Genomic DNA, 69325 nt, shown 5'->3' with positions numbered 1-69325 from the left:
TATTTCTTAATCAATCGAGCTGTGAAATCACAGTTACATTCGCAATGAATATATATTTTTTAGAAGAAAAGTTGAATATATTCTCGTGTCTAAAAATTTGAATTTAGGCAAATAATTAAGTTAGGATATTGGAGGATATAGATGAAAATTATGATAACAAATGATAATTAAATTTTATGCATGTCTAGATTTGAGGTCGACATGTAGAATAAAGACATGAATATTTATAAATAAATAAATAATAAATTAATTAGCATAAAGGAGAAACAATTATAGATGAGAAAGTTTTCTAGATGATATCTTAAAAATTCTATCATAGTCGTGCCTTCATACCAATTTCAATTTGTACAAGCAATATATGGACTTTTCTTTTCTACAAACCACATCAACTCTTTTAGTTATGTGTGAAAAACAATCTCTATATGAATTCAATTCATACATTGACTCCTTTTTTTTTTCCACAAACCATATCAGTCGTCGTAAATAATATGTATGAAAACAATAATAATTGCAATAGTAAAACTTTTTGCATATGAATTGAAGTTGCAGATGGACTCTCTTTTTCCACGATATGTATCACTTACAGTAAATGATGTGTAGAAATAATAATTGTAAGAGCATTAGCTAATTTGAATTTGACCTAGGATAAAATGGACTGCGAGGTGTTGATTTCATGCGACATGATACGAAATTAGAGTAAAAAATTGGAAATGCTTGTGATCAATAACTAATAATTGAAAAATCACATCTGCTGCTCATCAAGATCTACACCATACATGGATCTCTATGTAGTCCTGATGGCTATCTGCTTTCCACCAAAAGCAGGGAACTAAAAACTAGAGGAAAAAAAAAACACCACCACAATAACTTGTGAGGTGATCGTCACTTCCAACACCAGTCCTACTTCTCAACTGCAACGTCCTCTTCATGCACTTACTGCTTTTCAACTAGACCGGGATGGCGGAAGTAAAAAAAATAGTTTCAATCTTTACCCCATCTTTTGGTGTGCAAGTCTTTTAAACTCTTGATTGAAATGTACATAAACTCCATCTACTGCATTTCTCCACACAACCGCAGGAAACCTCCCAGATTCTCAGAGTCCTACAGCATTCCTCGTTTGGCCATTGGCATCACTAGCTAGTATTCATTCTCTACCCTCATGGCAAGCACTGGAGAGAACAAATCACGAAACCCCACACAAGGAAAAGCTAAAATCCTGGCGCTTGGCAAAGCCTTCCCTCACCAACTAGTCATGCAGGATTTCCTCGTAGATGGCTATTTCAAGAACACAAAATGCGATGACCCTGAGCTCAAGCAGAGGCTGACTCGACTTTGTAATCCAAGATTCATGGCTAGCTCCTCAGCTTCTTCTTCTCTATTTTATTACTGGCTTACTGCTAATAATATATATGTTGTTTCTCCTAACTCAAGTTGATGCGAGTTATTTCTTTAGCAAAGTACGTAGGAACTAAGAGTTGCATGCCTTCTTTGGATCGTAGGCAAGACAACCACAGTCAAAACAAGATACGTGGTCATGTCCGAGGAGATCTTGAGGAACTACCCGGAACTGGCAGCGGAAGGCCTCCCCACGGTGAAGCAACGCTTGGAGATATCCAACAAGGCGGTCACGCAAATGGCCGTGGAAGCCTCACTGTCGTGCATCAAGGCACTGGGGAGGCCCCTCTCCGCCGTCACCCACCTGGTCTACGTCTCGTCCAGCGAGGCCCGCTTCCCCGGAGGTGACCTCCACCTCGCCCTCGGCCTCGGGCTCAGCCCCGACGTCCGTCGCATCATGCTCTCCTTCACCGGTTGCTCGGGAGGTGTCGCCGGCCTCCGCGTCGCCAAGGACTTAGCCGAGAACAACCCCGGCAGCCGCGTGCTGCTAGCCACATCCGAGACCACCATCGTGGGGTTTCGACCCCCGAGCGCCAGCCGGCCCTACGACCTGGTCGGCGCCGCGCTTTTTGGCGACGGAGCAGGGGCTGCGATCCTCGGCGTCGATCCGATACCGGGCGTCGAGACTGCCTTGTTCGAATTGCATTCTGCGGCCCAGCAGTACCTCCCGGGCACCGAGAAGACCATCGACGGGCGGCTCACCGAGGAGGGGATAAATTTTCGGCTAGGAAGGGAGCTCCCACAGGTCATTGAGGACCACGTTGAGGCGTTCTGCAAGAAGTTGATGAGAGAAGGTAGGGAAGGAGGTGAGGATGCCGAGAACAATGAGATGTTTTGGGCGGTTCATCCCGGTGGGCCGGCGATTTTGAGCAAGGTGGAGAGTAGGCTGGAGTTGTGGCCTGATAAGTTGAATGCCAGCAGGAAGGCATTGAGGGATTATGGAAATGCCAGCAGCAACACTATCGTGTATGTCTTGGACTACATGGTGGAGGAGAGCAGGAAGAGAAGGGAGAAGGGAGAGAAGGATTGCGAGTGGGGTCTTATACTTGCCTTTGGGCCTGGTGTTACCTTCGAGGGGATTCTGGCAAGGAACTTGGTGGCTTGAAACTTGACAGAGAGGAATAATTTTTATTCAACTCTTTTAAAAAATATATCTGCATGCATATCGGTCTGTTTACCTAAAGAATAATTTAGCATGATGACATAACAATGTCATATGCAAAGTCCTGTTCTTTATATACATCTATTTGAATGCGAAAAAAAACTTAATACATTCGCTCTTTGCCTTTGTTTGCTGTTCTTCCTTTAACTCTAATCTTTTTATTTTTTTTCCCTCAAAAAAACAAACAGGTGCGATAAAATTTTCATGATAATACAGGTAGCAATAAAAGACTCGACTCGCCTTTAAAACATTTGCATGAAATCAAACAATCTATTTCCATCTTTGGTGTATTTAAAGGATTTAACCTGCACCTAACTTACCATCTAGTTAGAAAAATGAAAATCAAACTATCTGAAAGTTAAGTTTCACTCTTCAGGAGCTCACCTCTCGAATTAAGTTTTTCAGACGAAAACCTGTCAAGAATAAGTTAGATGTCACATATTGCTCATTTCAAGGCAATTTAAACCTTCCATTGCAATGGTGTTCGGATCTTGCATATATTTTGGTACGTGGATTTATTTCTGTAGATCTGATGCATGCGTACAAATTGATATATGGCACATGTAAGCTATGTAGATCTCAAGTGCCAAACGTCAGCATCTGCATATATTTTCTACTGCCAGATTCAAGTTACACCGGGTGTAACTCTTATAAAGTTACACCGTTTTTGAATTCAACCATAGAAGAACTACATCAATGATCCAAATTGTTGCATGTGATCCATTATCTTCAAACTACTTATGCACAAAAAATATGAAAAAATATTTATAAAGATGTTGAAAAATCATTTACAATTGAAACCTAATTGCAAAATGTATACTGTTGCTGGAAATTGGACCCGGGGGCAATCTTCGGTCGAGGAGAGGGAGCGGCGAGTCACCACGGCGGGGCGGCAACCAGTCGGCGGGCGGCGTCTTCCGTCTGGTGTGCCTGCAAACAAGCCGGTGGCCGGGTCTTCCGGCGCCGGCCCTCCGACGCTCAAGTCAGGGAGGGGGCAAATAGTGTTGAAGAGGAGATAAAGTGTTTGTAGAGCGTGTAATTTTTCCAACCCCTCCACCTGAGAAGCCAAGGTTCCCTTTTATAGGTGGGGGTCGGTTTACCTGTGATGTAACAGGGCGAGGCCATAGTACGGCTCGGCATGTGGCTCAGGTCGGCGCACGGTCAGGCGAATCATTGTGCTGATGTCGGCGGTGAGGGCGTCGTACGACCCGAACCAGTACGCTACCAGGCGAATCATTGTGCTGATGTCGGCGGTGAGGGCGTCGTACGACCCGAACCAGTACGCTACCAGGCGAATCATTGCATTGGTGTCGGAGGTATGGCCGAGATCAGAGACTTATCATGGTTGACCAGACTCTGCTGGGCTAACTTGCCGTGGAGAGCTGAGAGTCCGTAGATGACAGGAGCCATACGCATTAAATGTAGAGTAAGCCGGAGATCCGCATTAATTGTAGAGTAGGCCGGAGATCCGCATTAATTGTGGAGTAAGCCGGAGATCTGCATTGATTGTTGAGTGAACTGGAGGTTTACAGTGGCCATGCGCAATAAATGCTGAAGCAGTGGCAGGGTATGGTTCTCAGTTGGACCTCGGAGGAGTACGGCCGTAGTAGGTGGCTGACAAGGGTAGACCTTGAGCACCAAGATTTTCCTAGGTCAGAAGTCTCGAGGTCGGATGTCTTGAGATCGGGCGTTCCGAGGTCGGACGCCGACTTCGGCTGTTCAGGGTCGGCGATTGCGCGGCTTCTTGGGGGCATTCGTGTCACTTGGGGGGGAAAAATCTTATTCCCCCAACACTACCCCCCGACTTCCGAGTTCGAGCGGCTTGCGGGCTCGGACGTGGGAAGTAAAGTCTATCATTAGAGTTGGGGGGCGAATCTCGTTCGCGCCCTCGTGTTTCTCGGAGTGTTTATGGCGAGATCCGCGCCCTTGGGCGTTTCGAGGTTGCTTTATTCAGCGAACTTATGGTGGAGCCCGTATCCTTACGTTTCTCGGAGCGGATGTAACGGGGGTGGCGTCTCTTGGATCGCCAAGACCGCTTCGTGCGGCGGACCCATGATGAGGGTCCTCGGGCTCAACGAGGCGGCGCCTCGATCCCGTAATCGGGATTCCCCGCTCATCAATGAGTGTGCCGTTACGGGGTTCAAAACGGACACGCGGCATGACCTAGGATCGGACGCTTCCGATCTCGTATTACTGGATCATGGATCCGGCGAGGTAAAGGCTACGTCGGGGCTCCACGTGCCCCAGGGCCTTATTAAATGAGGGGAGCGGAGGTGCCGTCCGTTCGTTCTTCAAGGCGATTCGATTCTGCGGACCCATAATGAGGCCCCGAGATCCGATGGAACAGGGCTTCGATTTCGTACCCGATTTATTGATCCGGAGTGAATACGGTGCCTCGGTCTCCGAGGTCGACACGTGGCGCAATCCGATCGGGGGATGGAAACCGACCCTGCCGATCTGGACCGCCGAGGGGGTCTATATAAACCCCTCGAGTTTGCCCTAAAGGTTTTACTTGGCTGCTTCTTATTTTTGTTGTCTTTCTCCCTCGCTTCTTTCCTCAACCGAACCTCGCCGTCGGTGCCCGGAGCGATTTCCGGCGATGTCTAGTAGGTTCCTACCCTGCAACTGCTAGGGTTCCCCTTCCTTTTCTTTCCCCAGTTTTCATTCTCTGTTTTCGATTTCACTTCGCTCCTGTAAAATGGGTCTTGGTCCGGAGGAGGTAGGGTCCAGCCTGTCAGGGGAGGAGTTGGAGTTAATCCGCTCCCGGTTTTTCTTCCAGCCCGGGTTTCGTCTCGAAACTGCGGGGCCGGAAGACAGGGTGACGCAGCCGCCCCCAGGTCGGATCGCGATTCACCGCGAGACCCTCTGGGCCGGCCTGCGGTTCCCTGTCCACAGGTTTGTGAACGACTTGCTGGTCGAGTACCAACTTGTCCCAGCACAGCTCGCTCCGAACTCGTGGAGAACCATCATCGGGTTCCTGTCTCTGTGCCTTGGGCATGGGATCCCGATTTCAATGAGTATTTTCCGCCGGTGTTTTCTGTTGAAGAAGAACCCGGCGGACGCGGAGTGGCTATACTTTGCCTTCCGAGGCGGTATATCGCTCTTCCGCGGGGCCCCTTCCTCTATACACGAGTGGAAGGGGAAATTTTTCTTTCTGGCGTCTGAGGCGCCGTGGGGGTTTAATCCGAGGTGGGGACACCCTCGGTTGAAGGCCCTCAACAAGCTCTCCGAGCCCTCGGGGAGGGAGCAGAGGACCCTGGACTCTCTCCGAGCCCTCGGGAAGGGCTACGACCTGACCGAGCTCCTACGGGAGGACGCCCTGGCGAGCGTGGGTCTGAGCTCGGCGCGCCCCGAGGGTAAGGGTAGTTACATTATTTTCTTCCCTTGTCCTTTGTTTTTACTGCTACTGGTCTGACACTTGGTGATATTTTTGATTTCAGATATTCCCCATATGCCGACCAGCAACACATCGCTTTTTTCCTGCCTGAGGAGGCGAGAGGCCGAGGCCGGGGGAGCTATGCCCCAGCCTCGGAAGAAGGCGAGGTTGGCCGGCGCTTCCACGTCGGCCGAGACGAGCGGCCCCGAGGCGGGGGCCTCCACAGCCGACCCGAGGCGGGCGCGGGTCGTCGACGACGCGGGCCCATCGGCCCCTCCTTGCCCTGCCCCCATTGCCCAGCGGGAGGGCCCGGCTTCGGGTTCCTCACAGCGCCCGGGGCCCGAGCTGACCAGGGGCCCCGAAGCAAGCGGCCCCGAGATCCTGAGGCCGGACGTGCCGAGCTCCTCAAGGTACTTTCGAGAGGAGTCGGATGAGCCGGACTCCCCTATCCCCCGGGGGAGTTCGGCTATTCATGATCCTGAGGTCGCACGCGCCGTGTTCCGGCGTGCGATGCTTCCGGCGGATCGGGCCGAATTCCGGAACATTCCGCTGGAAGAGGTCGTTGACAGTATCTACTGCAACACCGCCCGGGTAAGTCCTTTTCTCGGTTTCCTTAAAGTTATTAGCGAACCCATATGTTTTTAACTCACGATCATTTTGTCTCTTTCTTTGCAGCATGTTCACGAGCTCGACACCCTGGTGTTCATCGCCCAGGGGTGTCAGGAAGAGACCCGGCGGGTCAGCCGGGAGTTGGAGCCGGCCAAGAAAAGGGTCGCCGAGCTGGAGGCGGCACTGGCCGAGGCCGAGGCTCGGAGGGCGGCCACCGAGGCCGAGCGCCTCGCTATGGCGGAGGGGCTCAAGGAGGAGAAGGCTGCTCACGCCCTAACCAGGTCGGCCTTGCGCGCCTCGGAGGCGCGCTTGGGGGAGGTCCAATCCGAGGTCGCGGGCCTCAAATATGAGGATGGGGTTTCCCGCCTCCGAATCGAGCAGCTTGAGGCCCGAGAGAGGAGGACACTCGAGCGAGCTGATCATGCCGTGGAGCTCTTCAAGGGGTCGCAGGAGTTCCGCGACATGTTAGAGGAGGAGACGGTGGACGGGTTTCTCCGGGGTTTCGAGAACTTCCGGCAGCAGATGACCCGGTACTGCCCCCAGTACGACCTTTCGACGGTCCGTCCGAGGATGGACTTGGGCTACGGGTCCGACATGGAAGGCCTTCCTGCCATTTTGACATCCGAAGCAGGATTGTACGAAGAAGACCCCGCCGAGCCTTCGACGAGGGCGGCCGAGGCGGACGGCGTCCCGGAGGCGGCACCGGCGGCCGAGACGGACGGCGTCCTGGAGGCGGCACCCGAGGCCCCTACCCCCGACCCCGAGCCCGTGCCGGCTGAAGATCCCGAGGTCATCACAGTGCCAGACGATCCCCCGGATGTTGCTGCCGCCGCTTAAGGCTTGGCGCATTTTTTCATGTCAGCGGACGAGATCGTGGAGGCACAGGTGGAGAAGATGGATCCTTCCCTGATAGAGATGCTAAAGAAGCGTGGGCAAGACAAGTCAGGGAGAAAGAAAGGTGCTAACTTGAAACGGGAAGGGGGATGGCATGATCTGGGAAGTGCTAAGCCAGTTGGAGAAGACTCCGAGCCTGTGCCGGCTGAAGGTCCCGAGGCCATCGCCACGGACGACCCCGCGGATGTTACTGCCGCCGCTTAAGACTTGGCGTATTTTTTCTTTGTCATTGTATCCGAGGTCGGCTCTTGAATGGCCGACCTCCAATTTTGTAATTGGCCTTCCGGCCCTTTGTCAATGAAAAATACTTTTTGTCATTTTGTGCTCGTCTTTCCCTTTCTTGTCGTGAATGAGGCTAGAGTCTTAGCTAACCGCCTCGACGACCTCTAACTCTGTATTTTAGTTCTCGGGCTACTTAACGAAGTTGCCCTTTTCCTGAGTTATATCTTAGCCTTCTCGGATCTTAGTCATTCCGAGCAAAGGGAGCTCCGAGCTTAGGTTTCCAAAAAATTTTTCTAAGTCCTATAACTCGGATCTTAGAATCGCGAAAGTCGTCACGTTCGGCCTTTAGGGAAATCCCAAGGCATTGAGGTCGGGCCTTAGCCCTTCGAGTAGGACCGGGCTAGGTCTGTTCGCGCCGCTATTCGGAGGAGTCTAGTCGGGTTTCCGAACTTGACTTCCGGGTGCTTTGTAGGGAGCGCGGGCTAATAGTCGAATTATCGCCGAAGGTTTTCATAGTTATTGTTCTCGGACTCTGCCGAGATTTCGGTGAGTAAGGCTGGAATCTCTGAAGATCGCCTTAGTATCTGTGTTCGGCTGGTGCACTCGCGGCCGGGACCGCTTTCTCAGCTAGACATCGGAGTCTATGTATGGGGGCCGAGTTGGGCCCTAACTTACGAAGACTTTGTTCAAGTTGAGACTTGACGAGTGGAGACTTGTCGAACGGAGCATGCATAATGTAGTTAGGAGATCGGTCTTAAGCCGACCCATTGGAGTAGCCCGACTTTGGGGCGAGATAGGACTCCAACGTTAGATGATTAGCGGTATGTAGATAAAATTTGACAAGGAGGGCATCGAATTAGATGTACCTCTTTCATTCTCGGAGTTGTGTTTCACATGGCGGGGTAGGTTGCTTCCCTTCCTCGTCGTCCTCCGGAGTCATTTTTGACTTGTAAGGGGGCTCGGGCTTCTCACGGACCCGACGACACCCGCCGAAGTTGAGAGGATCTGGGGAGGCTTTATTGATTTACAGTTCTTTTCGAGGTCGAGGGAGCTTGAGACCCTCTGGTCGGACCCCGGGGCGCCCCAACCTTAGTCGAGGAGTCTTGTGTCAGGTCGGCGGGCTTGAAGACGCCTTGCTGACCTGTGGTGCATCCCGAGATCGAGGGAGTTTGGGACTCTACGGTCGATTCTCGGGGCATCCCGACCTTGGTCGTGGGATCTTGCGTCAGGTCGGCGGGTCTGTGGGCGCTCTACTGAAGTAGGGTGCGCGCTAGTTCAACGGCAGAGCTCTGCTTCAGAAAGTATTGTCCGCTTCGGGGATCGGGGATCGTCGACCGCTCCCGGGGGTCCACTTTGTGGCGCCCCGGGTGGAACCACCCTTTCCACCCCTCGCGGCTTCGTCCCGAGGTCGAGGGAGTTTGGGACTCTACGGTCGACCCTCGGGGCATCCCGACCTTAGTCGAGGAATCGTTCGTCAGGTCGGTGGGTCTGGGCACGCTCTACCGACCTGCGATGCTTCCCGAGGTCGAGGGAGTCTGGTTTTCTACGGTCGACACTCGGGGCATCCCGACCTTGGTCGAGGAATCGTTCGTCAGGGGATCGGGGATCGTCGACCGCTCCCGGGGTCCACTTTGTGGCGCCCCGGGTGGAACCACCCTTTCCACCCCTCACGGCTTCATCCCGAGGCCGAGGGAGTTTGAGACTCTACGGTCGACCCTCGGGGCATCCCGACCTTAGTCGAGGAATCGTTCGTCAGGGGATCGGGGATCGTCGACCGCTCCCGGGGGTCCACTTTGTGGCGCCCCGGGTGGAACCACCCTTTCCACCCCTCGCGGCTTCGTCCCGAGGTCGAGGGAGTTTGGGACTCTACGGTCGACCCTCGGGGCATCCCGACCTTAGTCGAGGAATCGTTCGTCAGGTCGGTGGGTCTGGGCACGCTCTACCGACCTGCGACGCTTCCCGAGGTCGAGGGAGTCTGGTTCTCTACGGTCGACACTCGGGGCATCCCGACCTTGGTCGAGGAATCGTTCGTCAGGGGATCGGGGATCGTCGACCGCTCCCGGGGGTCCACTTTGTGGCGCCCCGGGTGGAACCACCCTTTCCACCCCTCACGGCTTCATCCCGAGGCCGAGGGAGTTTGAGACTCTACGGTCGACCCTCGGAGCATCCCGACCTTAGTCGAGGAATCGTTCGTCAGGGGATCGGGGATCGTCGACCGCTCCCGGGGGTCCACTTTGTGGCGCCCCGGGTGGAACCACCCTTTCCACCCCTCACGGCTTCGTCCCGAGGTCGAGGGAGTTTGGGACTCTACGGTCGAGCCTCGGGGCATCCCGATCTTGGCCGGGGAATCTGAGGATCACAGACGACCCAACATTAGAAGAGAATTACAGTCATCAAAATGAGAGAATTATTTGCAAAAAGAAAGTTGAATCCATTGTCCTAATTGTCTTGAACCCCTAGGGGTTTCATTGGTGGTACATTCGTAGATTCTCGGAGTTCCAGCTTCGCGGGATCAGAGTCCCCTCCAGGGACTTCAATTTGTACGCCCCTGGTCGTTGTACCGGGGCGATTCGATACGGCCCTTCCCAATTCGGGGCGAGCTTTCCTTGCTCGGTCGGTTGAGAAGCCTCGGCTCTCCTGAGGACGAGGTCCCCTACTTTGAAGAGCTTGGGCTTGACTCTGGAGTTGTAGTATTGGGCCGTTCGCTGTTGGTATCTTGCCATGCGGACCCGGGCGACCTTTCGTGTCTCTTCGACGAGGTCCAAGTTGCTCCTGAGCTGGGAGGAATTGGTGTCGGGGTCATAATGCTCCACCCTTGGAGAAGGCAGGCCGATCTCCAACGGGATGACGGCCTCAGTGCCGTATGCTAGGTTGAAGGGGGTCTCTCCCGTGGGCAGTCGAAACGTGGTCCGGTACGCCCAAAGGACATTGTACAAGTCCTCGACCCACTGTCCTTTGGACCGATCAAGCCTAGCCTTGAGTCCCTGCAAAATAGTGCGGTTAGTTACCTCAGTTTCCCCGTTTGTCTGGGGGTGAGCAACCGAGGTGAAGCGGTGATCAATGCCGAGCTCGGAGCAAAATTTCCTGAAATGAACATTGTCAAATTGTCGACCATTGTCGGATATAAGGATACGGGGTAGTCCGAATCTGCAGATTATGGACTTCCACACGAAGTCCCGCATCTTTTGCTCGGTGATCCGGGCGACGGGTTCGGCCTCGACCCATTTGGTGAAGTAGTCGATGGAGACGACCAGGAACTTTCTTTGTCCGGAGGCTAGGGGAAAGGGCCCCAGGATGTCGATCCCCCATTGGGCCAACGGCCAGGGGGCGATGATAGAAGTCAGCAGGGCCGAAGGTCGGCGCTGGATATTGGCGTTTCGCTGGCACCGATCGCACTTCCGGACGAAATCCGTCGCATCCTTCTGGAGTGTGGGCCAGTAATATCCTTGCCGCAGGATCTTGTGGGCCAATGCCCGACTCCCCAGGTGATTTCCGCAGATCCCTTCATGGACCTCTCGGAGGGCATAGTCCGCCTCGGAGGGACGGAGGCATCTGAGAAGGAGAGAAGTGAATGATCGACGGTAAAGTCTATTCTCGTACAAGACATACCGGGGGGCTTGGCGCTTGATTCGGCGAGCCTCTGTCTCGTCATGAGGTAGGGTCCCGTCTTGGAGGTAGCAGACGAGCCCATCGATCCAGCTTGGCTCGGAGTCGATGCACATGGTGGGCTCGGGTTCCTCCGTGCTGGGGATCTGAAGATACTCGAGCGTTGTTCCCTTGGGAAGCTCGCTCATGCGGGAGGTTGCCAATTTGGATAGCTGGTCTGCCCTGAGGTTTTCCGCTCTGGGAATGTACTGAATATTGAAAGAATTCAGGGCGGACGTGAGTTCCCGCACCTTTTGGAGATACTTTTGCATGGATGGTTCTTTAGCTTCAAAGTCTCCTTAGATCTGGTTCACCACCAGCTGGGAATCGCTGAAGGCCGTCAGGTCTTCCACTTTTAGTTCTTTCGCCAGCTTGAGCCCGGCGATGAGAGCCTCATACTCGGACTTGTTGTTCGAGGCCGGGAATTCGAGGCGCAAGGCTTGCTCGGCCACCACTCCGTCTGGACTGGTGAGAATGAGTCCGGCTCCGCTACCCCCCGAGGTTGAAGACCCGTCCGAGTGCAGGACCCATGGCTGCCTCGGGGCTTCCTCCGCGGATACGGGTGGCAACTCGGGGTCGTCCGGGAGGGTACACTCCACGATGAAGTCGGCGAGTATCTGGGCCTTGATAGCCGGCCTGGGCCGATATTCGAGGTCGAATTCCCCGAGCTCGACCGCCCATTTGGCGATCCTCCCCGCACGATCCGACCTTTGCAATATTTGCTTCATGGGCTGGTCGGTCAATATGGCTATTGTGTGGGCTTGGAAGTAAGGCCTGAGTCTCCGAGCCGAGATGATGAGAGCGAAGATGGTCTTCTCAAGTTTAGAATATCGGGTCTCAGCATCCCTGAGAACCCGGCTGGTGTAATAGACCGGCTTTTGGAGCTTGTCCTCTTCCCGGACGAGGACTGAGCTCACTGCAGCTGGGGAGACGGCCAAGTATAAATAAAGGACCTCGCCCTTCTGGGGCTTGGTGAGCAGCGGGGGAGAGGCCAGAAGGCTCCGGAGCTCTTCAAAGGCTCGCTGGCATTCTTCTGACCACCGGAAGTCTTTTGGCCGTTTGAGGCTCTTGAAGAAAGGGAGGCAGCGCTCGGCTGACCGAGAGACGAACCTTCCCAAGGCGGCAACTCGCCCTGCGAGCCGCTGCACCTCCTTAACTGTCTTCGGAGGCGACATCTCTTGCAGTGCCCGGATTTTCTCCGGGTTGGCTTCAATTCCGCGCTGGGTCACTATGAAACCCAGGAACTTGCCCGAGGTGACCCCGAACGCACACTTCGCCGGGTTGAGCTTCATTTGGTATTTTCTGAGCTTGGCGAATGTCTCGTCGAGATCGGCTATGTGGTGTTCCGCCGCTCGGCTTTTCACCAGCATGTCGTCCACGTAGACTTCCATATTTCGGCCGATCTGGTCTTTGAAAATTTGGCTGACCAGTCTCTGATAGGTGGCCCCAGCATTTTTCAGGCCAAAGGGCATCACCTTGTAGCAGTAGGTGCCCTTGTCGGTGATGAAGGTCGTCTTCTCTTCGTCTTCTGGCGCCATTCGGATTTGATTATACCCTGAAAAGGCATCCATAAAAGTTAGCAGTTGGTGCCCTGAAGTAGAGTCGACGAGCTGGTCGATGCTTGGGAGGGGAAAGCTGTCTTTTGGGCAGGCCTTGTTCAGGTCGGTGTAGTCCACGCACATACGCCATTTTCCGTTGGCCTTCTTTACGAGGACTACGTTGGCGAGCCAGTCCGGGTAGGAGACCTCCCGGATGAAGCCGGCTCCGAGGAGTTTGTCCACCTCCTCGGCCGCAGCACGTTGCCATTCCGGGGCGGAGCCCCTTTTCTTCTGCTTTACAGGCCTGCTGGTTGGCCTCACCTGGAGTCGGTGGACCATGACCTCAGGGTCAATTCCCGGCACGTCCGCAGGCGACCAGGCGAAGACGTCAGCATTGTCCCGCAGGAAGCTGACGAGGCGATCCCTCTCGCGGGCGCCGAGGCCGGAGCCGACCTGCACGGTTAGCTCGGGAAAATTTTCTTTTAGTGGAACTTGAACAAGAAGCTCACCGGGCTCTACTTGCTTCTTCCAAAGGGTGTCCCTCGCATCGAGGGTTTCTATGGGCAATGAGTGGCCCGTTGGCTGAATTGTCACCTCGGTCGGTTGCTTTACTCCGTGGGCCGCCGTGTAGCATTGCTTGGCGACCAGCTGGTCTCCGCGGACCTCGCCTACTCCTTGGCCGGTGGAGAACCGCATGAGCAGATGGTGGGTTGAAACTACGGCTCGAAGGGCATTCAGCCCTGGCCGCCCAAGGATGGCGTTGTAGACCGAGGGCAGACAGACCACCAGGAAGTCCGTCCTCACAGTGCTCTCCCGGAGGGCGAGGCCAACTGTGACAAGGAAGCTGGTCTCACCTTCGACCGGGACCGAATCTCCGGTGAACCCGACCAGTGGGGCGTTGATCCTCCGGAGATGTCCTTCTGTCAATCCCATTTTTTGGTAGGCATGATAATACAAAATGTTGGCTGAGCTTCCATTGTCAACTAGGACACGCTTTACATCAAACTTATTTACAATCATTGAGATGACCACAGCGTCATCGTGAGGGGTCTCGACCCCTTCTAAGTCCTCGTCCGAGAACGAGATGACTTCATCAATGCGTGGGCGTTTCGGGGGTGCTCCCGGGGCGGCTGCTCCTGCTGAGGCCCTTCCAATCATATTGATGGTGCCGGCAATGGGCCTGTTGTCGTCCGGATTTTCGGTTGGTACGACATCCTCCGCCGGCCTCCTTTCCTCGCGCCGGTTTCTCACGAACCGGTTGAGTACTCCTCGACGGATGAGTGCTTCTATCTCGTCCCGGAGCTGGAAGCAGTCCTCCGTGTCGTGCCCACGGTCTCGGTGGAAGCGACAGTACTTCCTGGGATTACGGGGAAATCCCGTGTCTCGCATGGGCGGCGGGGGTCGGAAGAAGTCCCGACCCTCGATTTCCATCAGGATCTCGGCCCGGGGGGCGTTGACGGGTGTATAGTTCTCGTACCTCCCCGGGTGCGTCCGAGGCCGTGGTGGGGACCTCGGTCGAGGAGGGGTCCTCTGCTGAGGTCGCCCCTGCTGACGGGGCGGGCTCCTCAGTCTGGGGAGATTCTTCTCTCGACGGGGGGGATCGGCTCCTTTGTCGGCCGCGCTCCTCACGGCGCTTCTTCTGCTTCTTAGAGGCGGGCTCAATTGCTCCCCGCCTAGAGGCAACTGCCTCCTCGGCCTTGGCATACTTCCGGGCCCGGGCCAACATTTCGGTGAAGTCGGCCGGGAAGCTTTTCTCGATGGAGAAGAGGAATCGGTAGGAGCGAACCCCAGTCTTCAGAGCCGACATGGCTATCGACTGGTCTAGCTCGCGAACCTCCCATGTGGCGGCGGTGAAGCGGTCCAGGTATTCCTTGAGGGACTCCCCCTCTTTCTGTTTGATGTCGAGGAGGGAGTCTGACGTCCGTCGCTGGCGCCGGCTGGCAGCAAAGTTGGTGGCGAACTGCCTGCCGAGTTGCTCAAAAGAGGACACCGTGTTCGGCTTCAGTCCAAAAAACCAAAGCCGAGCGGTCCCTCGGAGGGTTGCTGGGAAGGCCTTGCAAAGTATGGCCTCCGAGGACCCTTGTAGGGCCATGAGGGCCCGATAGCTCTCCAAGTGGTCGAGAGGATCGGTGATTCCGCTGTAGGGCTCCACCTGAGGCATTTTGAACCTCGCGGGAACCGGCTCATCCTCGATCTGACAGGAGAAGGGGGACTTGGTAGTGAATTCGAAGTCTCCCTCTTGCCTCGCCTTCTTGCTGTGGAGTGCCGCAATCTGGCGCTCCAGATGTTCAACTTTTCGGTCGAGCTCCCCCGTCCGCGGAATTGTTGCTGTGGTTTGCACCGGCTCACGGCGGTCCGGGGCTGACTCAGCCTCAGAAGGCTGGAGTCTTCTGTTGAGATCTTCCCCCGGTAGCTCTCTCTGGGGGGAAATCCGTTCTTCGTTATTGGCTCTGAAGGAGCCATGTAGATTCTGGCCGGGGAGGACCGGGCCGTTGGGAAGAAATTCCGGCGGGACCTGGGCCCGCGGGGGAAGCGTTGGTAAAGCTTCCTCGCGTCGCAGGCCCTGAACGGCGGTGGCCAGGGCCTGGACTTGCTGTACTAAGGCATTGAACTGTTCTGGCTGGACCTGAGGAACTGGGTCAGCCGGAGTTGGAGAATTCTGGACGGAGCGTCCAGGACTTTGCGGGGGACGCCGGGAGACGTTGGAGGCTCCCTTACTTCTCAACTTCATGATTGCTACTCGGTCCCTCCTTCTAGCGCCAACTGTTGCTGGAAATTGGACCCGGGGGCAATCTTCGGTCGAGGAGAGGGAGCGGCGAGTCACCACGGCGGGGCGGCGACCAGTCGGCGGGCGGCGTCCTCCGTCTGGTGTGCCTGCAAACAAGCCGGTGGCCGGGTCTTCCGGCGCCGGCCCTCCGACGCTCAAGTCAGGGAGGGGGCAAATAGTGTTGAAGAGGAGATAAAGTGTTTGTAGAGCGTGTAATTTTTCCAACCCCCCCACCTGAGAAGCCAAGGTTCCCTTTTATAGGTGGGGGTCGGTTTACCTGTGATGTAACAGGGCGAGGCCATAGTACGGCTCGGCATGTGGCTCAGGTCGGCGCACGGTCAGGCGAATCATTGTGCTGATGTCGGCGGTGAGGGCGTCGTACGACCCGAACCAGTACGCTACCAGGCGAATCATTGTGCTGATGTCGGCGGTGAGGGCGTCGTACGACCCGAACCAGTACGCTACCAGGCGAATCATTGCATTGGTGTTGGAGGTATGGCCGAGATCAGAGACTTATCATGGTTGACCAGACTCTGCTGGGCTAACTTGCCGTGGAGAGCTGAGAGTCCGTAGATGACAGGAGCCATACGCATTAAATGTGGAGTAAGCCGGAGATCCGCATTAATTGTAGAGTAGGCCGGAGATCCGCATTAATTGTGGAGTAAGCCGGAGATCCGCATTGATTGTTGAGTGAACTGGAGGTTTACAGTGGCCATGCGCAATAAATGCTGAAGCAGTGGTAGGGTATGGTCCTCAGTTGGACCTCGGAGGAGTACGGCCGTAGTAGGTGGCTGACAAGGGTAGACCTTGAGCACCAAGATTTTCCTAGATCAGAAGTCTCGAGGTCGGATGTCTTGAGATCGGGCGTTCCGAGGTCGGACGCCGACTTCGGCTGTTCAGGGTCGGCGATTGCGCGGCTTCTTGGGGGCATTCGTGTCACTTGGGGGGGAAAAATCTTATTCCCCCAACATATACATAGTCAACGGAGAAGTTGACAGAGACGGGGAGAAAAATGCCCATCTAGGGGACACTGCTTCATGTATTCTATATTCTTGTGAGAGTTCATAAATTCTGATAGTCAAGGAACTGTCAGCTGAGAAATTACAAGAGGCCTAGCCAGCTTTGGAATGCGTCCGATCAACTTTAACCAGAGCCAGGCTTTTATCAAAAAACTTTAATTGGAGCCCACATCAATCCCCTTATTCTTCAAGAATTCCTTGGCCTCTGCAATATCCTGCTTGACAAAGATACGTTCGTATCAGATACAAGATGCCATAATAATACAAAGAATTACCCTAGCATTCCTAAGGTGCAATACATGCATATGCATGGGTGCTTGTCAGAGAAAAAATCATTAAATTTTGAGAAAATATTATGGAAGACTGAAAGATGCATGTTTTTCTAATATGCAGAAGCATCTCTGTCTAGATTCCATCACACACTTGTTTTTTCTTTTCCTTTTTTTGGGCCCATTGCAAGCTAAAGTAGAGGACTCCTCTAGAATCTGCAACAGCAAGACGCAACAGGTCTCGGCAAAAGTCAGATGTTGATTGAGAAGAACCAGCACCCCAAATGGCTAACAGGTCAACAGGCCGGTTAGCTGATCCATCAGGCACTTGACAATCCTCCATTACATGTGAAGATGGAAAAGAAAGTGCAAGGAAGATCAGATTTGTGGTGGTCTTATATCCTTCCCAGAAGAGTGGCTTAAAACTAAACAAAGCAATGGACTAGACCGACCATCCTTACATCTAAACTGCCCATCTAGTTTAACGACTCCAGCAATGGTTCAGGATAAAATTGAAAAGCTACAATGGCATTTTATTTCCCTGGTCCGGGATATACAGATATTGCATTTATTAAAATTGTACCAGATGAGTATCAGGTTCTGTGCCCCCAGGTCTGCATGCTTGATTCAGACTCTATGAGTGGAAGATTTTAATTATATAAATGTTAAAACTTTAGTACAAGGAGTTTGAAAGAAAGATGATGGAAAAATCTATAAGGAAATTGAGAAAAATGGCAGGATATCAACACAGTATTACAGACCTCTTGAAATAAAAAACATGTTCACTCATTAGAAAAATTAGAATTGGAGAGTATAAGACGTCATTTTAAAAGCACAAGTAATTCTCATTTTCTAGCATAACATAGGCTATCATCAAATTAAAAGTCCATTGTCGATTTAAGTCCACATTTAGGAAAATAGGTGCTAATCTTTTGCAGAGGTCAATTTTAGAGCTTTCTGATGGTACTTGGCATAATCATAACTGCCTATGCTCGTTGCTTCTGCTAATGGACTATGCTACCAATGCCTTAATTACCACATGGAGATTCTACATAAACAGATAAAAGCTCTCATCAAAGAGTTGCTAAAATAGTTCATCTTCTTGCATTTTTTTATATCCTTACATTTTTTTATATCCTTGAAATTTTTATATGAATAAGCCTGATCACTTTCCCTACAAATGGGACATAAATAATGAAAGTCCAACACGTATAATTCCAACTATATTGCAAATGAAAATTTCAATTCTTAAAACAACTAACATCAGAATTAAAGATCACTGAAGTACTAAAGCACATATGATGATACAAGGATGATAAAAATGGAAATATTCCTCTGAACCTTGGGGAAGGATTTTTTTTTTTGCTCTCTTTTTTGGAAGAGAAGCAAAACCAATTAGACCAAAGTTCGCAGTCTCAGTTCCGGACCCCTTACCGGTACCATCATATTACAATATCGGTATACGGTATGGTATGGTACCGACCAATACGGTAAACCTTGAGTTAGACCTTTTTTTTTGGCTTAAGAAACTAAGCTGCAAGAATATTATGTACAGAATTATAAACTAAGACATAACATGCGCTGAAACAAGTTATGATGAACCAAAGAACCTTTTGCAGTAGTACAGCTTCTTGAGGGCATGTTGGAAAGAGCATTAAACCACTTCCAACCATGAGAAGACCATAGCATCCTAGCGAAACAATTAAGTAGATTGGAAGCTGGGAGAAAATGGTAACCATAAGGCATATTTACTTGAAGAAAGGTAAGAGAACATAAAAGGCTATCTTATACCAGATAATTCAAGAATTTTTTATATGAAACTAACCAGCCAAGTATAGCTTCGTGGGACCACTGATGTTTCCAACAGGCCTATCCAAAATGCAGAGATAGCCACCAGCAATGCCATTATCTTTAGAACATGCTTCATTCTCACACGAGTCAGCTGGTTCAAAACTACTACCTGAATGTGACAAAAAGTAGATATTTACATGAAGAACTCAACAAATATACAACAAAAGAAGTGTCTAGTTAGAGAGATCAAGGAAAATGAACTTCATGACTACTCCCCACTGATCAGTAATGCGAAATGGATGCCCGATTACAATGATAAACTGATCATAGTATTCCTTTTCTAATGACAATTTGTTCAAATAGTTCCTTTTAGTTATTACTAGACATCCACTTCTGCCTGAATCCTATACCACTCTGGTTAAGGTTTTAGATTAAATTTAACTAATTGAATTACTTAATTAGTGCTCAAAGAGTTTGATATATGAAAATAATTTAAAGTTTAACCATCATTTTCTTTTTCCTTCTTTCTTTCTTTAGGTACTTAAACCTTAAAACTATAATCTTCATACATTATCCCCTTTGAAGACTACTTAGGTCAAGGGCTTGGCTAAATGCCAGAGAATCATAGTGTGATATTCTTCGCAAGGGATGGGAAGGTTAGAAGAGACGAGACAAACCAAAAAAACATTCGTAGTACGCATAGATCTTACCATCAGAATCAGATAAAAAATCACTAAGAAAATATTTCATGGGGCATGCAATCCTTGAAAAAATGAAACTTAGATGCTCAGAAATCCACCACATTCTACGCAGGCTGCCCAAATAATAATGAAAGGAGTCACAAAGGCTCTTCTCCTACCCATTCTCTATCCCCTGCCTGAGTTTGGCTCTTGCCAGCCAACTAGTATAAGTAGTAACATTGCTTCTGAAATTAACCAGCTCTCATTAGTACTATTTTTTTATCCTGAGATGGTCACAATGCAAGACTTTGGGGCAGGGCGGTCTGGAGTCCGAACAATCTCTGGCCAACTCAGCTGTGAATGCGTCACAGGGACCTAACCTACTCTCATGACAGTACCAAGTATTATAGATAGCTGCTCAAATAAGCATAGCAAATATTTCTGTGATCGCTAAAGACTTGTACTATAATATTGTTGACCGACTCGAGTCTTTCGTAACAATCTATTAATTGTCACCTTCATTCCGGAGAAATCAATGTCAAGATTCATCTTGATGACAGTGTTATTAGCGTTGTACAAAAGAAATCACTAGCCAAACAATAACATCCACAAAAAATCCAGTCACTTGCACCAATTATTACCGTAAAAACAGCGAAGGATTTGAAAGATCATATATCCCATGTATTAAAATAAACTAAACTACAAAGAAAGATAATATGGAAGCCCTATTGCTGAAGTTTGTTCACAAATCCAAACCTTTGATCTCAGAAACATAAAACTAGGGGGAAATGGAACTTTGTCAGATATAAAAATGGAAACAAAGAAGACATGAGAGGGAAGGATCAACGAGAAGCGCTTACGGTCGCGGAACTTGGTGGATGGCTCGAGATCAAAAGAGGGAAAGAGGTTGATGGAGACCTCGGAGGCTTCAAGCCACACAAAGACCCTGACGTCGATGAAACAATGGCTACGGCAGAAGGCCGATGACGGTCCGGCGGCGATCGGCGGCGGCGGCGGCTAGAAGAGAGGAGAACAGAAGAGATCGAGACCTAGGGTTAAGGCTCCAGGAGAACAGGGGGTGGAAGTAATCGTGGCCATGGGCCACCGAGCGCGCCATGACCCTGGTTAGGTCGGGTTTCTAGCCTGGATATTTAGCCCAACCCCAGCTCGATCTAAATAATAAAACGGGCCGAATCATAAACATAAAACCAAATCGGTTCGGATCCAACAAATCACGCCCGTTCATAGTACTTATTAAAGCAAAGGTAGGACTTTCGATTGTCCTTACATAAATTATTTCAAAAATATTGTCCTTATATAAATGACTAAAATGTTTAATAACTAAAATATATTGCATTAACTCAAGTAAAAGTCTGACCTTTTATTTTTTTTATCAATTTAGCATTGCTACTAAAATAAAACTGATGCTATTAAAATAGATTTAAAAGCTATCCAAAATTGGAAAAAAAAATGAAACCGCTCTAGAGTAGCATAACCCTTCTTCTCTCTATTTAAATTACCATTTATATTAATATTTTGGAATATCAATGTGTAAATTAAATGTCATTTAGTTATTCAAGCACATTAAAAAGTAGAAGAATTTTCGTGTTTGAACGTCGTCGTACCATGGAAGATGTTCAGAAGGCAATTACCGAAAACTATCTTTGAAGGTCCACCTAGATAAAAATAAGGCACCCGCATCTAGAGGTGGCAATGCTTAACCCATTTAAGTTGTTTAACTTGATTAAACCTATTGTAGGTTGGCTTGGATTTATTTAATAGAATGATCGTGTTTATGTCTGAATTTTTGACCTGTTTGATAACATAATCTATATCCGACCTTATTTGTATCTTGTCCGATTAAATCCGATTGCCAGCCTTACCTGCATTGAGAAAGCCTATAAGGCGGTCCCTAAAGTTTAAGAGTAGGAAAAGGTATGACTTTGTTGGGTCCAAGGGGGCTGTTACAATAGGGTTCGATCAATTTTATTTGCCTTACCATGGTCCTTGTAGATCAACTGGCTGCAGATACAGCCCTGGGTATATGGCAAAGCCTGCTAAAGTCTGAGCCGACTCTATGGGATTAATATGCATCTTGGCCAACCAATCCCAAAAGCATACCTCATGATGGCATTGTTTATGCAACGTATCCTATGTACACTCAAAAGAAAATAATTGATTCAAATGGCACGATGACAAAATCTGCCATTGTGACTTGAGTTGTTATCCTCCAGTCCAAATTGTGATGTCTCATTGAGTCATTAATAAAGGAGTTGATGGTGCCACTTTTTGTTGGCAACTTCGTTGGTTCATAAGCCCTATAGTCCTCTAATAATGTGCTAGACTCCAATTACATCACGTGAGTGCATGGTCCACGGTTATCCTTCTTCTTTTCTCTGCATGCATGCATGTATGAAGGTGAAGGGATGGATCTTGATGGCTGCAAGTCGATTAGTGTCTCCTGGCTCCGCAAGACACTTCAGTCAGGTGAGAGACACTTTCAGAACATTAAAAGGTTGATCTACTGCTATGCAAAAGTAGCAAATTTCATGCAAACAAAAGCTCAATGGACGTACATGAGATATCCAACTTGGATTCCTACTTGAATGGCCCACTATCAACATCTCAAAGTATAGTATTGATTTGACTTAAGAGGACACGAAGTGTGACACTTGACAATGTATTGAAGCATGCATGCATGCATGGCATGGCACATATTACATATATAAGCTTTAGCCCCTGTGATGCACAATTTGCCGAGAAGAGATAATAATACATCTTATTAAAAATCTGTGGTTTTATAATCTATGAAGCGATTCCAAGATACTCAGGGCTTTTCCCATCCAAAAATATGTGTGTTAGCCCTTCCCCGTTATCGATCACATATTGGCCGGAAGGGGGGAAAGGAAATATGATTATTTTTAGGTCCGGTTTGGTTCAAACTTTACATGCATTATTTCTATCCAGTTCATTTCTGTTTTTGTATTTGAGGTCAAAGATGATGCCCGAGCTATATAAGTTTATGATTGAACTTACTTAAAAGAAAAGGAAATGATTTGAACGCCATTACCACCGACGCTCCCTTTCTAAAAGCTTTGTATACTGCATTCCAAAAATAATCCCATCCAATTAATGACAGACCTTGTACCTTAGTAAGTGTTCTAACTATTACCTCATAATTGCATGCCTCTTTACGTTTGATTTCACTCCAACTAATTTAAAGATAAAGTACCATCAATCATAACATATGGTACAAAAAATCCAGCTTGAATCGTTGGTACAAAACTTGCAACCTTAACCTCTTCTATCTTTTTCATCTCCATGAGTACCTTATAGGCTTCAGAGAAAAGAAAGATGCTTTACGTGCACCAAGGTAGATCTACTCTCTACTCTCCAAAAGACCATCACCATGTGCAATAATACGCCCATGCAAAGACTTCTCTTTAACGTAAATCCAAGCAATGTCAGCAAAATTTTGGGTTGGCGATTGTTGCATGGAATGATGGAAACCTCATGATCTCTTGGCTTGATTGTCACTTTACGTGCACCCATAATTCGCATGGTTCCAGAGTGGAGTGCAACTTCATTGAAGCTGCAGTACTCCGTTTTCTCTCAATGATAGCCATCAAATAATTCGCTCCTCCATTAATTAAGTTCCTTAAATGAAAGGACTTGGTACATGAACTAGATCCAACTCTTTATCCTTTTCCACTACACTGGGTCAGGGAATGGCAGTGGACCTGGTGGTGATGCTGAAGCTAAAGCTTCTGGCTGCCAGTGGTGGTGGTGGTCACTACCATCTCCATGTAGCCCTCCTGTGGTTCTTCTTGCTTAAGCTTCCACTCGCAGTGCGGATGAGGGGATCCTATACCGACATGGTCTTCGCATTGAGGCTCTTCTTCTTTCGACTAAACCGTGTGCTCTTCTCTGAAGCTCCAGCACGAAATGGCCATAGATGGCAGAGAGCACTGCGGCTGTTCCAAGAGAGGGTTGCCGAGGAAGGGCGGTTAAACACGCAATCCAATGAGGATAGCCTGCATACCTTCTCCATGCTTGCACTCTAATCCACACTTCAGCTTGCAAGAACTGCAAGGATTAGTTGCTAAGATGATTAGTGTTTCCTACTGCATCAGTGAAGCAGGTTCATGGTTTGCTTAGTTATATAGAATGGTGAGGTTCTGTCAATTGGAGAAGTGAGAACAACGACTGTAACATTTTCTTGTTCTTTCTTTCTTTCTTTCTTCTCCTGGTTCTCTGTTTCTTTTCTTTACTCCCCTCCACCCTACATCCCCCCTCGCATATATATTTGTGGGACTGAGGTCGCTAAGTTCTGTTTCTGGGATGGTGTTCATTTTAAAGAAAAAAATTGTCTTTAACCTCTTGAGAAAGTGCCCTGCTGTATCCAAAAAAAAACTTCATTAGGAGCCACGTCTTTTACTAGAATTTGGAGACTGTTCTTTCCAGCATCCCATAATTTATTTACATCAGCACTACGATTGTTATCGATCTTTCGTGGAAGTTCATCCACTCTCTTTACCTCTTTGTTCTAATTTTTGGCTAACAGCATCATGGTATTAGATGTATGTGATGCTTGTCTCTAGGATCTAAGAATGGAGTTAGGAAACATAAATTTCTTTTGTTCATGTGAAGAATGGGCATTTATATTCGCATAAGGTCTTCTGGTTAGTCCCAGCACTTCTCCATGTCGTGATCAATATATATATATATATATATATATATATATATATATATATATATATAAAAAGAAAGAAAGTAAACTTTACTCATCTCCAACATTTAAGGACACAAGAAACGAAACAAAATAAGGGCAGCGTTATGAAACTTTATATTGGGCAGAGTGTATCTTTTGATGGGAGGGCAAAGTGCATTTACTAACGGAAAATTATATAGAGAGGATAGCATTAAAAAAATTCTTGTTTTAGAAGATGCTTCGCTATGTGTTTACTAACTTCATGACCGACCTTCCATACCACGGTAATGTAGGTATAAGATGATAATTTCTATCAGTGCAGCTCATTACTTGCTTAGCCATAAGAATATTTATAATATGCTAATAATTTTGTCGAAATGATGCTTAATTTTATTCAAAAAACAGGAATTCGTTATACTATCATGTATGCGATGTACATGCTCTATCATATTTTTTTTTTATTCTCACTATTTGTTTAGCTCTGCTCGAAGCTACCAAATTAACCTGTAATGGGCCTCTTGAATTGATAGCATAAGCCAGGATCAAGGGCAAAAGCTATCCATCCAATTAAGCACTACGAATCAATGTGTTAAAATATAAAAAGCTTACGTAAATTACATATGTGTAAGAAATTCTCTATCTATCTTTATGATTGATGTTTATGTAAGTAGGACTCATCTAGGACAATGAAATAAAAGAGTTATTTATGAGAAACTTATGTTCAGCTTGAATTTTGGCTTGACATGAGATTAAAAGACTGGCAAAAAAAAATTTAGGCTCGCAAAATAAATGAGACTTATAAGATGGCGGAATAAATTCATGCAACTCCACAAGTAAAAAATGAAAAGAATTAATCATCCATTCTTCAATCCTTCTTTTGCACAAGATTCACCATTGGATCATCCACTAGTCGCTTTGAAAACAATAAATATGACCCCCTTTTATTTTATTTATTTATTCATTTGGAAAACAATAAATATGGTCGATCGGTATAAAGAACGTCAAGTGAAGTGAAACTAAACACACACACACACAGAGTGACTAACCGGAGATGCCGACGCTGCAATAGATGAGGATGAAGATCATGCCGCCGAAGGACCAGGCGATGCCGAGGATGCTGATGTCGCCGCACTAGTCGTCCTGGGACTGGACCTTGTAGCCGATGATGGTGGCGATGGTGACGTAGAGGAAGAGGGTGGCCACGAACTCGGCAATCAAAGCATATATATATATATATATATATATATATAATATTTGCTTGACTGATTTTATGTAGAAAAAGAAAAGATTATTTTTGCATGATATATACGTACCTATGTATATACTATAGGACTTAGTGACACCCAAAGATCATAAAGGTATAATTAGCTCAGTTGGGTCAGATTACCAAACAGCTTCACCCCCACTAGTTCTCCCCAAGTAATGTGATATGCAACCTTGTTCGCCTCTCTCAATACATGTATGTTTCAGACCTCATGGAGAAAGGTGGACATTTAGGATCATTTTGTCACAATATTGACGGACATAATTTCTCCAAGAAGTTTCCAAAAGAGAGACTTCGTAGGTGATAGGGTGAGCAAATTCGAGCAGGATTCAAACACGTGGCAAATCAGGAGGAGCTGGGCTAGCAAATATCCCATGAGGCGGGTGTGTTGCATGAGGGACGAGATTGAGTGCTCTTACAACTTGTGGTTGGCTTGAAAATAGAAGAGAAGATGAAGAATGTGAGGATCTGTGCGGGCGTGTGTTTAGTCCCACATCGGTTATTCGCTGGGTAGATCCTGGGTACTTATACAGGATCAAGGAACCCAAATAATACCTTCCGGCTAGCTATTTTGGGTGAGGTCTTGGGTTGTTACAAATGGTATCAGAGCGGACCCGGCCCATAACCTATGTGGACTAGGGAACACTGCAGCACAGATCCATTGGGACTGACCACGGGCCAATCGTGGTGTTAGTGATTAGATTTGAATAGATATGAACCCTTAGCCTGACGAGGACGTCATGGCTTGAACGAGGAGAGTATGTGAGGATCCGTACGGGCGTATGTTTAGTCCCACATCGGTTATTCGCTGGGTAGATCCTGGATACTTATACAGGATCAAGGAACTCAAATAATACCTTCCGGCTAGCTATTTTGGGTGAGGTCTTGGGTTGTTACAAAGAATATTGGGAAAAAAGTGACTTTCTATTGTCACATGAGGACTTGACATCCTTGCAAGGCCCTAAATGGCTTGATCTTGACAGACTAAGGGCCTGTTTGTAAAATCCAACAGAATTGGGCTTGGAAATAAAAACCGAGCACAGGTACACCAATCGGAATGCGAGCAAACCCTTCGGCTAAGCCACCAAGTGCCGTGCGGAGGCAAACGTAGATCAAAGCCACCAACCGCAGCCGCCCGATCCTCCTCTAAATCATCCCTACCCTCCATTTCAAAATCCCGCCACCCATTTCAAATTTCAAATCAGTCGACCGTTTCAACCCTCAACCCCTCCCCCCTTATTGAACCTCTCCGAGAAGGGCAACCTTCGCCTTGTCTCTCTCGCTTTGTTCCCTCGGACACAACCTCGGTGTCTCTTTCTCCGCCATGGCCGTCGAGAAGAAGCAACCGCTCCAGACCAGCACCGCCCACAACTCCGCCGCAGGCGGCGCCACGGCCGCCCCTGGGGCCCCCAATAAGACCATCGAAGAGATGTACCAGAAGAAGACCCAGCTGGAGCACATCCTCCTCCGCCCCGACACCTACATCGGCTCCGTCGAGAAGCACACCCAGACCCTCTGGGTCTACGAGAATGGTGAGATGGTCTGCCGCCCCGTCAACTACGTCCCGGGCCTCTACAAGATCTTTGACGAGATCCTCGTCAACGCCGCCGACAACAAACAGCGGGATCCGTCGATGGACTCCGTCAAGGTGGACATCGACGTTGCCGGGAACTGCATCAGTGTCTACAACAACGGGGATGGAGTTCCCGTCGAGATCCACCAGGAGGAAGGGGTCTACGTGCCCGAGATGATTTTTGGGCACCTGCTGACCAGTAGCAACTACGACGATAACGTCAAGAAGACGACTGGTGGGAGGAACGGATACGGGGCCAAGCTCACTAACATCTTCTCGACGGAGTTCGTCATCCAGACTGCGGATGGGAGGAGGAAGAAGAAATACAAGCAGGTTTGGTTGCGTTCTTGAAAAATTTGTTTTCATGAACCCTTGTTTTCATTTCTTGATCTAGATAAGATTTTTCTGTCTCCTTTTTGGATCGAGAATATTGGAATATTTCGGTGAAATTTTTGTGAATTTGGATTAAGGTTTATGTTCGCGAACATTGGTCGGTCTTGGCTAGGGTTTCTTTGGTTTTCATTGTAGGGTTTGTTTTCTCCATCTTTGTAAGACTGTGGAATTTGAAGTTGGGTGTTCTAGGGCCAACAGGTTTTGGCGTTCTTTGGAATTTAAGGTTTCTATCTGTGATCTTTCTTAGGTATTTCTTGTGGAATTTGGTTGTTGTGTAGATGGATTAGGGTTTCTGCGTATAAAATTTCGATATCTCTGTTGGGATTTGGGGGCAATTCTCTGTCTCTCTGTTGATATTTTGAAAATTGGTGCTTTGTATCTACTGGGTGCCGGGGATTTTTTTTGATTCCATATTAAGGTTTCCATCTACAGTTTCTGTGTTTTTTTTGTAAAATTTCGGGATTTTGAAAATATGAACTGGCGTTTGTTTTCAAGATTTTGTTAGATTTTGCTCTAAAAGTTGGAGCTTGGTTTGTGATTTCAGTTTTGTTAGGCCTTTTCGTCAAAGTTTTGAAATTTGGTATTTTAGAAGCATGGGAAAAATTAGCGTTTCTGCATTTCAAGATAATGGATTCTTTTTACAACTTGTAGGCCTTCCAGTTGAATTTTGGAGCTTGAATTTGTCATTATTGTTTTAAGTCTGGATGTCTATTATTTTGATGTACGATTTTCTTATGCAATCTTTTTAGGTCTTCTTCTGTTGAATTCTGGGGTTTGGATCCATCAAATTTTGGTGCTTTGGATCAGTTGTAATATATGATTCTTGTCACTTTCAAATTAACGTTTGTGCATGGAGTCTTATTTGGATCGCAAGCTGAAAAGACTGGGGGTTATCATTTACAACTTGGGATTTCGGTGGTATTGTGGTCTTTACAGTCTGATTAAGCATGTATTTCAAAATTTGGGAGTTGTGAATTTAGTTCAGTTGAACTCCTGGTTCTGATTATTTGGAACAGGGGTTTGAAACTCCTCATCCTTATCTGGCTCTTTAGGATCCACTGTGTGCTATAGGAACTTGAGTTGACGGTCTTAGCGTCCATATTATCATGTATAATTATGTCTCTTTTTTGCTTTCTAGAAACTATATATCCTAGATTTCACGTTATTCGGGTTTTTGGTTGGAGTTAACTGCTAAAATCTTTCTAGCTTGTGAATTTCAAAACCTCAGCCTAGTGATTATAAGATCTGCAAACCTGGTTTCTATGATTCTTCATATGTAGGTTTTCTCAGAGAACATGGGACAGAAGTCTGAGCCCTCCATTACCAAGTGCAAGGAATCAGAAAACTGGACTAAGATCACTTTCAAGCCGGATTTGGCCAAATTTAACATGACCCATCTAGAAGATGATGTGGCTGCGCTAATGAAGAAGAGAGTTGTTGACCTAGCCGGGACCCTTGGCAAATCTGTCAAGGTTGAGTTAAATGGACAGCGGATTCCTGTGAAATCATTCAGTGACTATGTCAACCTATACCTTCAATCTGTTTCTAAGTCCAGACCTGAGCCTCTTCCAAGGTTTGAAGATAATTTGCGTTCTGCATTGCATGTATAAGCTTTTCTTATATTGTAAGTGTTCTTATTTGGTGATTGATGCTGAACAGGATTTCAGAGAAAGTTAATGATAGGTGGGAGATTTGTGTTAGCTTAAGCGAAGGGCAATTCCAGCAGGTATGTGTGAAAGTTACCCTTGATGACTGTCTTCCAATTAATTCTTATTGTCTTCAAATTTTAGATATCCAGATAAATAATTTTATCTGCCTTGTTTTATCAGGTCAGCTTTGTAAATGGGATCGCCACGACCAAAGGAGGAACCCATGTGGAATATGTCACTAACCAAATCACGAGCCATGTGATGAACATTGTAAATAAGAAGAACAAGAATGCTAACCTCAAAGCCCATAATGTGAGAAGCCATTTATGGGTGTTTGTCAATGCACTTATCGACAATCCAGCCTTCGATTCACAGACAAAAGAAACCTTAACTACTCGTCAAGGAAGCTTTGGATCAAAGTGTGAGCTCTCACAGGAGTTTCTTAAAAAGGGTCAGTGTTGTCCTATTTGATGAATTTACTAAGGATTGAAGTGACAAAAAAAACTATTTTTTGACAATCTGTTTGTTTGCAGTGGCTAAATCAGGAGTTGTAAATAGTCTCCTCTCATGGGCTGATTTCAAGCAGAGTAAGGAATTGAAGAAGACAGATGGAACCAAGAGGCAGAGAATTACAGGCATTCCTAAACTCGAGGATGCTAATGATGCTGGTGGAAGGAACTCTGAGAAGTGTACCTTGATTTTGACAGAGGGAGATTCAGCAAAGGCCCTTGCTGTGAGTACCGTGAGCTTAGTTAAGTCTGTTAATATCTGAGCTTCTTAGTTTGAAAGAATAATTTCTGCTTTGTTGTTTAACATACAGATGGCTGGTATCTCCGTAGTTGGAAGGAACTACTATGGTGTGTTCCCTCTGAGGGGTAAGCTACTGAATGTGAGGGAAGCAAGCCACAAGCAGATAATGGAAAATGCAGAAATCCAGAACATAAAGCAAATTCTTGGTTTGCAGCATGGGAAGGAGTATGACAGCACAAAAGGTTTAAGATATGGACATCTCATGATAATGACCGATCAGGCATGTTTTGGATATCGTTTATCACCTTTTCATTCTTGGAGGAAAGAAAATGCCAGCATGCTTACAGGTTCTTTGTCTGCTGGTTCAGGATCATGATGGTTCCCACATAAAGGGCCTCCTGATTAACTTCATCCATTCATTTTGGCCATCACTGCTTAAAATCCCATCATTCATGGTTGAGTTCATCACACCTATAGTGAAGGTCGGCCTTGTGTAAATATTCTGCTAGAAAATTATTATAATTAAGATTGTCAAGCAAGTGATGTTTTTTTCTGTTCTACAGGCAACTCATAGCAAAAACAAGACTGTTCTGCCGTTCTACTCCATGCCTGAGTATGAAGCATGGAAAGAAAGATTGGGAGGGAATGCAAGTGGTTGGTCTATTAAGTATTATAAGGTCTGTTGTTTTAGAGTGTAATGAATCAGAATATAATTTACTCGATATTCTTTTACTTCACATGCAATATTGTTTATTTTTCATGTAATTGCTGGTCATAGGGGTTGGGAACAAGCACGTCAAAAGAAGGAAAGGAATATTTCCATGATATTGACAAGCATAAAAAAGATTTCATATGGGTGGATGATCAAGATGGAGATGCTATTGAATTGGCATTCAGCAAGAAAAAAATTGAGGCAAGGAAAAACTGGCTTCGTCATTTTGAGGTAAATGAATGGCCGTTTTTTTATTTTTGCCAACTCAGATTAATATCTGTTTGAATTATGATAGAATATTTTACCAATCTTTACAGACTGGGACATATCTTGATCAAAGGCAGAAGCACATCAAATACAGTGATTTCGTGAACAAGGAGCTGATATTGTTCTCTATGGCGGATTTGCAGCGGTCGATACCATCAACGGTTGATGGTCTGAAACCAGGCCAGAGAAAAATTTTGTTTTGCTCATTTAAGAGGAATTTTGTCAAGGAAGCTAAGGTATAGTGGGCTAGATTTTGCCAATTACTTAATTTTTGTCTATTAGTTTTACTGTGAGAGAACATATACAATATGCTTCCTTTTCGCTCATGTTTCTCTTTGATACAGGTTGCTCAATTCTCTGGTTATGTTTCAGAGCATTCGGCCTACCATCATGGTGAACAGAGTCTTGCTAGCACTATTATTGGAATGGCTCAAGACTTTGTTGGTAGCAACAACATAAACCTTCTGCAACCTAATGGACAATTTGGCACCAGGCACCAAGTGAGAGAGCAGAATCAAAAACTGGCACTTCTTACATTAGGTTTACTTTGATTTATATTTGGAATCTAAATCCATTTTATCTCAGGGAGGCAAAGATCATGCCAGTGCAAGATACATCTACACTCGCTTGTCACCCCTGACCCGATTCTTGTTTCCCAAGGATGACGATATGCTTCTTGACTATTTAAATGAAGATGGGCAATCAATTGAACCAACTTGGTAATAATGATGTGCACAATATTTGTTTCCAAATTATTATTTGATTGGCCCAGACTTCCTGAAGTCTGTTATTACTTTCCCTAAATCCTCAGGTACATGCCCATTATACCTTTGGTTTTAGTCAATGGGAGTGAAGGGATTGGTACTGGATGGAGTTCCTTCGTTCCTAATTACAACCCAAGAGACATTGTTGCTAATGTCAGACGGCTGTTAAATGACGAGCCAATGCAGCCCATGGACCCATGGTACAGGGGTTTCAAGGTCAGTCATGTTTCCTTATGCACGAGGTTACCTTGATAGGGACACCATATTAAACAAGCTTTCTTTTTTCACCAGGGTCTGATTGAGAAATCAGCAACAAAGGAAGCTGGTGTTACGTACACCATCACTGGTCTCATTGAGGAAGTCGACAGCACAACATTGAGAATCACAGAACTGCCAATACGCAGATGGACTCAGGATTATAAGGAATTTCTCGAGTCAATGATGACTGGGAATGATAAGATTAAGGAACCATTTATCAAGGTAAGTTTTTGAAAAGCACAAGAATAGTTTTATCTAAGTATGGAGTCCTACACTAAAATTTTCACTTTTTAATCCACAGGACTACCGAGAGCACAATGATGACATTAATGTACATTTTGAGATTATTTTGACTGAGGAGAAGTTGAAAATGGCCAAAGAAGAAGGGCTTGAGAGAAAATTTAAGCTCATTACAACTATCAGCACTACTAATATGCACCTGTTTGATTCAGAGGGTGTCATCAAGAAATATGACACACCAGAACAGAGTGAGTTTTTGATATACCCTCACTGAGACTGATTCTATTCATTATCTACCTTTATTGATGCTTGGTCTTCGTTGCAGTTCTCGAGGACTTCTTTCATTTGAGGCTTGAATTTTATGCAAAAAGAAAGGTAAGTTATTACTGGTCTTGGTTTTGAATTATTTTCTGGCTTACGGAACTCTTTGTACAAGTTGATGATCTTTTGCCATTCTCATGCAGAAAGTGCTCTTGGACAATCTTGAGATGGATTTGCTGAAGCTGGATAACAAAGTCAGATTCATTCTTGGTGTAGTTAGAGGTGAGATAATAGTCAGTAATCGGAAGAGAGCAGATTTGTTCCTCGAGCTGCAGCAAAAAGGGTTCACTCCTTTCCCAAAGAAATCAAAGGGCATTGATGCTGCCATTGCTGGCGCCACGGAAGAAGATGACAATGAAGAGAGCCCAGAAGTAGCAGCAAGAGCTACTGATTATGAGTATCTGCTCTCCATGGCCATAGGAACCTTGACATGGGAAAAGGTTCAGGAGCTCTGTGCAGATAGGAAGAAACTAGAAGGTGAGGTTGAGGAACTCAAGAAGTCCTCACCAAGGGATTTATGGATGAAAGATCTTGATGATTTTGAAAGGGAGCTTGATGTAAGTTGTTGCTTCAACAGTCCTAGCTTCTTTCTCATTTTTCTTGAGCTCAATGAGTCCATCTTTTGAATCAGGAGCTAGAACGAAAAGATGCTGAGGAAGGAATGAAACGAGAGACTAGAACGAAGAACATCACTGGCGCTGCTGTCTCTAGACAAGGACCAAAGAAGCCAAGGAAGAACAATGCGAATAACTCCTCTAGTATATCAAATGTTACCTCAACTGATGCAGGTATCTTTTATATTCTATTAAAGATATGACTATGATCTTTCCATGTTATTAGTTTTTGTGGTTTATTTACTGAATCATTGCTGGTTTTTGCAGGCAATGCTCCTGAGCCATCAAAACTAAAAGCTAGAGGAGGCGCAAAGAAAGCTCCTGCTAAGAAGGTGAGCCTCAGTTGGTTATTCCAATATTTTGCAGGTGACGGAAAATTAGATTCCATTATTTGATTTGATGCTCTCTTCTTCAGGTTATGGTGGTTGAGAGTGATGAAGATGAAGAAGTACTTGCATTAAAAGACCGGCTGGCTGCTTATAACCTTGATTCTTCCCCAGATCAATCTGGTACGCTGTCTTCTACTATAAATTTGTTTTGCAATTTATGGCTTTCCTGCTGCGAAATCCTGGCATGTTGGGTGATGTTTCGGTTATTTTGCAGCCATGGAAGCTGAAGCAGCACTAAGCCAGGGAGAACATAGAAAGAAGGAACCTAGCAAAAGGGCAGCTTCAAGGAAGGCTCCATCGACCTTTACGGAGATTTCTGATGGTGATGATGTTGAAGATAACATGCCGACTGTTGGAGAAGATGACGATGAGGATTTTGAGTTGGCGGAAGCCCCTAAAGGAGGGCAAGCTAGAGGAAGAAAGCCTGCAAATGAGAAAGCAAAGCGAGGGAAAGCGACCACAACCACGAGAAAGAGGGGAGCTGCACAGAGCAAGCCAGTTCTGAGCCAGAAGCTGATTACTGAAGTGCTGAAGCCGGTGGAGAATGCTGGGATTTCACCCGACAAGAAGGTGAGGAAGATGAGGGCCTCTCCTTTCAACAAGAAAAGTGGGCCTGTGTTGGGTAGGACTGGAAGTTCTCCTACTGATAGTGAAGAGTCTGGCAGTCACTCATCCGGTAGCCCAGCAGAGATGAATGAGGTTCCAGTAGCAGCGCCTCGACCAAAGAGGGGGAACAGGATAAGAGCCGTGTATATGGAGAGTGATTCTGAGATGGAAGATGGTGAACCTACGACTGATGAACCTACGACTGATGATTCAGATTTTGAGGAGGAAGAAGATTAGGTTGTTGGTTAGTTTCATGACCCAACAGTATTAGTGAAATTTATAAATTCCTTATTGCTCGTTGTTTTCATGGCATTTTTCATGTATCCGTGGCTTTCGAGCTTAGATACTGTAAAATCTCTGTTGTATTAGATGCTGTTTCTTTAATTTCTTGCAGTTGCATTGTGTTCTCTCTCGGCCTTTCTTGTGCTTCTGTGTGCCTACAAATCTTATTATATTCCTTGCTTCCCCCCCCACCCACGCCCCTCCCCCCCCCCCCCCCCCCCCCAAAAAAAAAAAAAAAAAAAATCATGTTCCTCTGCTGCAACTTGAATTTATCTCCAAAAAAATATTATGTTCCTTTTTCAAGCTCCATGTCATTATTTTTTATTTACAATTTCAGAGAATGTATCAATAATCTTTATACATCCAAGTACAGTAGACTGATGCCACCAAATTGTATCTAATTATCCTTCAGATTTTTTTTTTGAAGAAATATTTATCAATCAGAAAATGATTGCAAGCTTTTGGACAGTTGATGCATTTTCTATTACAGATGTTGAGATAGTGAAGATTGAGAAGATAGCAATGGTGACTGGAGGTTTTCGCAGTTTTATTTATGATTCTTATTTTTATGAACCCTCTTTCTTTTCCGAGAGTTTCATTATGCTCTTGACTGCTACCTATTATTACATCTTTTGTGCATTTTATTATGTCTGAGTTATGTTCTGTCTGTGTTCTGACATCTTACGCTCACCTTGTTGCCAACTTAATTGTAGCTATGTGGAAATTAGATTTAAGCTGGAAATTTTCTGGGTGGCTGCTTTTAATCTGATAGGATCAATAATCTCCACATTGTCCTCATTTGCTAGAAGCAATGGCTGAAAGATCTCATTTTTTTTTTGGAAACAGATCGGGAAAGAGCCTAATTACTTACATTAAGCTGAAAAGGAGAAAGTACAAAGGAATTTAGATAGCAAACACACCCACCAACACACACGGGGAGAGCGAGACAGAAACAAAATAGAAGCACCAGAGCATCTAAGAATACTATGATCCAACCACAAAAAACCTCTATCACCTATCAAATGTCCTGCAGAAAGGATTACTTCGATGTTAAAAGCAGGTCCTATCTTGCTAGTCCAATCTCTTGGCGAAAATGAATAGACTCAAATCTTGAGCAAATTCTCCGCATAATAAACTCCTTCCTTTTGTTCCAACCACAAAGACCAGCATCCAATAGCAACAAGGGTCAAACCAACCAAAATTGAATCCTTTTTATTTCAGGTACGTCTCCAATTTAACCATAACTCTGACAGATCTTCAGTTAGTGTGTCAATTTTTAGTTTGGCAAGAAAGCTTCTCCAAATGGATTGAGAGAGAGCACGTTGATAACAGATGATCAATGAACTCTTCCTCCAGTTTACACAGCACATCTAGATGGAAAAGTCCACTTCTTTTCTTCATATTTTCTCAAGTGAGAATTTTCTTTCCGAAGAGTAGCACAATTAAAATTTTAACCTTTTATAGAATTGAGAATCTCAAAAAGTATTAGCACTCTGTTAACTGGTTCTTCCACAGCAGAGAATAGAATCACAGTTTTTAATAAAGAACAAACCTTTTTCATTCTATTGCCTACATAGTTTATCCTGATTACGGTCAAGGTTCATACTCTGCAACTTATCAAATAGCAGCAAGGACACTGGATCTGAAATAGTGCAAATTTCTGAGTTCAATGTTCCACCTCTAATCACGCTCCTCATTATACAAGTATTCTACTTGCTTTTTTTTGTGACAAGATCAAATGATGAGGAAAAGAGAATTTATGAGGTTTATCATCTAATTGACTGAGCTGATTAAATCAGCTATCACGTACAATAAACTTAGAGTCTAGTTGAAAAATGTTAGGAAGCTTCGAGGTTGCCTCCTGCAAGAAGAGGAAGCTTCAGCTCTCAATATAAGGACCCATGCATGTATGTGTTTAGTCCCACATAGATGATGCGTTAGTGAGATCTTGAAACTTATATAAGGCATGGATCAAATATTACCTTTCGGCTATTTTTTTTGGGTGAGTTCTTAAATTATTACAAATGGTATTAGAGCAGATCCATCCATAATTTATGTTTGACTAGAGGACTTTTAAGTAAGGTGGTTGAATTAAAGGTCTTTGATGCCCCTCAAAGTTGGACATATTTAAAACAAAAGGATGTTGTTATGGTCTTAGTACATTATCTTTGCAGTCTGGATGTGCCATGCAATGACAGAATATCGTGTGTATCATGGTGGCTGAATTAGGCCAAGCTGCAATTTGTGTTTGGTGATCTAAAGAGGTCCAAACTCAATAGTAGTTGTAACTCATCCTTGTATCTTATCCCAAATTGTAGGAACTATGGGTTCTCCACTTGAAGCCTTATCTATCGCTTCTCCATTATTTCTTGTCCATATTATACCTCTAACATATTCAATCGAGTTAATATTAAACTTTTATATAGTTAGAATTATTTATTCTCATAGAAACCTGCAAACTCACCCACTTATGATCAACCATACCATTTAAACCGATCATTTATTTATTTATTTATTTTAATTTCAAAGTTTGATGTTGAAAACTATCTAATTCCATATTGCTTTGGCCTATCTTGATCTGAATTAATTATTAAAATTAAACAAATAAAGAAGAATATAATTTTTTCTGAACTAAAGATGTAGGATATAAATTTGCTTTTTTCATGTCCGAATGATCGAATCCGATGGAAGAAAATAAGGCCAGCCAGGTGGTAGTGGGCGACCAAGAGTAGCCTGGCTCCGAGCGATGGAATCAAGAGGGGAGGTAGGGTTCTCAAAGGCAGCATCAATCAGCAGCAGGAAAAAATGGGGTGGATTTGGGGACGGAGATCACGGTGGGAAAAGAGGTATGCAGGCTTTGATCCGACATTGGATCGAGCTAAGATCCTGATCGAGCCCCTAGCTTGAATGCTCACCGGCTAGATCCGGCAGTTAAAAAGAGAGCGGCGGAGTCATGCCCGCCGACAAGACCAAGGTGGACCGGCACCAGTTCAACGGTCACTGGCCGGACCACGAACTAAGCAGAGGCTGGCGAGGAAACCAACTGAAGAGAAGGGGGGGTTGGCTCCCGGCGGCCGGGGGATGGAAAGTAAATACAGGAGATGCGGTGATGGAGCAGGGGTGTTGGTGCCCGGCAGCCGGTGGAGAGAAGGTGTGAGACGGCCTTGGAACGTGGGCATGGAGATGGGGAAATTCGGGTCCAGCCGCCGGCAAAGCGGCGGATGCCGGTGGCTCGGGAGATGACTGGGGGAGAGAGAGCCGGTGGGGAAACATGGTGAAAAGGGGACCTGAGAGGAATCAGTCTGAGCGGTGTCACGGGCACGACGACGGGGTGGCCGGGGGAACCCCAGAGAGAGAGACCCCGAGAGAGAATCTACGATCTCAAACGGGGGACGAGATGGTTCCCCTAGATCTCCGAGGCAGGAGAGGCTCCGGACGGTCAGTTCGGTAGGCAATGATGGCCGCCGGTGGCTCCAACGGCGATGCAGAGGCCTCTTCGTGGAAGAACAGGCCGGTCCAGTTGGACCGGTCATTGCAGGCGAACCCAACTTCGCCCACCGGTTTGGTTCGGCCTAGAAACAATGGCGAACTGGTGGATCGATTGGAGGTTAATTTATACTTTTATGCAGGCATTTGCCGGCTGTCATTTCTTTGGACGAGTTCGGAAGTTCCTCGAGAAGATCGCGAGAGCCGCCGACTTGAAGGTGATAAATTTCGATTTCTGCAGTTTTTTTTTTCTCGATTGTTTATCTTATATACTGTGTTTTGTGGACTCAAAATTCTTTGCTCGATCTTCTCTCTCTCTTTTTTAGTAAATCAACCTAGGGTTTGTCACGTTCCGATCTGTTGCCTTGCTCTCTTAAACGGAGGAATCAGTTCTCCCTATATCTTTCTTTAATGGATGTAGTGTTTGTCCCGTTCCGATCTGTAGTGTTCCTCTCTTAAACAGAGGAATCAGGTTCCTTGCTCGATCCTCTCTCTCTCTCTTTAATGGATCTAGGGTTTGTCCCGTTCCTATCTGTGGTTTTGCTCTCTTAAACGGAGGAATTAAGTTCCGATCTTCTCTCTCTATCTCGCTCTAGTGATTCCGGGGTTTGTTCCGATCTGTGGTCTTGTTCTCTTAAACGGAAGAATCAAGATCTTTGCTTGATCTTCCGTATCTATCTCTCTCTACCCGTTCCAATCGGTGGTCTTCGGAGGAATCAAGTTCTTTGCTCGATCTTCTCTCTATCTCTCTTTTAATCAATCTAGGTTTGTCCCGTTGCGATCTGTTTTGAACGGAGAAATTGCGGACTTTGCTCGATATTCTCTCTCTATCTCTCTGTAATCAATCATGCCGTTTCGATCTGTGGTCTTGCTCTCTTAATCGGATTTAGGGTTATTGTTTAATGCGTTGGTTAGTTTTTGATTAGAATTTGATGCAATATGGCTTCTTGAGCATCAGTTTTATCCTTCAACCTTCGATTTTTGAGATTCTTTAGATCATCTGAGCATTTTGAAACGTTTGAAAAAAAATCTTTAAAATACAGCGGTATTGTTTACAAGTTAAGTATGTTGGAGGGACGGGGAGCAATGGGTCCTTCCCAGCTCTTCAGTTTAGACAAACAATGGACCTTTTTTTTCATTAGGTTGAGAACATGTATGCTTTAAGATGCTTAAACTTTCTTTTGGAGAATGCTACTGCACATTGGTATGTTGAACTTACTAGAACAAGGTCGTGGCGAGACAATTTTTAGAGAGGAATGGCGAAACTATATTGGTAGCTCATGAAAAATTAATGCTGTTCAAGCTTTCTCTGATTATTTTCATTAGAGAATTTAAAAATTCATGGTGGCAACTATGCCTTGATATAGTATTTAGGATGGAGTCTTTTCAGGTTACCATTTAAATTGATCGCTTGAAATTTCTTAGTTGTTGATCAAATCATCCTGGATCCAAACACATCTTGTTTTTGTGTTTGGTGTTTTGTTCGAGAAATTTATATATCAATATCTCAGGTTATGATTAGTAAGGTTTGACTTTGCGTGTGTCCAAGAGGGTTCGCCATAGGACTATATATTCTGTTATATAAGTAGGTTATATTTTGTCGTGTTTAATTATTATTTTTTTAATGAAGCTTAAACTTGTTATGGATTTTTTTTTGCTTCTGTCATTAATTACTTCATTGCAAATAAGAAGAAGAAGCTTAAGGTGGGGGCTAAGGAAGAGTTCCATAGTATCAAAAGAATCAATATATATGTATATGTATATTATGAGGTTTTAAGATATATGGTTTGTTTGATTTTTTAGATAAAATCTTCAAGACATTGATTTCTAAGAAAAATAAGTGCTCTTGGATGCCATTTTTAGTTGAATTCTTGTTTTCTTTTTTGTTTCTGAAAATAATTTGTATATTTTTTTTGTATCTGGGTTTGTGATATCTCCTCGGATCTTGTTTGTCTTCAATTTGTGCAAGAACTTCTACCAAGAAGATGGAAACTAAGGGGGGAAACATGAATCAAATGGCATATGATGCCTGTGAGCTTTGGATACAGAACTTTAATGGATCAATGCTCCTCTCTACCCTTTTGCCGGTCTTAAAAGTCATACTTTCTTTGTGAATACACCATGATTTCGGAAAATGGCATTCATTTCCTCTATCTTATTAAATTTTGGTCACCCTAGTTTATTTCAGTAGAAAGGTAGATGTAGCTATTTTCGTCTATTGGAAGTCTCTGTGATGTCCTACCCACAACTAAGCAATCATTTAATAGTGAAGTAGAAGATCGAGGAATGATTTCATCCTTCTTATCATAGGGCATACCTGCATGCTTCATTTAGGTTTTTGTGGAGTGTAGCGTGACTAGCGAATCCTAACAGTGTCCCAATTAGATCCATGCTACCCGTTGTCTGATATGAACCAGTCGTATTGTAGAAGAAAATGGATTTTTGAATGACCCCTTCAAGGGGGTCCTCCAACAATCACATCAAGGGTGATTAGCCTCCAAAGACAGGAGTCTGAAATTTTATTCAACAATGAAAAGCTATATGACTTATATAGAGATCAATCCGTGACCAAAGTAGGAATACTTAACTCTAGAAAGAAAATATAATTAATAATTATTGACCTAATTCTAATAGGAAAAGAAAGAATAGTAAACCTAGTTCAAATAGGAAATAGCTGAAAAAGGATTGCAATAATTTACGGCGGCATTCAAGGGACAGCATCATTCCTCTCCCTCTAAGAGATTAGCTTGGTCCTCAAGGTTGGAAATTTGAAAGCTTCTCTTGCAATTTGTATAAATATTCCCAAGTAGCTTCCTCAAGGGCAAGGTTTGACCACTAGACCAACACCATAGTCCCTGCGTCATTATTTTTCTTTACTATCTTGTGATCCAAAATTGCAACAGGTTAAATTTGGAGCTCACCATTTTCTGAAAAGTCTGGTACTTGTGTAAACACTATTGTTTTAGGATCCACTCTCCTCTTCAAGTTGGACACATAAAAACAGGATGAATTTTGGATCCTGTAGGCAAACCAAAACCAATTTTCACCAAAATTTTAAAGGGATCATAAAATCGAGGAGAAAGCTTCATATTGCCATATAGTTATCGGTGTGGCTGCAACTGCAGGTAAATCATGTCGCCAACTTCAAAGGACCTTTTAGTTATGTGCTTATTAGCTTGATACTTCATTCGGCTTCGAGCTGCTTCTAGGTTCTTTAATAAACGAAGAATCCGATCTGTCTCTTGACTCAATATCCACCTGGTGGACAATAGTAGATCCTGGAATATAGGATACCTCGGTGGGTGGCGGCTGACCATATACAACCTTATAGGAAGTCATTTTGGTAGAGATATGGAAGGAGGTATTATACCACCAGTCTGCCCATTGAAGGCACTTAGACCCCCATTTTGGTTGCTATCCTATAAAACACATGAGATAAGTTTTTGGTTGACCACTTCAGATTGACCGTTTCATTGTTAGCCCATAAGTTTCGCCGTCCATTTTTTTTTTGTACTTCAGTAGAGGGTCTTTGATCCTTGATATACTTTAAGCTATGGTCGTCTGTACAAATAATGAAATGTTGGCCTATCAAATAGTATTGCCATGTATTAATTGCATGCAAGATTGCCAACATCTCCTTTGTATAGGTTGAGTGTCCTAGATGCTTTTCTGATAGTGCCTTACTAGTAAAAGCTAGTGGTCTCCCTTGCATAAGATTTGCTCCAATTCTGACTCCAGAGGTGCCACACTCAACCTCAAATAGCTTGGAAAATCCGGTAGAGCCAAAATAAGGGTAGACATCATGGTTTTCTTCAAAAGATTAAATATTGCCTCCGCTGGAACGAGTCCTTCTTCCATAAGGTAGTCAATGGTGCAGAGATCTTTCCATAATCCTTGACAAACTTTGTGTATTAGCTAATCCGCCCCAAGGTACCCTTGAGGGCATGCAAGTGTCTTTGGTGTAGGGTATTCCAACATTCTAGACATCTCCTGGGGAGCCATGGCAACACCATCTTGTGATATAATATTAGCCAAATATTCCACCTGTACCGGACCAAAAACACACTTTGGTTGTTTGACAAATAGTTTATGCTTACGAAGAGTTTTGATCTTCAAATGAGAAAGATGATCCTTCTAAGTCGGGCTGTATATTAAGATGTCATCAAAGAAAACTGAGACAAACTTCTGCAAATATGAACGAAAGATAGTATTCAAGAGGCTTTGGATAGTAGAAGGAGCATTAGTTGAGCTAAAAGGCATAAACACGAATTCATAGTGGCCCTCATGAGTGTGGAATGCAGTCTTTGGAATATCTTTTTCATGGACACGAGCTTGATGGGAGCCCGATTTGAGATCCAACTTGAAAAAATAAGCAGCACCATAGAGTTCATCCTATAATTCATTAATTGTAGGAATTGCAAACTTATCCTTCACGATGATATTATTTAGTGCTTTGTCATCAATGGACATCCACCACATGCTATCACATTTCCGCACTAGCAACATTGGTGATGAGCATGGGTTGTTGTAGTTGGATAATCCCACTCTCTAACATTTCTTTAGATTGGATTCTATTCTGGATTTTAAGAGGGTGACTGTCAGGCAAGTCTTCTTTCGGCTTACCACCTTCCACAAAATACAGGGTCATGTACGTAGTGGCTCCTCCCCTTGGCTACCATCTTTTCAATGGAAGGGTACAAACAATCTGCGTGGGAGGATTTCTAGAGCCTTTCAATGTGTGTTTTTATCCTTGGATGTTAAATTGCATCAAAACTATAGAGAAATCCCATAAAATAGGCCTAGGGTGCGAAGCAAATATGCCCCTAACACTGCATCACACCCATGGAGAGGAACCATATAGAAATCGGATGTCAAATTAATCCTTGCATAGACATTGGAAGATTATCACATATACCTTGCATTCTTATATGCTACCTGTTTGCTACCATGACCTCAAGAGCTTTGTTGTCAAGACCATTGGAAGTTGAGGTGCTTGAGTAGATCAAGATGAATAAAATCGTGTGAACTCCCATAGTCAATAAGAATGGTAATCGGTTGCTTCTTGAGCTCTGCTTTGACTTGCATTGTTTGAGGAGACAAAGCTCCAATCATGGCATGCATAGAGATTTCCAATGACAAATCCCCAAGTGTTTCCTCCTTTCCTTCAAGCTCCTCTTGCTTATCATCCGACCAATCACCGTCAATAAAGAATAATTGTTGGGTCTTACATTTATGACCAGGACCAAATTTCTCATCGCAATTATAGCACAACCCTTTCTCTCTCCTAGACTTCCCCTCAAATGGCATTAATTGCTTAATTGGTGTAGGTGGAGGATGAGGATTAGGTATAGGATTGGAAGAAGGTGCAGTATTTACCTTATTCAATTTTCATAGAGTAACTATTCCTCCTTAAGTCTGGCCAATCCAATAGCCCTTGTCATAGTAGTTAGAACCAACGAACTTCATATTTTAGTTCCTCCTTGAGCCCACTCACAAAACAGGTCATAAAGAATTTATCGATTATTCTCGTTGTACAATTAGCAGGTCGCTCAAATCGGGGTTGATGCTCACGTACGGTGGGGGTCTATTGGAGCTTGGTAAGTTCTCCTGTATAATCCTCTTACATAGTTGGGCTGAAATGACTCCATAGCCCTTCCATGAACCCTTTTCATGATGCTATACCTCAAACCTCTGTTCAATCCACGGGTACCACTAGAGTGCTTCCTTTTTGAGGTGGAAGGAGGCTAAAGGAACATTTTTGTGATTTTGGCGCGAGGTTAAAATTGCTCAGCCTAGGAAACCCAACCATTAGGATCCTCTCCATCAAAATGAGGTAATTCGAGTCATGAAATCTACAGTTGGATCAATCCCTTTGACTCAAATTAGGGGTCAAATCCCTCCCTACGATTAATATATGGCCAAATCTTTCACCACTCGCTGATTTTCACCCATTGCAGATTGATTGTGAGATCGGCCATATTTGAGATCATGGCCGTGATCAGGTTCTTCAAATCGTCCATGTCACGGGCCTTTCAGTCGGTGGCTTCCCAAATCTCTTGGATCTCTACCATGTACCGTTCTGTCTTGTCTTTCAGAGACTCAATTTTGATCTCTGTTCGTGCCCAAACTTGAGCATGCATTCCTAAGGCCATGGCTTTGATACCAGATGATACAAACCCGGTTATAACATAGAAGAAAACAGATTTTGGAATGACCAATTCGAGGGGGTCAGGCTTCTAAGAATCACTTTGAGGGTGATTAGCCTCCAAAAACAAGAGCTTGAAATTTTATTCAACGATGGAAAGCCGTACGGCATCTACGCTTACATGAGGATCAACCCCTAACCAAAGTAGGAACCCTAACTCTAAAAAGAAAATACAATTAATAATCATTGACCTAATTGTAATAGGACAAGTAAGAAAAGTGACCCTAGTTCAAATAGGAAATAACTCAAAAAGATAGCAATAATTTATGGCGGTATCCAAGGGACCGCATCGCTCAGTCACAATCCTAGCATGCAGGAATACTTCAGCTTGGGATATATATTTGGAACCAGAAAATGGGAAAAAATCCAGTTCTGAAGGAATTCATTCACTAAAGAAAGGGAAAAAGAAAAAAAGATAGAGAACGTGAGCATATTGAGATGTCTATATTATTAATCATGTGAAAAACAAGCAGAAAATTGGCAAGTATACTGATCATTTGCAGGAACCTTCCCACCAACAACAATATGTAGAACAATAAATTGTATTACAGGAGAATTACTTAACACAATCATAAAGAAATTGTGAAATTGTGACCGAGTAACTCTTGATGGCTATGATTGTTGAAGAATAACTCAGTATCATTGTGCCTAGAAAGATTGTAAAATTCAATAATTTTTCTATAATTGGGATAAAATCATTACCATGGTAGCAACCAGCAAGATGACTCTTGGATACTTAAAACGTTGAATCAATTTCATATGTGCATTTGCTTTTTTGTTCAATTTAAGATTGTAGAAAAGTCAACATTTATGATATATTTGAGTGAACTAGTATGCGTTAGTTTCTAAGTTTGGAGCTCTGAGCTCTCTCTCTTAAAAAATGGCAATATAAATATTTCAACTTTTAATTATCTCATAACTTGTGCATCCACATCATTTTCACTAGCCCCAGTTTATCTTAATTTGATGTTATTCCATAAAAGACATGCTTGGAAAATTTAATTTGAGACATACTAGAGATCATCAGATCTAGCTCTCATGATTGGGAGAGTCCACTATCTGATATAATTCAGTTTTTGAGATTATGTCAATCTTGAGTAGGCTTGCCATTAATGAGATTCACCACCGGTCTGGTATAGCCATATATACCATTTATATATGTTGTTGATATGTCCTAATTAATCGAATTAATGTATATATCAGGGATGGGTTCCTGCAGTATTAGATACAATGTCAGTGTTTTCTATGTATTCTCCTGTATTATTCTCCTTTGTTATTCCTCTTATACCAAATTGCCATGCTGTGGATTTGAGACAAATTCTGGATTGTGCTACATGTTCATTGACCATCATTGATGATTTGGAAATTTTTCATCAGTTAAGTCCAGACATGGCAGCCAAATACATTGGAGGTGTGGCTGCATCCTTCGCAATTGCATATCTATTTGATACAGTTATTGCTGAAAAGAAGATATTTGGAGGTAGATAAAACAAATCTTTGTAGAAAACCTGCTTTCATCTTATTGAAATCATACTTAGCTGTTGTGTTTCCTAAAGCCAGGCACCACTCCAAAGACCGTTGCTGACAAGGAGTGGTGGGAAGCAACTGATCAAAAGTTTCAAGCCTGGCCTCGAACTGCTGGACCACCAGTTGTCATGAACCCTATCAGCCGTCAGAATTTCATCGTCAAGTCGAATGAATCTTAAGGTGAATAAATTGATGCATCTTTATCTCATAATGTATGTTCCCTGATTTTTCAGCGCTTAATTTGTTTTATTGAAATTTTTTCCCCTAATGGTAAGGTACGATGTGGAGTTCTTTTGCCGGCGAGGATGGCCTTCACGCATACAAGCTCTGCTGTCATATAAGGAATAGTTTCCTTTCTGGTTACATGATTGGTTTCATTGTAGTTTTGGATATGTTGAATTGAGTCTTCAAGTGAATAAAAGTTCAGGAAACCTTTTGGGACCTTGGGTTGTGATTATTCAACAATAGATAAATTTTGTGATGCTGCTGGAACCTGATGCAAGAGGAATGTGCTATCCTCGCCCCCCTTAGAACTATATTTGTTATCCTGACATTTCTTTTTTTTGGTTTGGTTACATTTCTAGTTGTTTTTGTGATCTTGTAAACTATTGCTGCATGTCCATCCACACGTATCTTTTTATGAAGCTTGGATGGAATTGCTTTGGCTGAGCCAAGCAGGTATACATGACCTGGGTAAGATCTTTCGCTATTCGGAACTCGCAAATGGCAGGCTGGCTCGACGGTAAGCGTGGTTACGTTTGGCCTGCTCATATTTATTTACACGGAATCTTTTGTAGTTCTCATTGGATATCTGTCATTTTGTTATTATATAACATGATCTAGCTCGTACGTGATACAACTACAAGATAAAGCAAATCTTCAACCCCTTCAAATTCGTGGCAATCCTCCTGGACCAACTCAAGTTAAACTTCGCATAGGAGCAAAAACTTGCTCGAATTAAGAAAAAAAACACGTCTTCAAAGAGTGTCACAAGTAGCACTCTACTTCTAATTCAGCTCGTTGCCTTACTGGAAAACGCTCGGCTAACTCTTCTATTTTGACACAAAAAGCAAGACAATGAAAAACCCTATTTTATTTAATGACGTTCGGCAAGGAGAATTCAAAGAATGGGGAGACTGGAAAAGGGGAGTACGAGCAGATCAAGTGGTGGAAGAAGAAGAAGAGATTTAGTTGAAATGAGCGTTAATTTCTTCTGCAGGAATAATTCGCGAGGTAAAATTCTAATGTCTAGGGTTTATTGCAAGAAAGAACTCGGTTCGCAAAGATAGCGTTATATATGGCTTCGAGAGGGCTGCACATGGCGTTAACCCGAGAGGTCTAACGCCGACGCCTTCCCTCGTTTTCCCAACCCAAACGAGTCGGACCCGACCGGACCGGTCTGGTTTCATCTTTATTGGGCCCTGGTCAGACCCCGCCAACTCGAGTTCTAATGGGTCGCAATTGCATGCAGCATGCCTGGCCCTTCTAGCTCTTCCCCCAAGATTGCTGCAACTATTATAACCACAAAATAAAATAAAATTTGATAAGATCGAGGTGGCATGGATGCCATCACCTCCATATTGCTTCTCTTTCTGGTCTTTTTAAGAATTATGGGTTTCTTAAAGGATGGCCAAGGCATTATTCACAACCCATCGATATATTTAATTACAAAAGTTGGCGCATGAACCATGCCACTAATCGTAACATATCGATATATTTAATTCATCGGTCTGCATGTCTTTTCTGAAGATCATGGATAAGCTGAAGGTTGGCCAAGCCACTAATCGTAACATATCGATATATTTAACTATAAAACTGATGCATGAATTGCGCCATTCAGCAGGATGCATGTTTTGTTTTACATATTTAAGATACTATAAACCCACAGATTCTATCTAAACATGCAGAGAGTTAATTAACTTATAATCATTATGAAAGCAACCACCATCTTCTCCCTTATATATTTAATTAACTTATAAGCATTTGACCACTAACGAGAAGAAGATGCCACAGTCTTGGTTACCTCTCACGTGTGCGGATTTTTTTTTTTTTTTAAGTAGATAGGATCGATAGGTTAAAGTACAGCCCACTCGAGATATGTGGTACGCGTGCTGAGAAATGACGAAGGTACACTGTGGCGTATAAAGATAACTCATAAGATTGGAAAGCATCTAGCGAGCTTGTCATGTGGTGCCGGCACCAACTAAATTAGTCAAAGAAACCATTAGTTTAGGTCGTATCCAAGCGAGAGATATGTAGGCCATCAAAAAAACTATCACTGACATTTATTGGAAGGTGTTCCAATCCAGTTGGGCCGGCCATAAATCTTTCAGGATCGGCTGTGTGTCTCTCAATAAACGGTATAGCAAGGAGGATAAGACAAGGCGCGCAAATCTTGAGATAAACAGTATAGCAAGGAGGATAAACGGTATAGCAAGGGTTATTCGTCCGTTACTCTCTTGAGACGTCAAGCAGTCCAAATAACACCATGATAAGGAGTTTTTTTTTTTTCCCCCTACTACTTGCAGGATTAATGATATTGAGGAAATGCAAGAATATCTTTCTCCTTGTAACTTTCAAAGTTAAAATGCAGGACTTCCTTTACTCGGGCGAGGATTAGAACAGCTAAACTTTGGTTTAATTTTGAATGTGAAATTAATTTTGCGATATCAAAATTGAAAGGCAATAGAATCGGAGATCGACCTTGAACCCAAGAAAATTAAGAACGTTTGTTGGAAGTACAGTGCATTTTAAAATATGTATTATCTAAGTTCTGAACCAAATTAGGTTCTGATCAAGCTGACCGAGCTAGGATCTCCAAAACTAGGACCATATGCAATGTGATGGTGAAAGCATAATTTTTAGTATTTATTTAAATAGAATAGATGCTTTTCTTTAAATAAAATATTTTTTTTTAGGTCTTATACCATATGAAAGATAATAATTTACTTCAATAAAGAGGGAATAACCATGCAATGACTAGTAATAATAAAATTATGGTTTATATGTGTATATTTTTTAGGTAAAATTGTAGTCACAAGTTTGGAATTTAAAAATAATTAGTCTAGATATAATGCTTTTGAATTCAAAAAATCATCAAAAAATTGGAAAAAGTTTGAATGATATAGAATCAGAAAAATAATAAAATTAAAATATAAAGTAAAAAAATATTTTATAATCTATTACTTTAAAACAATTATAGAAGAGATAAAATAACAAATGGTAGCAAAAAAAAGTTGATATACAGTATCATTAATTTATAATAAATAAAAAGAATTATAATTTAATAATAATTAAAGAGTTCTGAACAAATCTATTTTTGAAAAATAAATCATAGAATTATTTGGTCAAGAGAAAAATTATAAATAATTGAAGAAATTTTCATCGATTCTCATAATATTGTGACTAGGGTATAAGGCATGTTTAGCAGAGCTTAGCTTTTAGAGAGCGAGAAATTCTCCAAAAGCACTTTTAAATGGAATATGAATGTTTGGTAAAAAAATCGGAAAGCTATTTTAGATTTGCCAGAAAGCTAAAACAGCTTTTTGAGAGAAGCTCCAAAACCGGAAAAACACTTTTAAGGCCCCATCGGAAATTTGTGTTGAGTTATAAATTTTTTTTCTTTTTGGACCAAAATACCCATGATAAAATATAATAATTACAAAAAAAGATAATATGAATATATAATGATAATAATTATAATACTTTATACCTTTCTTATATTATATTATATCATAATACATTGGTATATTATGCTATATAATATCAAATTATATTATATTATTACACTATAGTAGACAATATTATATTATTATATTATAATAATATTATATTATATTACAATAATATGCTATATTATATATTTATGTATTAATACATATTATATTTTATTATGCTCTATTTTATAATATTATATAATTCTTTTTTAGTTATTTTGTCGTATTAAAATTATTTTTTAGTTTGTTTACTAAAGACAAATCTTATTACCGAACTGTAAATAATTTTTTTATAAATTTTTTATTTTAAAAAAAAACTTATTTTAGAGAACTGTACTGCCAAGTCAAATTGCTGCAATTTCCCATCTTTGGCATCGGATTCGATGAGTCATTAGCCAACTACTTCTGTCATTTGATCATAAATATGGGAGACCAACGGAATCCAGGACGGCGTTCGGAAATCTGAAGCGACGCCAAGGAATATACCCCCGCATATTCGCATCACCATTGGCGACAACCCCAACGCCGTCTACGCCCCGCTCGTTAGTAGACGGCGAACTTCGGCCTTGGGTTAGGTGGCACGGACATGGGCGGGTAGGCGGGCGATTGGAGGGCTTGGTTGGCCTATAAATACCCCAACGGCGTTGCCGTCTCTTTCTCTTCATCCACCATTCTCTTTTTGGAAATCTCCCACATCCTCCGGGCCAAACTCTCTCAGACCGAGCTCGATCCGAGGGGATCTTGATCTCTCTTGTATGGCAGCCAATACGAAGGGGCAAGTGCTCGCAGGCAGCTTCGCGAAGTGCTTCGTGAACCGGATCTGGGCGGCCGGCTCTCGAAATCCTGCTTCCTTCCCCTCCTTCGCGGCCTCGGCTTCTAGGTATCTCCGCTCTATGATCTCTCTCGAATGCCCTTATTTTCCCGTAGGATTTTAGTTATTTCTGATCTGCTGAGCTTTCTTTGGCGCGGATCTGTTTCTGTTCCTCAATAGTTTGTTTTGTGTGAGGTTCTGTGTGCGGGCACATATTTAGTCCTACATTGGATGGATCTTCGATCTTTGTATAGGATCAAAAAATTGAAGTAATATCTTTCGACTAGCCATTTTAGATGAAATCTTAAGTTCTTGCAAATGATATTAGAGTGGACTTAGCCTATAATTTGGACTAGAGGATACTACAGCATGAATCTATTGGGGCTGATCACGAGCCGAGCCGACCGTGATACTTGTGATTAAATTTAAATGAATTTGAACTCTTGAGCGATCCTATTCCTTCTAAATGCTTATCTTGATTTATTTTAAACACTATTTTTTTCTTTTTTTTTATTTTCTTATTTTTTCGATTTTTTCTTGTAAAAAATCAAGACAAGGAGCGAGTACAAGAGCCTTTTTGTTTGATGTAACGAAAATATTTGCCGAGAATGAAATCTTCCGGCTAGATTTTTGATCATGGTAGGGTTTTTTTTTGGCACTCTTTTGTCGAAAAACTACTGCAATAACCGTCTCCGTCAGTCACCGTACAATCTTCGCTGCCTTCTTCTGTACCAAGCTCTGTCCTACTCTTATTCCCTCTTCCTTTCCTGTATAAGTAAGTGGTTATAGAAAAGGAAAAAAAAATTCAAAACACTGCGGGTGGGAGCCAGAAAGCATCCACTACGTTGGCGATGCTCGATCCGGATAATCAGAATACGATCCATTCAGATCACCTTGCCTAACCAATAGCAACCGTTAGATTAGCCTGTCATCGGCTTTGGACCGTTTGCTTTGGACGGTCCTGATGATGAGCTTTAAATTACTTGCTGATGAATTAAGGAATCCAATTAGGGGCATTTAGGTCTTTTCGTGGAACTGTCCTTCCATCCCGATGCACGTGGGATCTATTGAATTAAAGCACCGTCCCGTCCGGCTCTTGTCGTGACTCGAGAGTCCCTTAATTTACCAAAATACCCCTCTCTTTGCCGTTTAAAAGAGTGAAGGTGAGAGCTCCATGTTCCATCGCATTGTGTGTGTGTGTGTGTTTTTTTTTTTTTTTTTTGGGTGGTTTGGCTGCTTAAGTAGCTATCACATAACCACATCTAGCTATATCACTAATAAAAATACTAGTAAAATAAGTCAAAACTAGAATCTTCTGAATTCATAGAACTGTACAGCAAAAGAGGCGACTCAATCAGCAGCTCGGTTCGTCTTCCGAAAAACATATCTGAATAGCCCGGCAATCCCATAGCATCCCACATATGACATATTCCATCCTTTTTTTACGGACACGTGTATGTTTTGGTTCATCTTTGAATCTTTTTGCTGTAATGCAGGAGGGGCGTGCACGCGTCGACATACGATAAGAACATCGACGATCTGGTAGGGCCAAGCATCGTGCCGGACGATGTGATCCCGGTGAAGTCGGACAAGTACTGGGGCCCGCACCCGAAGACCGGCGTTTTCGGGCCCGCCGACCAGAACTCGGCTGCCGGCGGGGATCCGATCGCGCCGGCCGGGAATGGTCCCTCGGTGCTGGACCAGAAGGCCTGGTTCCGCCCCCTGGAGGACGTCGACAAGCCTCCTCACGCCTGATCGAGCCCGTCAGCTCGCGGACGCCCGAGAGGTGGGGCGCATAATACTACTGTAATAAGCGTGCGCGGTTTACGTGTGCCGGCCCTTACCATATACGTATATATATGCGCGCAGTGGTGTACGGTGTGATTGTGATAGTGACGAAGGTGATGTACTTAATGGGATGTACTCTCCTCCTACGCCTTTCCGTATATTGGATATGTTGTGATTTGCTGCTCCAATTCGTTGTATTCTCTGGTTGCCTTTTTTTTTTATTATTATTAGTAGGCGATAGGCTTATCCTTCTCTCTCGAAATGAAAAAAATTGATTTTTTTTTAATTTTATTAATTGTACCCATATTCGGCACGTATAAGTTGCCGTTGCACCAAAAAAAATAAAAAAATAAAAAATTGTTTGTGCCTTCTAAATATTCATCTTCTTATATATCCTAAAAATCTTTTTATATGTAATATAATGTGTCTATATGGGTGTCTAAAGGGTTTGTTATACCAATTTAGGCCAGCGTATAGACAGGTTTGAAAAGGGTAAGGCGGAGAAGTATTCAAGCAGATCCTTTCTATTATTTCATTACATGTCATCCCCGAATTTTAGAAAAATCTATTATTATGAACAGTAACATCCTTTGTTTGGAATTATGAATCTTGAAATTTTGGTGAGGTGTTTTTTTTTTTTTTTTTTTTTTTTTTTGTGCATCGGCATTGCACATAACGGATATGAGACTTATCCAAAAAATAGAAAATAAAATAAATAGCAAGAGAGGCAAGACAGAAGTCTGATTTTTGCAGGCGAAATTGCCGATGAGCCGTATAAATGGCCATCCAATCTGCTGCACTGTTGGTCTCTCTATAAATATGTAAGACTTGATAAGAAATATATTCGCCTAGCAAATAGTGAATATCGTGAAGCAGACGGCTTTTCAAGCAAAAAGTGGAAAATAACTTTTTAGAGAAAACTAGTTAGCTTGGACGGTTAGATGTGAGGAAAGAAAGGTCGTTGGACGGTTGGATACAGGGGAGGCCGCAAGGTTAGACTGGGAATGGAAACAAGCTGTACAGGCCACTACGTACAAAAAGGGCTCTCGTGGGGAATAACCTGCTATACTTTCTTTGCGTCGGCTCCTAAACGAGCATTCTACTTGTTGCTTTCAGTATGGTTACAAAGGGATCGAATAACCTGCCATACTTTCTTTGCGTCGGCTCCTAAATGAGAGCGGTCTGCTTGTTGCTTTCAGTATGGTTACAAAGGGAATGCAAGATCTGAAGGGGAGTAGATGTTTGATTCATTGCCTTTTGATATGGTGCTCCATATACTTTAAAAAATCATCTTATTCTTCACCAATGTTACCGGGATATGATGCTCCATATATACTTCTAATCTTGTCCTTCACGATGTTACCAGATTGCCTTTGGATATGATGCTCCATTTATTTTTATCTTGTCCTTCACCATGTTACCAGATTTCGACGTGTATATATGAATTGATTCTTTTTCATATGGCATGAATAATGGAAATTGTCCCTTTTAACGATACCATGAATCATCTAGATGGGAAAAACGATAATGCTATCTTCTTGGTCGCTGCTAAATTATATACCTGGGGAATGCCACGTAAATGGATCAAGTCCTCCTTGCACGATTTAGATGGACGCATGCTGTGTTGCTAAATTATGTTCTAGTGTTAAATGACACTCCAACGACTTGATACATCTACATGGCATTCCCCGGATCTATAAAGATCGACATGGAGACACAAATTTGCTGCTTAACGTTTGGAAGTTGGGCAGCAAACAACAAAATTTGGTTGTCCTAAAGCAATAAAATTTGGTTGTGGATTACAGTGATCTAAAACCAGTAGACATGAATGTTAATAACTGTTTCAACAGTGAAGGACCAGCAAGTTTGAGATCTTGCACGAAACCACAATTGGTTCTATCTGCTCCAATCTATTTTCAGCTAATAAACAACCAAACGGAAGGTAATACTTAAGTTTGAGACCTACTTAAACATTAAAAAGTTAACAGGCAGAGCAAAAGGAAAGACTCATGCATAAAAGGCATTTATCAGTTGGTAAAGGCCAGATGAGAGGTGTCTCAAGTCCAGATGATCCCAAATTAATTTATTGCTTGTAAAATTATGCATAAACCATCTTGACCATAGGATAAGAAGGCAGCGAGCCTAGCAATTAAGTACCGGATCAGACGCCCGCTAATTGCTAGCCCTAAGTGAATACAATCACTTAGCTGGTAAATCACATGATAGCATCAGATGTTTCTGGTGGCAAATTTTTAATTTTCTTATGCAAGGTCCAATGATGACTGATGATGAAGACAATTTGTAGAAACAAGTCCTGGCTCATCCAGCAACAACTTAAATTGTTGCCTAAATTTGTTCCACGACATAACTTAGATACAAAATTATGAAAGATTCCTCAGGTATAACTCATTAAAGGAGATGAGCACCAGAACAGACAAGTTTAGTGACCTTATTAATTCTCTCTACTCAACATTTGCAAAACTTTGACATTTTCCTGCAAAGTCTCGACTCAAACTCAAAATGATGGTTCACATCTGTATAATGCTCAGATGAGAGCAGAAATGAATCCATCAAGTCCTTCTCAACTCACCAAACAACGTAATACACATCCCTGCAACCCCTGATATCAGGAGGGAACAGGAAAAATAAATAAAAATAAACTACAAAAGAAGAGCCTCTGCATCGATGCATTTTAGATCCATGGTACAATCTCATCGCTTCCAATTATATTGGACCAGCTACTATCTCACCTGCCAGACAAGCAGGAGATTCACATTTTTGCACCATATGGAACAGTAGTTGTGCGAGGCCGTGGGTTTGCCCATCTACAAGGAAAATAGCAGCAATTGGAGGATGTGATAATTGTGGGGTCACAATTGCAGTCAATATACCAAACCACCTTTAGAATTATGATTCGGCTGGTAATGATTCTAACTTCTCGCGGAACCTGGAAATGTCATCAGCTTTTACGACCATGAGCAGTCCCATCTCCCTGTAGTTCTTTAACTGCAGTAGAACACAAGTTCCATGGTTAACCTACCTTACAAATCGGAAAAATTGACAATTTGCACTGGAAACATAACCTGGCATGCATGTTTCCTGAAAGCTATACTTCCTTCAACAATTGCTGTTGATTCTTATAACTTAAAGCTCATTTTCTTCAGGACATCATAAACTTTTACAGAGTAGATAAATGTAATTCTCCATTTCATCTGGACTACAATGGAATAAAGGTGACTCAAGCATGCATGAATTTCATTATTTGAAGACAGGGTGGCTTCATAAAAACAGAAACAGATTTGTTCCTGATGATGGTCAAGTCGTCATTGGTAATCCCCTTTTATTTAGCATCACATTCAACAGGAACACAAAATAAAATTGCATTGAGAAGGTTAAATTAACCATACGGAAGGTAGGAAAATGTATGCAAGCTTACAAAGGAAAAGAAGCAAATATTGCACCATGTATCCTATCTATTCATGAACCAGTAATGAAAATAAAATCAATGGGTTCTATCTTTTGTTAATAAACTTCTTCAATTTTCTGCTGAGCCATGACTAAACTGTTTTCATGACCACTACGAGAGAAAATTCTGGGCTTATTCCCTTGCAGTTAAATAATTTTCCTTCTCCAGTGAGCAAAACTTTTCCGTCAATGAACAAGACCAAGCCATTTCATTCAGTTTCCACCCATAAGGCAAAATAGACATCATTTAAATTTCTCAATAACAATATAAACAAGAAAAAAATAAATCATATGTTTTCTGCATACTTCATCACATCAGCCCTTTAATAATTTGGCTGTCAGAACTTTTTCTGAAAGTTCCTTCCAATTGGGGTATGTGAAGTTCCCATGAGAGTTTCCATTTGTTTAGGGAGTTCTAAGTAGCACTACAAAGAATTTGATGTCTAAATATTAATGATTCCCAATTAAATACAATGCCTATCCAGCTTTGAGCAGGGAGAATGAATGATAGTAATTTGTAAATGTTGTTCCCAGTTGATTTGACAAAATATTTGCAATGTGCTGAGAACCGGCTCACAATATAGGGTTCCTGGGATAAGAAAATGGAAAAAAAATCCAGAGATGGCAAAAAACAGGGGATCTCGTTTGCTGCTTGGAAGGGATAATGGGCTCAAATCTGCATCCAATTTCTTTTTCTCTGTTACAACGAATGTCCTGATAAAAAAAAAAGAAGTGGCTGGGCACTTAAAATCTCCATTCTCTCTGCCTTCCCAGAAACCAAATACTCTTTATCACTAAAAAGTTTCAACAGAGAAGTGTGGAAAGATAGTTGATCTTTACCTTCCCTCTCTCCTAAATCATCCGCTTTTCCAGTGCAATGACTCAGATACAGCATTAAACAAGAATTTTTCTTAAATTATGATTCTCCTGCTCATGCTCATACTCAGATAAATATAAACAGTTAGTTTAACAAGATCCATTTAAACCACAACCTAGGATAAACACAATAAAAACATCTCTTCCAATTCTTTAGCTTCTCCTAATACTTGAACTTTCCAAATACTTCTTATGTGTCTTAGGTGCATAACCACTAAAACAAGTTATGGGACCGAAACATTTAAATGACTGAGCAGTCCACCCCAACTTATTGGCTCAGATATCAGCGAGTCAGGGCCATCAAGCCTGTAGAGCCTAAAACTTTTGTGGTAGTTCTCTAAAGACTATGACTATCTGCATCCTTGTTCAGCCTCATATGTTGCGCATAATTTGCCTCCGCATCACATATACACAATGTCAACGTCTTCAATTAGAATGAACTTCTGCTCTCTCAACAAATTATGATGGGATAGGTGGCAGCACAGAATCGCCCCATGCCATGACGAGAGCTCTAGAATCGATGTTCTATTAACTTTATGATTACCTGCATCTAATTTAGGTTAATATGGTTGCTGTGAAGTGCAGAACTAAGTGTACCATGGTTAGTAACCCCAAAACTGCTAACTGTAGGAGGGCTGCCACCCATGCAACCGATAGGCAAATAATGAGGCACTAACCCTGATTTTCAGGGTTGTTTGTGAGGATTGGCGTTGGTGTAGCATTTCCTGGGTATATTTTAACAAAAGGATTATTTAGACTGTATTTTATGTTTAAGTTCCTGCAGAAATATTGACTGCTAAAGGGAATTCCTGAGGGTTTTGGCTGATAGATGGAAACCTCACTTACGATCAAAGAAGTACTCGTGATAAAATTTCAGGTGAGAAAAGAAGTGTTCCAGCATTTTCTTTCAATCGAATTAAAGTTGACAAAGAATTAAGGTCAAATAAGACAAACGAAATGAGAAAAGGGAGAAGTAAAAATGATGAAGAAGAAAGTTAAGAAAAAGAAAAGATAAAGGAGGAAATTAAGAGAAAATTTAAAATGCTGTTTCGGTGACCAATCGCATGATGAGACCACTAAAGTGAATGGCTACCATAAAAATTGTATATTAGTTAATATGTTTGGTCCATGAGTGGTGGGCCCTGAACTCTTCAAATAACTTCTTTTACAAATTTATCTCCATTATAAAATCATTTTTCCAGTTTAGAAAAGGATCAAATAGGTTGGCTGACCATAAGTCAAAATGGCTTATTACAATTTTATTTTATATCAAAGTTACAGCGAGGAATTATAATTTCAGTTGTATCATCCTGTTTTGCACCATGGGCTCCATGCTTCCATAGTAAATAAGATATTAAGGGTTAAAACTAAGATCTAGTCCAAAACTAAACAGACTTGTTCAAATGGAGATGATCAATATCTAGATCAATCAGATTCAACGAGGTCATTTACCGCAGCACTCTACCACTTCTATCTTGATGCCCTTCTCATTGTTAGACATCTCTCTAATATCATCAACAGCCAACTCTGCTATCTTGACCCTATTGCATCTTACCTCAATTATATGGGTAAAAGGGTTTTTTTTTTTACACCGGTCAAAATGGATGAGTAAATTCTTCTTCCAACTTTAATAGTGTATCTTGTTGATAATTGCTGATCTGGAGAAATCTGCCACCATATATGCCTTCCAGCGAATTGTTTACACAAATCGAGATATTGTTACCTTGCAGACCACTACTGTCAGATTGCTTAAGCATAAGGTTTACATCTGTGGCAGAACAGCCACATTAGGAAAATGCATGATAAAATAGATCCTTTCTCTTAATTGATTTAGGTGAATACGTAATGGTTAAGGCCCTGTTTGGGGGAGCTGTTAGTAGTAGAGCTTTTGGAAGTAGAGCTATTGGAAGTAGAACTGTCTGAAGCAGAGCATTTATAAAAAGTTGTTTACTGTTTGGTAAATACATTTCTAAAGTACTGTGGCACTTTAACATGTATTTGGTAAACAAACTGAGAAAGTACTTTTGTATGACAAAATGTCCATAAAGGACATTACTAGTATTATACAACAGAGCATAATAAAATATAATATGTATTAATACATAAATATATGATATAGTATAATATTAATGTAATGTAATATAATATTATTATAATATAGTACTACAATATTATGTATTATAGAATAATAATTTAATATAATATTAAATTATTTAACATAACATATCAATGCATTATGATATAATGTAATATAATATTATATTTATAGTATAATACAATAATAAATATATAAATATTATAATTATTAGTGTAAATTAATTTTTCATTCTTCTAATGACCATTTATCTCTCTAACAAATTTTCTAGCTAGGTGATAAAATTGATTAAATAATTACTAATATTTTTATTTATTTATTTATTTATTTATTTATTTATTTTGGTTATTTATTTATTTATTATTTTATTTCATTGAAATATAGAGAGGTCGCCGACCATGGGTGGTGGCCGGCATGGTGGCTGCCACCGTGGGCAACCATGAGCTCCCAAAACAAAAAAAAAAAAGAAAAAAAAAGAAGAGGAAGAAGGAACAGAGGCGACGGCGTTGAGAGGAAGAAGAAGATAGAGAGGGAGAGGGAGGGGATGGGTGAGAAAGGAAGAGGCGGGATGAGGATTTTGGGGGGAAAAGTGAGATTTAAATGGGGATATTTTGGTCCAAAAAATAGCTTTCCGACAAAGCTGAAAACAGCGTTTTCGTAAAGCTCCAAATTTGAACTTCTCCCCAAAAGCTGTTTTCAGCTTCCCGCAAAAGCTGAAACAACTTTCCAAAAATTTTACCAAACACCATTTTTTATCGAAAAGTATTTTTGGAGGGCTAGAAAGTGCTTTTTCGCCCTCCAAAAGCTCCCCCAAACAGGGCCTAAATAGGTTAACAATTGCTCCAAGACCAAAAGTTTGATCTAGAATTTTACAGACACAAATACTTTGGCATACGTGAGAGAAAATTAAAAAATTAGCAAATAAAGGGGCAATTAAATGGAGATCTATTGGAACAGCTACATGGAATAAAAAAATCAAAAAAGGTAGATCGTGATAATTCACTATAACAATAACCATTGCATGATAACCCCCAAAACTAACTTGTTCAAACTTTTTTTTAAAAAAAAGATCCATTAAAGAGACCTACTTTCGTGCATAATTTGCACTCTATTTACATACAAGCAGTGATAATATCTAATAGCCTCTTCTCATGACAAATAACCATAATAAGGTAGTAACTCCCCTTCTTGACAGTCTTATATTTTAAATCCAAACATGATATAAAAGCAGCTACATTTTCCAGCTTCTAAATTTCTGTAATAATCCTAATTAAATTTCTATCTTGAAAGGTTAAAACCATCACAAATTTTTATAGAAAAGGGTTGAGGTTTGAAGATTGCTGGACTCTGAGGAGTCTAAGAGGAAGCTATCCTAAAATTGGGATTTCCATAATTCTATGCATAATAAGAGCCCCATGTCCTCCAAAGTCCAATTTCATAGCCAGCAAAAGTTAAGCTTATCTAGATTAAGAACAGCATACAAGTAAAATTTAAGCAATCTCATAAGGTATATTAGATCCTAATTTATGTCAATATCTTTCTAAAAATATCCTATATCTAAAATCTCTAGCAGCCACGTGCATTTGGGTTTAAGTAAAATTAACAGGTAAAAGCTTTAATTATTAAATTATAATTGGTCACAAAAGCATGTTGCTAGACATAGTCAAATGCACGTTCTGCCACTGTGAAAAGACTTACATTTTCCCTTTCTAAAAGGATAATAATCTTTGAAAAAATTGCAAAATGGGAGAAGAACAGCAATGTAAAGCATAATCATGGACAGCTATATCCAGCATACCTCATGTGAAATCAACTGCTCCGCATGCAGATGAAAAGTAAAAGATAACAAGCTGAGCTGAAATGAGAACAAAGACCATATAAATAACTTCAGTATTAAAACAGAATGGATATCCTATGTACCGACAATAAAATACCTCACGAAAAATCTCATCTTCTTCCTTTATATAAATGACAGGTTCCTCGCAATCCTGGCTTTGTTTTGCCTTGCGTTGGTTGACATTTTTGTTCTACAGTAAGAAACAATAAGAAAGGAGATTAGCACCATAGAAAGATCAAGAGAAGCAGAAAGATAACTTTGGACTATTAAATATAGATGAAATTCCCTGGATCTTGATCCTTACCAATATTCTTTAAAAATAAAAAAATAATAAAAAAAGCTCCTGATCTCCACTTACAAGAGACAACATGTTTCTTTGGGCTATTACCAGCCAGCTAAGTCACGAGACACTATAAGCTGATGTTCGATCACCAAGATTCAAATGCCAATAAAGAAGTAAATTTGGATAGGAAAACAATATACCTCCAAGATTCTGGTAAGCGATATATAGTATTTGAGGCGGAAGGAATCTCGAAGCTCCTGTGTGGGCTTTAAGAAGCAAAACAAGTAAAGGAATGAAAATAACAATTCAAGTGAACTCAGTAAACTGATACAGGAAACAAGTAAATTGCCTCAAACCTCATCCTCTGTTGCCCATGAAACCTCATCAAAGAGCGCGTCATAGAGTGGAGGCACCAGCTGGTAGGGGCAGTTAACAAACCGCTGCGAAACCAACAGACCAACATCACTTGCTTGCTGTTCCAACAGCAATTTCATCTTTGTCTTTGTACTCTCATCACTACAAACTTCAAGAAGGAACTGCTTGAGCTCCTTGATGCATCTATGGCCCTGTAAGAGATCAAAAGGTAAAATTTTGATCAGAAAAAGTAAACAAACCAAATTGAGACACAATATTTTTAATTCTTACAGCATATCTCCCCAGATTAAGGGCGCTGATGATGGCAAACAGACCCTCGTCATCATCCCCTCCATCATCGGCTCTTTCCTCCTCTTCATCCTGGCCGGCCGCTTTCACGATGGTCCCAACAGTGGTCTGCTCCAGGATCAGGTCCACGAAGCCGCTGAGATCCCACGGCTTGTTATCCAGGTAGTTCTGGAGAAGAAGCTTCACCCCGTTGAAATCCCTGGGCTTGGGATCGAAGAACTCGAAATCAGCTTGCACCATCTCGACCTTCTCCGAATCCAAACCAAGAAGAAAAACGAATCATAAGGTGTAGAACAAGCTGTGGGATCGCATTGTCAAGAAATAAATCCAAGATTTTTTACTTCTTGTTCCTCCTCTTCATCTTCGGAGGATTCGATTCGTTCGATTGCTTTTGGTGCCTTAGGATCGACGATTACATCCACTGATTTGAGGAAAGAAGTGCAACAGGTGAGGATTGGGAGATCGAAATGCTAGGATCACATAGGAGGAAGTGGCGTACCTGGGGATTTGGAGGCACGCGAGGGATCGGGAAACATGGCATTGGGGACGGAGGAGGAGCGGGAGAAGAGGAGGAAGCGGGCGAAGGAGGAGAAGGCGAGGAGGATGGGAGGGGCCCTCGGGAGGCGGCGCCGGTTCGCCGGCGGCCGTCGCTGGCCCATGTTCGCCGAGGGTGAAGAAGGTTGCCGAGGGTTTTGGGTTTCCCCTTTTTTGGGCTAGGAGGGGTTTGGGGTTTAAAGGTGATCAACTGTACGGTCGAGACGAGATCCCCTGGGTTGTAGGCAAAGGACCTACTGCTACTTTTTCCTTCCCATTTTTACCTGAATACGGCAAATTAACTGCAGTCTCTAGCATTAGTACACGACAATGCACAGTCAGGACAGGGCATTCAAGTCCGGTGGACCAATATATATATATAATTATTTGAAATTATATATTTGTATTTATATGTATATGTAATCAGTTTATCTATATATATCTTTCAATTGTTATATTTTTATATATAAAATTTTATTCTATATAATTAATTATATATTAGAACACGTTTGAATGTTTGTTTCAATTTTTATCAATTATTATTCTATCATTAATTATCAAATATTTATTTCTCATGATTTATTTTCGTAATACATAGCTGAGTATTTTATAGATAATTCTTTTAAAGCAGGATATTTTTGACCTAATTAAGTGTTTTACATATATAATTTAATTCTCAATGAAAACTAGTGAAATGGGTTTTATGATACTTTTATTTTGAGCCAAGGCCAGACCCAATCCTTTCATGGGCCAAGCATGAAACAAAAAAACGTTATAGATTTGCTGATCACCCAGCTTTAGAGTAGGCGCGGCCAATAGAATCATAAGTGAGAAAATAGCCTAAAAATAGAGGAGGAGCCTTCTGCTATGTCTAAAAAATTTCTTCAGAATGATAGGCCGCATAGGTGGCAACCTGTCTACCGTTCTATTGGTCTCTTGGTACATATGTACAATTTGGAAGGTACTACACTCTTCCATCAACTGATGGATGTCACAAAGAAGAGGAGACTCCTCTCCCATCCGCGTCTTCCTCCATATAGGGCTCGTTTGGTTCGCGGGAAGCATTTTTCTTCCTAGGAATATGATTCCTGGGAAATAAATTCCTAGGAAGAGGATGCCTAGGAAAGTACTTTTGGCATGTTTGGTTGACCATGGAAAAGTGACAAATTTCCAAGGTGCTTATGTTTGGTTGGCCATCTACTTTCCTAGGAAAGTTATATATAATTCCTATTATGCCCTTAATAAAAATTAAGTTTTTAATGCCTCTTTAATGCTTCTTTAATGCTGAAGGGACTTTTTGGGAAAAAGTAAAAATGGAGTGATTCCCGCCTCATGGGAAAGTCTTTCCCATGAGAACCCATGAAGGGCTCGTTTGGTTCGCAGGAAAAGAAGGGGGGAAAGTATGGTCAACGGGAAAGTAATAAGATGCCTCTTGTTTGGTTGGAGTTTTCAAAGGAGAGAGAAGGGAAAGTTGTATTCCCATGGGAATGTGATTCCCACATTTCATGGGAAAGTCTTTCCCATGAGAAACATGGGAAAGTTACTTTCCCATGAGGCGGGAATCACTCCATTTTTACTTTTTCCCAAAAAGTCCCTTCAGCATTAAAGAAGCATTAAAGAGGCATTAAAAACCTAATTATTATTAAGGGCATAATAGGAATTATATATAACTTTCCTAGGAAAGTGGATGGCCAACCAAACATAAGCACCTTGGAAATTTGTCACTTTTCCATGGTCAACCAAACATGCCAAAAATACTTTCCTAGGCATCCTCTTCCTAGGAATTTGTTTCCCAGGAATCATATTCCTAGGAAGGAAAATGCTTCCCGCGAACCAAACGAGCCCGAAATGTGGGAATCACATTCCCATGGGAATACTACTTTCCCTTCTCTCTCCTTTGAAAACTCCAACCAAACAAAAGGCATCTCATTACTTTCCCGTTGACCACACTTTTCCCCCTTCTTTTCCCGCGAACCAAACGTGCCCATAAAGTTAACCATTGTGGCTGTATCCCTTCTAAGAAGGATCTGCTCTGCGCTCATCATCCGTTTCGCATAAGTGTTATCCTTCTAGCTCAACCTTTATCACCGTCAAATTGGCAATGCTGCGGCCCCGTGCGACAATCATACGTGAGTCAGTCGTGATTCCTGATCACGAATCTGGCACCATCAAGAGTAATAACCTATGCTGATATCCTGCGAAAATTTCTCCGGTCCCAATATCTATTCCGCCTTGCGACCTCAACAGTCAACCCGTCTCAGCCGTTCGATCACATCCATTCGACCCCTAAGGAGACTCCACACGTTTCCTCCGGTATATACCAGACGCACGTACCGCAGTCCGCCATTCCTGACGCGCAGCGCCCCCCGCCACCCCGCGCCCCTGCAACCCTACCCCACCCACCTCTCCCTCTATCGCGGTGGGATACCGCGGTCCGCTGTTCCTAACTCAACACCCCCTTTCTCTCTCTACCGCGGGGGGGAGCTGGGTGAGATCCAATCCACACACCCCAGGAGCTCGCCGCCGCCCTAAACCCTGGTAAAAATCGCTCAGATCCTCTCTTTAGCCCTCTCCTCGTGCTTTCCTCTTTCCTTTCGTCTCTTGTTGCCGAGATTCCTTACAGATTTGGGCTAGATTCCAACAAATTCCAGTTTCTAGGGTTTTGTATTGTCGTCAATCTTTTTTGGATTCCAAAACAAGAAAACGTAACCCTAGATTCGCCCCTCTGGAAGAGGATTACGTAGTTAAAAGGCTGCTCGGCGCTAATAGGGAGGGTGAGATTTTCTTGGAGGGGTTTCTGATGGTGAAGTGGAAAAATGAGGATTTTTTTTGCTAGGGTTTGAGGTTTTCTTGCGAAAAAGGGGGATTTTTTTTTTTCTTGACCGGGAATGGCCGATGAGGGAAATGAGAGCAGGAGCAGGAGGATGGATCTGAACCTCTATTTGGGTCTGCCTCGTTCCCCTCGGCCTCGCGGTCTTGATCTTGGTTCTGATCTTGCTCTCAGCTCGCTTCCCTTGTCGTCGTCATCCACTGCTGAAGACAGCGGCGCTCCTGCTGACATGTCTGGTTCTGTGGAGCAGCAGCTGGATTCTCATCCTCCATACTCCCCGTCCCATGCCGCTTACACCCCTGATCACCCCTTTGTCCATCCCCTAAATCCAGCGGATAGTAATGCCATTCCGGAGTATGCCCCATACTATCCATCCTACGAAACTTTTGGCTCACCCTACCCTCCCATCCCACGGATGATGCCGGAGTCCGAAGGTACCGATGCCCCTTATTCTCCATCACGCCTCCAACTGCTGCATACCGTGCAGGAGACTGACGAACCTGCTGTTCAAGATGTGGACTCCCATGTGCCATATGATCCTCCTTTTCCACCTGGACTTGCTGATGAACCTATTCCCCTGGGCGGTGAATCCCATGCACCTTACTCACCACCTTATATTCCCGAATTGGCAGTCCCTCAGGGCCATGATGAGGGAACCTTTGGCTTCTTACCGCCAATTCCTGTGCAGACTGGTGAATTGTTGGGACGGGGAGATGGGTCCTCTTCGCAGCAAGATTTCCTACGGTCCCCTGAATTCCGTTTCAGAAGGTTGATTGAATCAAGCCATCGTTGGCCAACCAGGCGATTTAGGTCATCACTGCCATATGCTGGCGAAAGGTCTAATTTTGGTTCACCGTCCTCACCTAGTCCCGAGCAGTTGATACATGACACAGTGAATTCCCAAAGATCCTCAGAATCTAGTGGGAAGCTTAAGGTTTCTGCTGAAGGCATTGTGGCAGAGGCTTCAGAGGAGGAAACAGAAGAGAAGAGCAGAAATGCTGCTAATTTTGAGTGCAACATCTGCTTGGATGTGGCCACCGAACCTGTTGTTACCTCATGCGGTCATTTATTCTGCTGGCCGTGTCTGTATCAGTGGCTACATGTTCATTCTGATCATAAGGAATGCCCTGTTTGCAAAGGAGAAGTAATTGAATCTAACATCACGCCTATTTATGGGAGAGGGAGCTCAGAAACCAGTGCTGAGAAGAAACTTGGAGAATATGGGGAATCGGGTATGAAAATACCACCAAGACCGCGTGGAAATAGGTTAGAGAGCTTGAGGCAGCAGTTTCGGCCTATTTCAAGAAGACTGGGGGAGGGAATTGCCTCATCATGGAGACGGCTCCTAGATCACCAGATGCATGGTGGAAATAGATTTGAAGGGAATGCAGACCCAGATCTGCAGGAAATTTTCAATGGTGCTCATCGTAGGGCTCTAGCTAGGCTGCGGGCACGGAGATTGCAGAGAGAGGAGGGAAATCCTGAAAGCAGGTCTATTGCTTCTGAGGAGATTGGATTGCCTAGAAACAGTACAGCAAATCCATTTAGTAGCAATACAAGCTCAATTTTTCAAGATGGTATTGATCTTTGGCGCCGGTTTTCTCTATATGGTCTTACTAGTACAGAGAGATTAGCTGCTATAACTGCCGATGTTGGTAGGGTAGTTGGGCGGTTTACTAGTAGTAATAATAGATATGGAGCATCCTCTTCCTCTATTAACCCTCCAAATCCTGAGCCGCCAGTTAGTGGGCCCCATGTTGGAGCAGCATTGGCTACAGACCAGGTCTCTGCTTCAAGTACCATGGCTGTGATACAGGGAGATGTTGCTACTTCTGATGCCCCAGCAGAACCAAATAGTGCAGGATCTTCTAGGTCTCATAGGAGGAGAGGAAGAAGCAGTACCTCCAGTTCTTTGGATGTAGATGGAGGAGCACTTCATGCGCGTAAGAGAAGAAGGCTGAATTAAATTTCTTTTATTTCATACAATTTTAAACAACTCCTTGCTTTTTAGCTTTTAGTATGTGTGTGCTCTTGGAGCATATTTGCTGGCGTGTATGTTAATGGTCTTGTATTATTTTGTGTTAAGTTCTTATGGTCAGTTTGTCTTTTGATTTTCTTTATCTTCACATACCTGGCCAGAGCATGTATATTGGAGATGCTTTTGACAACCCCAATGTCGGTTTACGAATTCTCGTAATTAGTTTGCATACCTGAAGTGCTTAATCGAACAAACCTTGGTTCTAAACGATCAACTCTTTAAGTTTCTCGAAGATTTTGTTCATGATCCATGTATGCAATGTTTATTTGAAGGTTTTTAATAGTCATGTTTTTGGTAGCATGAGCATCATCTGCAACTGCTTTATTCTCCTTTGTGGTTCAGGGAATTCACAAGAAACTTTTGTCATCTGTTCCTCTGGCTGATTATTCATTTTCTATGCATTTTTTCAAAAGAGATGACCCCATTTAATTATTTGTTTCTAAGTAAAGTAGAGGCTGTCTCTTGGTTTACATGTTATAGTTGCTTACATCCTAAATACTAGCTGCGAGCCTAAGCTTAAGTTGAACAACAAGGTGCTTTTCATCAATTAGTGGATTTATCTTTGCCTTCCCTACATTTTGTGAATGACAAATGCTCGTGCTTTATGATTAACATTGTTATGATATCCTATCATATTTGAAACGATTCCATACTGTAGGTGGCTCATGGCATATCCATGGTCAAGATGGCTTGAAGTTTGCTAATCCGTATACCAAAACTTTGTACTTTGATCACATCAATCTCACCTTGCCATGGTTATGGAGTATAACCAAAATTTATACAGGCATCAAATATTATTGTGGATATAGTTAAAATAGTATTTTTTTTCCAACAATTCTTTTTTTCTTTAGACGGTAGGCCTTGGCACAACGGTAAGGCTACTGCTCTATTGTAACCTAGGTGTCATGGGTGCGAAATATGGAAACAATCTTTTCACGTGTAGGGGTAAGGTTGTGTACATTTGACACCTCCCTATACTTTGCAACGGTGGGAGCCTCATGCACTGGGATGTTCTTTTTCTGTTTAAACTTAGATATTAAAATATTCAATCATGCTCAAAACATCAGCAATAGAAGTGTAGCTTAATGGTTGTTTGGGCTATTGTGTGGTGTTAATGATTGGGAGCTGAAGCAGAAGGAGTATGTGCAACTGTTGATTTTGATATTATACATGTTATTACTCTTCGATTTTGGGGTCTTTTTGTATTCAGACCTAGGCATTGTCTTAACATGCACAAGTTATAGGGTTGGCATCTTTGCTTGGGTTCATAGGAAAAGTTGTCTTAAATGTCTTCTGTTGCATACTGCTTTATTCTAGGATAATGAAATTTTAGTGGTGCATTGGTATCATTATCTTATTAGAAGGCAGAAGAAATCCAACAATCCCCCCCCCCCCCCCCCCCCCCCAACAAAAAAAAAAAAAAAAGACCACCACCAAACACCAACCCTTCTCTTAGATTTGAACATGTATCTAAGTGTCTGGTATGGCAGGATGAAAAAAATGAGATATGGGGACAATGGCACCACAAAGTGTTCATGCAGCCAAGGGGCACCCATTAAAGCTCTATAGGATGTATCAGCATTAATCACATCAAACTTTACTTCGGTCTCCAAGCTATTTAGGTGAAAAGGCACATAGAGAAAACTGAAGCTAAACTATGCATATTTATTTTTTAAAATATATGTGAAAGAATGTTAAAGGTGGTGGTGGTATCCTCATCGTATTTCTCAAAACAAGAAAGAAAACATTAAAAGATTTTCTTTTGTTGAGTTCTTTCGATGTAGATGTTGCTCATCCAAAGTTCCCAGTTAGATTAGGAATACATAAACAAAGGATATTTTGAGAAGTCATTTTAATACTTAAATCCTTCAATCTCTAGAAAGGACAAAAGTTCACTTCTAACATCAATATGATGGGTAGGCCTTTTTTTTTTTAAACGCAAGTGGACTTAGTAGAGTGAATAGAGGGAATGAGATAATGGAACATACAACCATGATACTGTAGCCTGACTGTAGCAGGCAATATAGTGGCACTCATCGAATTATGTTAGTGGTGCATAACAACCTTGCAACAGCCCAATGAGATTATTATTTGGTTTAGGATAATGATAAAACTACAGTGGAACTGTCTGCTCATACATAGCTGTCCTTTTATCTTCATATTTTGGTATAATTTGGACAGACTACTACCTTTGACCCTAACTTTTAGAGCTTGCATATGTTTCTAAACAAAATCGTTTGGCTCATGGAACTCCTGCGTAGAGTGCAAAACAAAATGATTCCTCATACTAGGAAGCATTTTGTCAATAATTAACATGAGCTTTTATACTGCATAACTTTAAATGGAATTCATGTTGCAAACCATGAATACTTGTAGTGAACTGTTCTTGCTACCCATATCCTACTTTCTTTTGGGTCGTCTTCTTAGTCTGGTTAAACTTGGTTTATTTCATAGATCTTCAATTTGCAATTGCTGAATTAAGCATTTAATGGAAGTGTTATGAATTTTTCAACTTCTCAAAGAGACTAGGGCCTGATACTCTTTTTGCTCAAGTTTTTGTTCTATAATTTAACACATTGTATGCCTCTGGTCTTCTTAGATAAAATTTCATGTTTTCTTTCCTCCTTTTTCTTCCTTTCTTTTTCTTTCTTTTGGCTTCAGGCATCAATTTATAAATGCCAAGGTCCATCCATACCTAACCTAGTTCTTAATTCTTCATGATGGATTTGTGTTAAATTAGATCTCCATGATATTCACCACCCTTGATAATTTCTTCTTTTCAGGCCAGTCTCTTTGTAATCATAGATTGGAGCTTTGTAATTTTTTAATCAACAAACAAAATGTGCTTGGGAGATCACAATGACACTATGTTATATGTTGATTTTCCAGGTTTTCTGTCAAGCCTTCTTACTCAAGATCAGCCCTTGTTATATTTTCCTTTTGAAAGTTCCAACACCTTTGTACTTTAATTTGGGCGTCCATGATTAAGTTTCAGACCTGTAACTCATTCA

At 42.9% G+C, this 69325-nt stretch overlaps 7 protein-coding genes across 8 annotated transcripts; 5 read left to right on the top strand and 2 right to left on the bottom strand.

Annotated features, from left to right (window-relative positions):
- The first annotated feature begins 1137 nt into the window (after positions 1–1137).
- LAP5 (Chalcone and stilbene synthase family protein) lies at positions 1138–2642 on the top strand. The gene is made up of 2 exons (XM_039126959.3): positions 1138–1334; positions 1500–2642. The coding sequence occupies exons 1-2, from the start codon at positions 1160–1162 to the stop codon at positions 2498–2500; spliced, it is 1176 nt and encodes a 391-aa protein (XP_038982887.3). The 5' UTR covers positions 1138–1159; the 3' UTR covers positions 2501–2642.
- A 13969-nt stretch (positions 2643–16611) lies between these two features.
- On the bottom strand, positions 16612–20507 carry LOC103699284 (dolichol-phosphate mannose synthase subunit 3-like). The gene is made up of 4 exons (XM_008781321.5): positions 20228–20507; positions 18722–18856; positions 18507–18614; positions 16612–16842 (listed from the first exon to the last, which is right to left on the bottom strand). Exons 2-4 carry the CDS (start codon positions 18821–18823, stop codon positions 16783–16785), a joined length of 270 nt encoding a protein of 89 aa, XP_008779543.1. The 5' UTR covers positions 18824–18856; positions 20228–20507; the 3' UTR covers positions 16612–16782.
- Positions 20508–26555: 6048 nt separating this feature from the next.
- On the top strand, positions 26556–34285 carry LOC120110426 (DNA topoisomerase 2). Its single transcript, XM_039125344.3, has 21 exons — positions 26556–27248; positions 28589–28881; positions 28968–29034; positions 29138–29408; positions 29491–29690; positions 29778–29987; positions 30076–30189; positions 30271–30384; positions 30486–30650; positions 30737–30922; positions 31031–31186; positions 31272–31405; positions 31498–31666; positions 31742–31930; positions 32010–32196; positions 32274–32323; positions 32413–32826; positions 32901–33057; positions 33151–33215; positions 33299–33392; positions 33487–34285. Exons 1-21 carry the CDS (start codon positions 26667–26669, stop codon positions 34113–34115), a joined length of 4446 nt encoding a protein of 1481 aa, XP_038981272.3. The 5' UTR covers positions 26556–26666; the 3' UTR covers positions 34116–34285.
- A 3421-nt stretch (positions 34286–37706) lies between these two features.
- Positions 37707–46020, top strand: LOC103698880 (uncharacterized). The gene is made up of 4 exons (XM_008780929.6): positions 37707–37864; positions 45229–45331; positions 45412–45558; positions 45654–46020. The coding sequence occupies exons 1-3, from the start codon at positions 37742–37744 to the stop codon at positions 45555–45557; spliced, it is 372 nt and encodes a 123-aa protein (XP_008779151.4). The 5' UTR covers positions 37707–37741; the 3' UTR covers position 45558; positions 45654–46020.
- A 3717-nt stretch (positions 46021–49737) lies between these two features.
- Positions 49738–51881, top strand: LOC103713035 (late embryogenesis abundant protein At5g17165-like). Its single transcript, XM_017844259.5, has 2 exons — positions 49738–49974; positions 51402–51881. Exons 1-2 carry the CDS (start codon positions 49850–49852, stop codon positions 51658–51660), a joined length of 384 nt encoding a protein of 127 aa, XP_017699748.3. The 5' UTR covers positions 49738–49849; the 3' UTR covers positions 51661–51881.
- A 2110-nt stretch (positions 51882–53991) lies between these two features.
- Positions 53992–61656, bottom strand: LOC103713034 (protein BCCIP homolog). 2 transcript variants are annotated; one of them, XM_008799795.6, is made up of 9 exons: positions 61412–61656; positions 61254–61333; positions 60895–61158; positions 60606–60815; positions 60450–60515; positions 60064–60156; positions 59928–59984; positions 54593–54699; positions 53992–54518 (listed from the first exon to the last, which is right to left on the bottom strand). In XM_008799795.6, exons 1-8 carry the CDS (start codon positions 61569–61571, stop codon positions 54601–54603), a joined length of 1029 nt encoding a protein of 342 aa, XP_008798017.4. In that variant the 5' UTR covers positions 61572–61656; the 3' UTR covers positions 53992–54518; positions 54593–54600. The 2 variants fall into 2 exon arrangements, with proteins under 2 accessions (XP_008798017.4, XP_008798016.4); XM_008799794.6 differs by having other exon boundaries at positions 53992–54699.
- A 1881-nt stretch (positions 61657–63537) lies between these two features.
- On the top strand, positions 63538–66521 carry LOC103713033 (uncharacterized). Its single transcript, XM_008799793.6, has one exon. It carries the CDS (start codon positions 64335–64337, stop codon positions 66240–66242), a length of 1908 nt encoding a protein of 635 aa, XP_008798015.4. The 5' UTR covers positions 63538–64334; the 3' UTR covers positions 66243–66521.
- The last annotated feature ends 2804 nt before the right edge of the window (positions 66522–69325 follow it).

Source organism: Phoenix dactylifera, chromosome 6 (assembly GCF_051530095.1).
Source record: "Phoenix dactylifera cultivar Ajwa chromosome 6, Ajwa_hap1_PhDact_Kaust_v1.1, whole genome shotgun sequence".
NCBI lineage: Eukaryota > Viridiplantae > Streptophyta > Magnoliopsida > Arecales > Arecaceae > Phoenix > Phoenix dactylifera.
This window is presented reverse-complemented; position numbering and strand designations above follow the sequence as displayed.

Bases quoted from the DNA above. Each gene is read 5' to 3' on its own strand.
- LAP5 (XM_039126959.3), top strand. From the start codon at position 1,160: ATGGCAAGCACTGGAGAGAACAAATCACGAAACCCCACACAAGGAAAA. The intron at 1,335-1,499 runs GTAATCCAAGAT...TTTGGATCGTAG, and splicing joins GCAGAGGCTGACTCGACTTT to GCAAGACAACCACAGTCAAA.
- LOC120110426 (XM_039125344.3), top strand. From the start codon at position 26,667: ATGGCCGTCGAGAAGAAGCAACCGCTCCAGACCAGCACCGCCCACAAC. The intron at 31,406-31,497 runs GTAATAATGATG...CTAAATCCTCAG, and splicing joins CAATCAATTGAACCAACTTG to GTACATGCCCATTATACCTT. The intron at 32,324-32,412 runs GTAAGTTATTAC...ATTCTCATGCAG, and splicing joins AATTTTATGCAAAAAGAAAG to AAAGTGCTCTTGGACAATCT.
- LOC103698880 (XM_008780929.6), top strand. From the start codon at position 37,742: ATGGCGAACTGGTGGATCGATTGGAGGTTAATTTATACTTTTATGCAG. The intron at 37,865-45,228 runs GTGATAAATTTC...ATTTTTCATCAG, and splicing joins CGAGAGCCGCCGACTTGAAG to TTAAGTCCAGACATGGCAGC. The intron at 45,332-45,411 runs GTAGATAAAACA...TCCTAAAGCCAG, and splicing joins TGAAAAGAAGATATTTGGAG to GCACCACTCCAAAGACCGTT.
- LOC103713033 (XM_008799793.6), top strand. From the start codon at position 64,335: ATGGCCGATGAGGGAAATGAGAGCAGGAGCAGGAGGATGGATCTGAAC.
- LOC103713034 (XM_008799794.6), bottom strand. From the start codon at position 61,571: ATGGGCCAGCGACGGCCGCCGGCGAACCGGCGCCGCCTCCCGAGGGCC. The intron at 60,157-60,449 runs GTATATTGTTTT...TTCTTACTGTAG, and splicing joins CGCTTACCAGAATCTTGGAG to AACAAAAATGTCAACCAACG. The intron at 54,700-59,927 runs GTATGCTGGATA...GTTCTACTGCAG, and splicing joins AGCAGTTGATTTCACATGAG to TTAAAGAACTACAGGGAGAT.
- LOC103713035 (XM_017844259.5), top strand. From the start codon at position 49,850: ATGGCAGCCAATACGAAGGGGCAAGTGCTCGCAGGCAGCTTCGCGAAG. The intron at 49,975-51,401 runs GTATCTCCGCTC...GCTGTAATGCAG, and splicing joins TTCGCGGCCTCGGCTTCTAG to GAGGGGCGTGCACGCGTCGA.
- LOC103699284 (XM_008781321.5), bottom strand. From the start codon at position 18,823: ATGAAGCATGTTCTAAAGATAATGGCATTGCTGGTGGCTATCTCTGCA. The intron at 18,615-18,721 runs GTTAGTTTCATA...ATTTTCTCCCAG, and splicing joins CACGAAGCTATACTTGGCTG to CTTCCAATCTACTTAATTGT. The intron at 16,843-18,506 runs GTTCTTTGGTTC...TTTGTCAAGCAG, and splicing joins AAGCTGTACTACTGCAAAAG to GATATTGCAGAGGCCAAGGA.